This window comes from Catharus ustulatus, chromosome 1 (genome assembly GCF_009819885.2).
Source record: "Catharus ustulatus isolate bCatUst1 chromosome 1, bCatUst1.pri.v2, whole genome shotgun sequence".
Taxonomy (NCBI): domain Eukaryota; kingdom Metazoa; phylum Chordata; class Aves; order Passeriformes; family Turdidae; genus Catharus; species Catharus ustulatus.
Window position 1 is genome coordinate 28,643,629 of NC_046221.1, and position 65,204 is coordinate 28,708,832.

At 39.5% G+C, this 65,204-nt stretch overlaps 2 protein-coding genes and 1 long non-coding RNA gene across 3 annotated transcripts; 2 read left to right on the forward strand and 1 right to left on the reverse strand.

Moving 5' to 3' along the window:
• The first annotated feature begins 13,721 nt into the window (after positions 1–13,721).
• Positions 13,722–20,976, forward strand: LOC117006101 (von Willebrand factor D and EGF domain-containing protein-like). Its single transcript, XM_033078400.1, has 5 exons — positions 13,722–13,878; positions 16,488–16,583; positions 18,374–18,478; positions 18,886–18,981; positions 20,562–20,976. Exons 1-5 carry the CDS (start codon positions 13,722–13,724, stop codon positions 20,669–20,671), a joined length of 564 nt encoding a protein of 187 aa, XP_032934291.1. The 3' UTR covers positions 20,672–20,976.
• Positions 20,977–24,424: 3,448 nt separating this feature from the next.
• VWDE (von Willebrand factor D and EGF domains) lies at positions 24,425–58,203 on the reverse strand. Its single transcript, XM_033073472.1, has 30 exons — positions 58,025–58,203; positions 56,486–56,717; positions 53,867–53,932; positions 52,852–53,111; positions 50,544–50,633; positions 50,132–50,276; positions 48,334–48,548; positions 47,953–48,026; positions 45,745–46,018; positions 45,455–45,663; positions 44,032–45,017; positions 42,714–42,850; positions 39,824–39,979; positions 39,121–39,225; positions 38,661–38,775; positions 37,148–37,398; positions 36,810–37,029; positions 36,123–36,260; positions 35,518–35,580; positions 33,365–34,033; positions 32,952–33,047; positions 32,771–32,866; positions 32,151–32,246; positions 30,802–30,897; positions 30,377–30,472; positions 29,803–29,898; positions 29,608–29,703; positions 28,237–28,332; positions 27,570–27,673; positions 24,425–26,474 (listed from the first exon to the last, which is right to left on the reverse strand). The coding sequence occupies exons 1-30, from the start codon at positions 58,067–58,069 to the stop codon at positions 26,454–26,456; spliced, it is 5,343 nt and encodes a 1,780-aa protein (XP_032929363.1). The 5' UTR covers positions 58,070–58,203; the 3' UTR covers positions 24,425–26,453.
• LOC117003511 lies at positions 30,924–37,309 on the forward strand. The gene is made up of 3 exons (XR_004419515.1): positions 30,924–31,115; positions 33,728–33,791; positions 37,225–37,309. It is a non-coding gene; the product is annotated as an uncharacterized LOC117003511 (long non-coding RNA).
• Positions 58,204–65,204: the final 7,001 nt, after the last annotated feature.

A 65,204-nucleotide genomic window follows, 5' to 3' on the forward strand; every position in this document is an offset into this window, starting at 1 on the left:
TTAAGATACAGTGACATATTAGATAATAGTGAATCTAGGGTAGATACCCCTATGGTACATTAGGGGATGCTAGGGCTGTAAAGTTGCATCTAGATTAGGGTATTTAAAATATTAAAGTGTGTTCACTGGTGAAGAGACCAACAGGTTGATCTACCCTGCCCATGTAAGCAGGCAATAAAACAGAATGGTGGGGCACACACAGTCTGCTTGAATGGTCCTCAAGGAGCTCATCCCTCTAAGTGTCCTTGGGGGTGGCCTGTGAGAACACTGGCTCATATGGCCAGGGACCAGCCCAAGCACGTGAACAGAGTCCTGCAATACGGAATTTATCATTTTCCCAGTAATAGTCCCTGGCACTGTTTAATGCAAACCTACATGTTTAGCATGATCTTCATGCTGGTCTCATATCTGTTCTTGCTGTTCACCTACAGACTTACTTCACCACATCCCAAATTCATCATGTCAGACCCATTTGTGGTTTGAAGGATTAGAGCTGCCACTTTGCCAGGCAGAGAACGGGGGGAAAGGATGACTGCACAGGGTGGGGATTCAAAGATGAACACTGAGAGGCTTGGGCACACTTTGTCATTTAAACAGATCAGGAAATACTAGAATGCTGAAGTACCACTTGTAATATGTACAGTCAACAAACAATCATCCAATTGCACAGTCTGGAAATACAATGTACAGAAAACAGTGAAGGGAATAATGAAGTAGGCCAGAACATGGGATTATGTGGGATAGACATGCTTATGTTGCCTCCATGCTTTCACTGCCTTTTATCCTGACATCAGCTGTTTGTTTTCTGGGGTTTTTTTCCCACTGTTTGGATTTTTTTTTTGTTTTCAGTTTGTTGTTAGGTATTCACAATCCCCCACCAGTTTGATCAGAAACTCCAGGACAACTACCTGTGATGCCCAGAAATGGACAGAAGACTTTTTCTGTAACAGGTGTTTAATGGAGATTGAATTTTTAAAATCTACAGAGTTGTTATTTTCTTCTGAAAAATGGAAATAACACAGACAGGAATGATTTTCAGTGGGCTTTATTTTTGGTTGATTCTAAGCTGATTAAATTAAACACTCATTCTTCTTCACAGAACGAAATTAAAAACCTCTGCCAAGGCAGGTTGTAGCATTACTGTGCATATGTTAATATGAAATTGTATTTTGGAGTAAAAAACTACAATCCAAAATGATTAACAAGAACAACAATCAAAAATTCATAATCATAAATTCCAAGTCCAGTAATGTCACGATTATAAGCTGCACCATTTTGACTAAAATTTTGCTCCCACCCCAGAAATGTGGCTTACACTGAGGAGCGGCTAATATGTGAAAAATTTTCTGAAATTTCCAACCCCAGAAGTGCAGCTGAGGTGCCGAGCACCTACCAGTAAAACCCGGCATTGCGTGATTGTTACAAATTGGTTACTGTGTTGCGTGGTGGGCGTAGGGGGGCTCTGTGCCGGCAGCGCATGGAGGGGAGGGAGGCGAGGGGCTCCATGCTGCCATCCCCGCGGCTCAAGGGGGAGGTGGGGGCTCCGTGCTGCCATTCCTGTGGCCCGGGGCAGAGGCGGGGGGCTCCATGCCGGCAACGCAGGATGGGAAGGAAGGTGGGGGCTCCGTGATGCCTGGGGGTTCCCACCCCTACCTGCCTCCGCGGGAGCTGGGGAGCTCCTTCCCCTCCTGCCGTCACTGCCGTGGGTGCCAGCAGGCTCCATCCCCGCCTGCTGCCACCGCCGCGGGTGCCGACAGGTTCCGACCCTGCCTGCCACTGCGGGGACAGTGCCAGGCTGGGGTGAGCAAGCCTGGCGGCAGTGGCGGTTGGCCCTGAGCGGCCCCGCTGAGCGGCCGCACCGAGCTGGGCCACCTGGCCCCGTCGGCAACCCCTAGCGGGCCGAGCCAGTAAACCCTGGGATCCCGCAATTCCGTTACTACTTGGCAACTATGTTGCATGCGGGTCCTCGCTGCAAACAACAGAGTGGCTTATAATCAGGTGTGGCTTATGTACAGACAAAGAACGAAATGTTGCCGACACCTGGAGATGCGGCGTATAGTCAGTGCGGCTTGTAATCGTGAAATTACTGTAATTTTTCCATGGCTGTCTTTTTTTGATCATGTCAGATATTGTATGCTGTTTGAATCTGGTACTTTGAAAATACCTCTTAGTTGTTACTCTAGAAGTTTATTTGTTACTAAGTAAGTGTAATATCTGTATGCTGGAGACAAACAGAACCTAAACAGAACAGAGACTGAGGAGTTTACTGACAGTGCAGAATAATTTTGCTTCTGGCCAGCAAAAAACCTAGTAAGTTTTGGAGGGGAAACAAAACCTCAGGGGGGAAGGAAAGGCAGCTTGTTGCCATCAGCAAATAAGTGGCAGGAAGTCATACTTCACATTGAACTAGAATAACACAAATGACACAGTGAAGCACAAGATAATAACTGCAGCCATTTTGCTGGGGGCAAGTAATTGAGAGACATGGGAAGCAGTTTTAGGAATGCCAAAAAATACATCATTATTGGCTATTTGATGGGACATGTCAAAAAGGCACAGTCAGCTGAATATTAAGACATATTTGAATAGACATATCTGTAGCAACTCAGACAGTATTCTACAGATGGAGAGCTAATGCTCAGGAATGACATAAGCAAGGAAGACATTAAGGTATTTGCACTCCACTTTAGCTCTGCTGTATCCATGATCTGCGAACAGCTCACCAAGTCCCAGTGAGACAATGTGATGCACTATGCGGGTTGTGCAGATGGCTGGGTTGTCTCCTTCTCTTGCAAATCCATAAAGACCAGTAGCTAGTGTGAGGATTGCAAAGAAGACAAAGGTTCTTACAGTCTCATAATAACTCCATTCACTGCACTAGACTGTATTGTGTGTTGACTTCCACGTCAGCTTACAGATAATGGCTGTAGAGGAGAAACAGTAATGAATATGGAATTATTCCATGTAGGTGTTCTTAGCACTGAAAATAGGAAATAAAATCTCCTTCTTTCAGACTACTATTTTTATTCTTATTATGAAACAGAAATATAACACATACTTGTACAATTTCAATTTTTACCACTTTCCTTGTTTGGTACTACTTTAAAATCACTCTTGCTTGGCTTTGGCTATACGTTGCTTATTTTATTTCTGTGATTAGCCTCATTGGGATAATGACAGTAGCTCATGAAAACTATATCCACAAGCATAGCCAGGAATAGTACCACTGACCTGCTCTTGGCTGGTGTCTGGGCCATAGCACTGGTTTTGCACTCGGGAGACTCCAGTGGGGTGATTTTTGAGTAGGCAGAATGACTGCTACCTGGTTTTGATGGTGCTGCTCTAGAGGAGCTGGTGTGCTTTTCTTCTCACAGACTCACTGCCAGGGAGCCACTGGCGGGATATTTCTTTATGATGAAAACATTCCCTTCTTAGGGCTATTAGCAATGTCTTATATATATATATATATTCTTTTTTTGAGGAAAACCACAATTTTCTCATGAGGTTCATTTAATGTACTGGGAATTTTTGTTTGTGTAGGATGCTGATACTGGATGACTTGGACAGTCCTGGGAGCCACTGGGATAGTGCAGGTTCCCATTAGCCTTATCTTCTTTTGGCAGCGTCAAAAACACTTCTAATAGTGACTCAAACATTAGTGATGTTTCATATTGATTACTAAATGTAAAGAGCAGTTTGAGCTGCATCTGGAACACTTGATTGCCACCCTTGAGCTGTCTGGGGAGGGAAGTGATGGCCTCCCATTTGTGAACTGCTGCCTGTGTTCTCCTCTGAGTGCCATTAAAAAGAAAGGGAATTGGAGGATACGTGATTTATAGAAAAGAGCATCCCTGTTTTGTCACTTTCTTTCTTGCAAATATGTATTGATTTGCACATGGAGGGTTATTTTAATTTAAGGTGCCAGAGCAGCAGGATACCAAGTTTCTCAAAGCAAGTAACCAACTCTAGAAATTCTACTAGACAGCAAAAAAACAAGTTTCATCTTTACTTCGTCAACCATGTGGTTTATTTCAGCCCATAAGCTAATACAGTATAAAGCATGAAAATATCAGCCCCATAAAAATTAAGTCCAGCACCCTCTAATGATGACTTGTCTTAAAACAGAGTTCTGCAACCTACATTAGTTCTGCAATCTACCTTAACAGGTCCTTAAAATAACTTCACAAGGCAACATTTGACATCCTTTACTGTAGTATTTTTGTCAGCCTCTGTAGTCACCAATATAGGGTCTTAAGACAGAACTGCATATCTCCAAAAGTCAGCAAATATGTATGAGAATGTTACACAATTTTTAATGCAGATATGCTACCTTTTGAAAGATTTTTCTGGCAAATACTATTGGTGGTATGTTTGTTACTAGCTTTTATTGTGGCAAAATAAAAATATTGATATGAAATTATTTTTAGAAATGAAAACTGCTGCCACTGGGCAACATTTTAAAGAGAAGATGGAGATATCATAATCAAACAGTATTAAATACATTGTATTTTTGCTGTTTTATTCTGTTTTGCTTTAGAAAAATTGCTATGACTCTTAATGAAAGTATATTAAAAAAGCCTAAAAAAGGGGAAGTTCTATTTGGTATTGCTTGTTTAAGGCACAGAAGTGGCTAAGTAATGCAGGACTGGACTTTTTCACCACTGAAATCAGTAAAAATTACAGATTTTGACATTAATATTAATCATTGCAGAGAGGAGGAGGTTACCTTAAGGTCTGTTTGCTTTATTGAGGCTGGATTTCAGACTTCATGTTTTGAATTTTGGCTATTCTTTTCTCCTAAAACAAGACAGCAAGCATATGTTCAGCCTACCTATTAATCTCCAGCCAGCAACATTCAGTTTGGAGCCAAAATCATCTTGCATACAAGCAGTGTGAGCTGAAAGTCAAAAGTACTAAGCAGCTGGGCTTTTATTAGTCTCATCTTCATCAAGTGTACTCATTAAATTTGTACAGTCAGTGTTTTGAGTTAAATTGCCTGAAACATTTTTGCTGAGCTTTCTTCTACTGTTTTTCAAGCCAGAGCTGTGTTTACCACAGCTCTGCACTCTTCTGTTCAGCATCTAGGTTGTATATACATGGTGCAGCTTCCATTATACAGCTCTGGGTAGGATCAGCACAGAGATGTGTGATCATTTTGTGCCTATGGGGCACATTTCACCCAAGGACTTCTAAGTCTCCCAATGGATGGCAATGAGGTGCAGAAAGATATCTCCTCTATTTACATTGAATTGCCAGTTGTGGGGACCAGGATCCCAGACTTTGGTATCTGCCAACTGTGTTGGTGCTGGATTTAAACCACTTAAGAATAATCATGAATAAAATGAGAAGCTGTGAAATGATCAGGCAATAAAATGAGGATTGTGGTCTCTCCACACTGGAGATTCACATATAACTTGCAATTGTAATTTTGTAACAAAGAGAAAGACGCTTCCCAGAAGAGATACAGCCTAAGAAATGGCAGACATCAAAATCACCTTAGGTAGTGCAAGGGATTGCACTGCTAGTGCTTGTAGATGGGATGTCTAAGCAGCAAATGGAGAATATTGTGTTTTGGATGTTCCGGATTTTTGGACTCAGACTGCGCTAGAATGCCAGGTCACCTCAGGCTCTGTTTCATGAACATGTGCTCTCAGCTGTACACACATGTAAAAAAATTGCTGTTTCGCATTTATAAAAAGTGAAATTAAGAACATTGTTACATACCCTAGGAGTTCAAAAGACACACACACACACAAAAAAAAATTAAATAAATAAAATTAACAAATAGAAATCATAGTGTAAAAACTGGTTTTATCTGCTTGAGTTTTCTAGGATCACATACTTAACTCTTTGTCACAAGTTTTAAAATTCAGAGCAGCCAAAAGTGTCCATCAGAGTTGGTGTCCATCAAGGGGTTGAGTTTAAATGGAGCACAGTGGCGTATAAATGGCACAGACAGCTAAGCCAAGTAACTGGAGATCACCTGTGTATTGTGACCTTTAAAGGGGGACGGTGACAAAGATGGAGTTTTTTTCTACAAATGTTAAAATTTTCTGGATATATTAATTTCCTTCACCTGTTAGCTACACACAAATGAGTCAGAGTAGATTTGAGATATTTTCATTGGTATTAATGATAATTTTCCCCTTTTTTGTCTGTTGGCTAGCATGAATTTTAATTCAACATCAACCTGTTTGCTCCGTAGTCATTGGGATTTATGTTTAGGAATTCTCACTTTCTAAGTTTCTAGGGCTCAGATTCAGCTCTGCTTAAGTTAGAGATGTGCTCCCTTGACACGCTTGAATCTATACAGTTAGGAAAGATGATGCTTGCCAGTAGCTTTTAGATGAATGACAGAGCTCTTTAGAAATAAATTACTATCTCACTTCCTTCTTTTCTCATATTCATTTCCTGGCCAGACAACCCCAGATCACATGAAGACACATTTGCATTAGTCATGCTGTCATATTTCAATTGTGGACCAAACAATACCAGATATACTTCAGCTTTGCTATTAGCTCTAAATATGAGTTGCCAAAACACTTTTTGTTGTCTCACCATTTGTAAAGTGGTTCTGCTGTTTAATTTTCCCTCAGAAGTGCTATGAAAATGAATACAAGCTGGAAACATTTACAATTAATTTTAAACTTGTAAAAGGCTTCTAAACTTCTAAGTATTGTTTAACTGAGCTACCACATTCTTTGTCCAGATGAAGATTTAATGCATAACAAACATAGCAATGACAGGAAAAACAGAGAAATATGTTTTGAACCAATTTTTTAACAATCAGCTGCTAAACCTAAGCCCTCTCTGTTGGCAGACAGTAAAGAACTGATTGTACTTTTTTTCTTTATTTTAAAATAAGGGAGCATTCAGAGTGCTGATGCTTTGAATGAATTCCAGCATGAGTAATTACATCCTACCATATTTAAATATCAATTAGATATGGTTTTTTAAAATTCATTTCCTGTTTCACACTGCTGGATAACGTTGCTGTGCTCTGCTGAACAGTAGCCACATTCACCCTAAAGCTGGCAGAGTTTCTGTGGCAGACAAAGTGATATCTTTATGTCTTAAGGATGATTCTCTGAATGCTTCCACTCACACTAGTTTTACTCTGGGACAACTTCAGTGGTGTCTGTTCTGACTTACAGCAGAATAAGCGTGTGCGGGAATTATGATACAGTAACATCTATATAGATATTAAATCATCAGTAGTGCTTGATACTGCAGGAAGTTGATTGCCATAAAGCTGAATTCTGTAAAATTCATTACTCAATATTTTAAAAACCTAATGCTAATTAGTATTTAACCTCTTCCTTTTTTTATCCTCAAGTTAATCAGGATGAATTGTGAATATGGACTTTCCACTTCAACTAATTTACAGAACATTAACTAGGCCCCTGGTATTTATATTGTGCACAGTAGTGTGGTTATCTGAGTTACACTCAATATTTACACCAAGTACTATTCAATAAATCTTTTCACTGAATATTATGCAAGATTTCTTTCAGGGAAAAACATAAGATTCTGTGACCAAAAAAACCCCATATTTATTTCTGAGGGACATGGCTGAGAGCTCATGAGTGGTGAGAAAATCAAATTATTTTCATTTATTTGCAAGACAACTTCATGCAATGCAGAAAGAAAAGCAGATGAGAAGAGGACTATTTCAGTTTGGTTTTGATGATATTGTGATATTCTGAGTCCTCTAAACCCCAGACTGAATAGAAACTCAAGATAACCTTGCAGGTAACCCTTTATTTGCCAGAATATAGTGTCTGATACTGTAGTACTGACAAAAATAAGGAGGTTTCCAGATGGCTTTAAATGAAGCTGGATGTGATGCTTAAGTGTCTTGCAGTCTTGCTTTATCTGGACTTTGGTGTCCTTAAGAGCCATTTTTGAATATTAATCACAGGTTTGGGGTTCCACTGATGGGTATCTGCTCAGCATGTTTCAGACGGTGCATCTACAGAATTGGGCTGATCTCAACACCTTTAGCATGAGCAGAAAATCCTTTAATTAAGGTGATTCTGGCCTTAGCTTTCAAGTTAAATTGGGTGTTAAATTTGTGAAGACATTTGGTCTCTCCTGGTTGCTGGGACTAAACAAGGTGGCCTGCAGTGGAATATTAGGGCCTTGTTTTATGAAACTGCAATTTTGAAGTAATGCTTCATGCTTGTCAAATCAGATGAAGAGTTAATGCCTAAAGAGGAACAGAGGCTAGACAGTGTTAAAGGAATAAATGAGGTATTTATTAAAAGGCTTACAAAGATACACCTCGGTCAGTAGAAGAGCCTGACTTTGGCTCCACCCAAGAGGGACCCAAGATGGACCCAAGAGGGATGCAAGATGGACAACTGGTCATGAATTTTCACACTTTTATAAGCTTTGGTCCATTTACATATTGTCCAAATGCCGCTTCAGGTTATGAAGTCCCATCCTCCCAGTTTTCTCTCTTCCATTTGTTGTTGTTTACACTTTTTGGGCCTGAAACTGCAATGGTGTCCTTGGTTCTCAGGCTGGAAAAGGATTGTTTTGTCTGACTAAACTGTGAAGAGAACTTGCTAACACTTTATATGAAGTTCAGAGCCACACACTAAGGCAGTACAGAATCTGAAAAATACAAAAGCTAATACTTTAGGCATCAGAGTCACGGTCTAGGGGCTGTGTAGAAATTGAAGGTTTCTTAGCTTAGACATCACCAAAGTATCCCAAAAGATAGAACCAGATCCAACAACAAATTGAGGTTACTGCTGAAAGCTGTGCTGTTTGCCAAGCAGCAAGACAAGCCTTGATCTTTTTTCCCAGTACTCTTTTAATGGGCAGAAGAAATGTTGTTTCTTTTCCCGTCAGGCAGTTTACATCCAAGATTCAAAAGAGGAAGTAGTGACTGGATGACCTTCACTTGGATAGAACAAAGCTTCAAACAGAGTTAAACTATTCCTAGTGAGCCTGGCTGGTCTTTTGACAATACTCTCGTATTGCTTTGGGCTACCCAGAGTCCACAGGCACAGATTTATTCTGCACTCTAATTGCAAATGCCCGTATAAGGTGGCAATCTGAGAGATTTATAACTAATGGCAATGACTGAAGTGTTAATTCTGAAGTATCTCACTAAAATATACCTTGTTTATGTTTCTATCTAGTAAGCAAGATAAATATGTGAACAGGAACTTCTGTGCACATCAGTCTTGTTGACTAAAGATCATGTATTGAGAGTTTGTTATTATGTGAAGAAAATTACTTATTAGAATAATGGTTTTGAAGTTGCATGCAAGGCTGGCATCATTTGGATTAATGTATTCATTTCATATAAATTTAAATAGGGTTTCATATTATGGAACCAGGGCTAGGTGGACTAATGGGGACAATCTGTGCATGAAATCCACAGAGGCCCCTAATTTGGGACACCAAGAAGAGTTGTGGATGAGTGTTTGTACACAACCTGTACATGTATAATATTTCTGCTCACCTAATTCACACATGGGCATGTTTAAAAATAAACCCATATATCATTTTCCTTCTTTTAGCAGAACTAGAGTGACTTTCATTCAAATGCCACTTAAGCCCAATTGCACTGGAAGACAGATCAGTATTCAAGCTGTCAACAAAGAAGACTGATGTTGGTCATAAGGCCTATTGTCTGACAGCCCTGATGTGGACTTGAGTTGAGATACAACTGTGATAAATGCCACTTATCTCTACCATTACCTGATGGCTCATCTACATGTGGTAGAACAGAGACCAAATTATGCTGAAAAGCACTTCTAAAAGGGGTTGCTACCTGTGATGTGACACTGACAAACAAAGCATCGTCTCTGGATGACACTTTTTTTAGATGTACTTTAGTACAGTGCAGCAATGATTGTGCCAGAGCTTGGAAGGGCACATACACAGGGCTAGTAAAGAGGTAGCTGTGCAATACACCTTCTAACATTACCTCTCATCTCAGCAATTCTAGTTGATTATTGAGATACTGACATTTTATCAGATGACTGTGCATCACCTCCGCACAAGCACCCTCTAAGGTTTTGTATCCCAGTCCCTAAGCTTATTGTTTTCTTATATTTCTTTAGTGTTTAGAGGAAGTTGTGCTGTATTACAGCTGGCTAGCTCATAAATTCCCATGGCGTATGAAGACTTTTCACACAGTGATGAAATAAAATATATTTGCAATAGGCAAGGGACACATGCACATACTCTAAGCTGGTCAGAAGTAGTGCCTTCCCACAGGGTTATTGGGGACCCCTGTTTTGTACCTGCTTTGCCTTATATGGAGCAGAATCCCAGACTCCAGATGAGCAACCTTACTCTCATAATAAGGTAAATACCACTCCACAGAGTACCTTAACTCTGATGATGAAGGAGAGTTCATTTCTTCCCTGTCTTCTTCTTTGGACTGGACAGCAGTGTGCCTCAAATTGCTATGATACAGTATATCAGGAGGATGTTGACACAAAAAATGAACCTCTGAATGTCCTACTGCTAAAATTGCCTTATTTTGGATTTATTTTGAAAATAAATGTTAAATATGGCCATTATGACAAGAATGAATGAATCTAAATTCTCTTTGTCTAACATTCTACTTAAAAACTTCATTACCTGCTGGGTTGATTGGTTGGGTTTTTTTAAATCAGGTTGTACTTCTAAGGCTAAAGCATGTTGAATGCCTGGAAGTATTTCTGTTTTCAGTGAGAACCTCTGTTAACATGATTCAACCACTTCTAAATGCAGACATGTGCTCAGCAAATTTGATAAGCCCTGAGATGAAATTAGATGCACAAAAACGGTGAAGCAGCCTAATCCTTCCTACAGAAGATAATGTTTGAACAAATTTACTTCATTCAATGAAACACCTGGGCAAGCTTATTTAATATAGTCTTTGCATTTAATTATCCCCTCTGTTGGGGCACTTGCCATATTTCAAAATATGATTATTTTCTTTGGTATTAATTATTTTAAGATGCTCAAAGGAAACTAGAAGAGAAATACAAGAGGGAGTCTTAATTAACCTGAGCCAACAAGAGTCATCTTTCTGGAATAGAGAAGATGGGATATGAAACTGAAAAATAAATAGTTCTTTAAAAATCATGAAGAATAGCTCTTAAAATCTGAAAAGAATTCTATATGAAGGAATTGTTGCTAGGCATTAATATCAGAAAGACACTTCCACATAAAACGGTCTTATAGAGGAAAGACAGTAATGGAAAAAAATATTACTGTGAAGAAATCAATGTGCACAAAATTATTGGCAGAAGTCAAGGAGGTGCAAAATTATGATATACCCAGAGAACAATACAGCCCCAGAGTCGGCATCTTCAGTTCTTCTCTCATTTTGTTTTTGTGGGGATGGCATAAAGGAAACTATTCCTTTTGGGAAGAATTTATTCCATAATTTATTTCTGGCAAGTAGTTTTACTAAAAGTGGTATCCCTGCATAATCCTATTACTGCTGTCCTTGAAAGAAGGAATACTGTATGTGAAAACAGGACACCCTGTTCTCCTCACCACAGCTGGAACTGCAATAGGAATGGGGTTTGGATGTTCTTATTCTAGACAGCAAATCAACACACTATGGCAGCTTGTGCATGAGTAATTAAATCACTGGGGCTTTTTGCTTCATCATTACTACTTGAAAGGATATTTGCTATGTGGGTTTGCACAGGATGTGTAATTGTATGTATGCATCCTCCAAATGTTGCGCTGGTTGCCTAGGTACAAGCAAGAGGGAATTGTGCACGTTTTAGGCAATTATTCAGTGTTGTACTTTCAGATTACTCTTGTTTAATCATTTGGTGGCATTTTGCTACTTGGAAGTCTAAACGCAGTCTTGCAAAGATAATGTTGTATGTGTCTTAACCTTTGCAAGAAGCCAGACAGCACCTCATGCTATTAGCAGCAGATTTGCCTTGTATTCTGCTCCTGCTATGAACTCTATGTTCCATGCTCTGAAGGTGTAAAAAGGGATCAAAACCAGTTTCACAACAGAAACTTTGGCTTTTATTCTGTCAATTACAAGGCAATCACACAAATTTCAATTTCCAGTCAAAGTAAAAGCAGTTGCCAAATCATACTCCTGCTTCATCTGGAAAAAAAGTTAAACTATTTTATGCCACTTGCAAAAGTAATTCAAAGTTAGCTCTCACAGTTGAAAACAAGACTTGGTTTTCCCTTAGTTTTTCAAAAGCGTGAGGTTTATTTCATTTTTCTGCAGACACTTTGTGTTGGTGCTTATAATCTCTCTTTCCCACTACTTGCCATTCTAGCTCATCTGAAATTTTTTTGTTGGGTTGAGTCTTGGTGTTGAAAGTGTGTGTTTTCTCTGGAAACTTTTGAAATTATAGGAAAGGCTTATGAAATATTGGAAATTATGAGAGAAAAAAATGGTTTCTCACTGTCTATGTGTGTGTTCCTTGCAACAGAAATATTTTTATGATTAAATTGAAATATACTGCTATTTTGTCAAGCCATTCCCAGAGACGGCATGGCAGGGAGCAAGTCCAGAGAAGAGCAGCCAATATGCTCAGAGGGCTGAGCATAAAGCCAGGCTGAGAGCTGTGGCTATTCATCCTGAAGAAGAGAATGTTCTGGGAAGAATTTAGAGCACCTTCCAGTACCTAAAGGGCTGACAGGAGAGCTAGAGAGGACCTTTTGAAAAAGGTATGGAGTGACAGGACCTTTCGAAAAAGGAATGGAGTGACAGGATATGGGCAAATGTCTTCAAACTGAAAAAGAGTAAATTTAGATCAAATATAAAGAAATTCTTTACTGTGAGGGTTGTGAGGCATTAAGTTGCCCAGAGAGGCTGTGGATGTCACAACCCTGGAAGTGTTCAAGGTCAGGGTGGACAAGGCTTTGAAGTGGAAGATGTGCTTGTTCATGGCAGGGATGTTGGAACCAGATGATTTTTAAGGGCCTTTCCAAACACAGTCATCCTATGATTCTGTGAGACCCATATTCTTTCCTCTGTCAGGTGGCAGTCCATCAGTCCTCTCTCTGATATCATCCTTTGAATATCCTGTCACAATATTCACATATGGCACCTTTAAAGATGGAAGTGTGTGGAAATCAGAGTCTCCAGGGTCTCAAATGGGGTGGGAGTTCAGAGCTGTGCTGTCCTGGAAGTGGTGGCAGGTTCAGGCCAGGTGCTAAGGTGGGTTCCTTATCCAACACACTGTGTGACTACCTGGTGACTGGTCCTCAGCTGTCAGAGGAAAAGACCTCTGAGAAGACTGAGTCCAACCTACGACCAAACCACCACTGTGTCATTATGTGCCATGAGGCACCACGAGGGAGGCTGACCCTGCTGGGCAGCCCATTCCAGTGTCCAGAAACCCTTTCTGTGAAGAAATTCCTCCTGATGTCCAACCTAAACCTCCCCTGGCACAGCTTGAGAGTACATCCTCTTGTCCTGTACTGTCGCTGTTGCCTGGGAGAAGAAGCCAAGCGCCAGCTGGCTCCAGCCTCCTTCCAGGAGCTGCAGAGGGTGGCAAGGTCGCCCTGAGCATCCTTTTCTGCCGGCGCTCGGTGACCGCGGGGTCAGGGGCGCTCGGGGGGAGGACCGGCACAGGGGGAGGATGATGATGAGGAGGAGGAGGAGTGGGAACGGACCGAGAGGGTAAAAGCGAGAGGAGCGGGCTGAGAGTGGGGCGAGCGGAGAGGAGGCGGGAGCGGAGCGGGACGAGCTGCCCGAGGCGGGGCTGCGGTGCCGGGCCATGGCGGGGCTGTGGCTGGGGCTGTGCCTGTGCCTGTGGGCCCTGTGGCCCGGCCCGGCCGCCGCCTGCAGCCCGCGCTGCCGGCACGGGGGGCTGTGCCTCGCCGACGGCTCCTGCCTCTGCTCCAAGGGCTACGAGGGCGAGCGCTGCCAGCACGGTAACGGGGGGAGCCCGGGCACCGCACCGCTACCTGGAACGGGGAGCTCTCGGGAGCGGGTCTGGGAGGGGCTGGGAGGTGCTAAAGAAGGCGAGGTGGAGGAAGAGAGTTAAGGCACCCTTTGGTGAGGTGAGGCAGCGATAGCAAACTGATGGAGCTCAGCCAAGAGCCAAGGGAAGAGCTCACCTTAGTAACAGACCCCTCTGTCGGAAATGGCCACGAGTCCATAGAAAGCTTTCTGCAACTTGGATTTTGCGTAAAAGGCCACTCCCCGGACAGGCTTTTTTTGTTTGTTTTATTCCTCCTACTTCTTTAACTGCATGCTTAAACACTCACTCCCCTGGAAGCATTTGAAGAACCACGGAGTCAGTCAGGTTGGAAGGGACCACAAGGCCACCTGGTCCAACCCCCCTGCCCAAGCAGGGTCATCCTAGAGCGCAATGCACAGGATTGCATCCAGATGGTTCTTCAGTGATTTTAGAGTCTTGACAGCATTCTAAGCCACAGCAACATTTAACTAGTATCTCTAGATGCAATTAGTCAGGATTAGTCACTAACAAAAACACCAAAAGGGTATGTAGACAGTGGGTTACTTTCTGGACTTCTTTTTATTTAGAATACCTTGTGCTTGTAGAAGTACTGTCGTATACTTCCCGGATGTTACCTGATGCACAGGGTCATTTGTACATCCCATTTCCATGGTACAAGGTGTAAAGCTAGGGTGGTCTGGTCCTGTTGGTTTCCATGGAAAGAAAAAGTGTTTATGAAAATGGTACCTAATATGCAAAAGAAAACATTGTGAAGAAGAGTTTTAGTTTAAACCTTCTAACCATGTTAGATTTCTAATTTTCATGTTTAAAAGTTTAACCATAGAGCTTGTGGCTATTAAATGCTAAAAAATCACTCAGTGTCAGGGGTTCCTTTGCTTTGCATGTTGTCCTATGTGAAGTGGTGATAAATTTGTACAATATTTGTTCTCATTTTCAATGTCCTTCATTTAAAACGTGGGTGGTGGTTTTTTTAGCTCTGAAATGAGATGCTGAAAATTTCATTCAGCACTGTAATCATTCATGGAGTGTTGTTTCATTTTGAAGCTGAGGCTAGCAGGTGGTGACAAATGATCTATAGCTAGTGTGCTGTGTAGTGGAGATTAACAACTATGCTATATGAACTATGCTGTAGGAACTGTTGGTTCCTAGATGTTTTGGGGTTTAGGGGAGAGGTGAAATATTGGTGGAGAGGCAGATCGGTTCTTGAACTAGCGAGGTAAACTGTCTGGAATTGTTAAGAAAACCACTGAATCCTTGTGCTCATAAGGGCATCAGTGTAGAAAAAATATTGGATACATGAAGTTTCATCCCTTGTTCTGAACACTGTGTGAAATAACACAGAAACAGAATTTTTCTTAAATTGGGAGCTCTTGGATGGCGCTTCCCAAGAAATGAGAACATCTGGTAAAAGTTACCTCTCTGGTGGTGGAAAGCTGAGCACTGGCTGTTTTTTGTACATCTCTGTCCTTTCTTTGCCTGCTCATACTCATTCTGCAGGTACTAAAGTCTTCTATTCTTCAGGCGGGTTTCCTGAGAGTGAAATAAGTCTGTGAGGACAAAATCAGGATGATGTTGCACATTGTTCATATTTTTCATACTTTTCACCCATCCAATCAAAGAATAAATAGAGAGCTCATCTCACACCAGCAGCTAACTCAAATGAGGCTCCCTGAAACAGATGGGTTTCTAAAACCTGTGTGTGAATAGACAAATGTTTTTTCAGACAGCAGGACTGATTCAGGGATAATTATGACTAGAAAGGAGTCTATGTACTAGGAAATTTATTTGCAATCTGACTGGATTTGTCCAGAATTTTGCAAAATTAAGACTTTTATTTGTACCCTATCGAACCTGTCCAAGCTGTCAGCAATGAAAAAGTTGCAGGATTTGTGATGATCATAGATGCTTTTCTTTCAACAGATGATTAGAGTTATGAGAAAAGTTACATTTGTCTTGGATGCTTGCTAAACAAACACCGTACATTTCTTCTGAAAAGACAGCTGAAGCAAAAAAGGGAGGAAAAGAACATGAGGGAGAAAGAAATTCTGCCTTACTTCTAGAGACATTTCAGAGAAGAGATATAAGAAACAGAGCATGTAGTTTTTCTGAAGAGGAACACAGGAATCTAGCAAAGAGTAAAAAGTCTGATATTTCATCTTAAGAATCACATGATGCCTCTCAAGTTGCAACATCTTTTTATTGAATCATTTCTTCTTATCAGCTATTTTCTTACCTGGTATTTGTCCACTTCAATTATCAAAAGCTTTTTTGGCAGTCCTCCTGTGTTCCTTTTTAATATGGGTCCTTCCTCTGCATGTTCTGTCCAGGCCCAAAACATTCCTTAGTTTTGAGTGCTTAAAAACTTAGTATGGTGGAGTGCTCTCTGTGCAGGGAAATTATTTCACCTTATCAGCATCATAAGATGACATGGCATCTTAGAAAATACAAAGACAAACTGATGAAAAGATGATAATGTGCAAATTTCTTATGTATTTAAGTAGTAACTTGAGTAAGATCCACCACTATTTATCCAACCTTTCTTTGTTGTCTGTCTTTCAGCTACATGTTATCCAAAATGCAAAAATGGGGGAGAGTGCCTCCGACCTGGAAAATGCAGATGTCCACCTGGATATGGGGGTAGATACTGTCATAAAGGTAAGACCCAAGGAGGAGGTAGCTTGGAAAGACAAGGAGTTTGAAAACAGACTAAATTAATTTAGGATGCTTCAAGTCCTGGATCTAACACACTTTAAAATAATGACCTTAATTCTGTAAGTCTCTGACCTTACTATCAAGACATGCATGGCCCAGAGGCTCTGCATGATTGCAGAGAGGTGGGAGGGAATACACATACTGAAGTGTGTTTGGAGAATCTGAGCAAATGTTTTGCCTTGGAAATTATCCTTTTTATGTGCTACGTAAATATTCCATTTAGCTCTATAACAGATTCTTTCTAAATAATTCAGTGAAATGGTTTGTATAGATACATATTTCTGCATTAAGTGGTTGAAACTTTTATGTAGTATCTGCAACACTGAGGTAATATTGAGGGCCAGTCACTGAGGATATGTGTGGCAATGTATTGTTGAGAGGTAACAGGAGATAACAGAGAAGGAGTAGAAAGGCCAATTTTTATGGTTTTGTGAAGCCTATTGAATACATGCATGTGTTGGAAAAGGTAATCCAAGAAAACAGTGTACAAACATGTACAAACCTGTGGTGTGGGGCAATGTGCTGTTATAGAATCTCACAAAATCACAGACTGGGAGAGGTTGGAAGGGACCTCTGGAGATCATGATTTTCTAGCTCCCTGCTCAAGCGGCTACCTAGAACCAGCTGTCTGGCCATGTCTTCATGGCTTTTGAATAGCTCCAAGGACAGAGACTCCACAATTCCCAGGGCAATCTGTACTGTGTGAGCATTTGGTCACCCTCACTGTGAAGACCTGTCAATGATTTTCGTCCTTCATGTGGCTGGAAATGGTTTCCAGAGTCAGTTCTTGTATTACCTCACCAGGGGCTGAGGTGAGGCAGACCAGTCTGTGATTCCCTGGGTCCTTCTTGTCCTTCTAGAAGACTGGAGTAACATTTGCTTTCATCCAGTCCACACGCACTTCTCTGTCACTGTGATGGATCAAATACAATCAATATTAAATACATTAACTTATGTTGTGCGACAAAGTAATATGCAAACAAACACTGAAGAGCTTTTCCAGCTGTGCTGAATTTGACTTGCATGTCCTTGCACGTCCAGTATTCGTGCCAAAATCTGTTAGCTGAAATTGTGCTCAATATTTGTGGTTGAAAAAGAGATTTGGGTATTTTATCTACAAATTATCAGACATCCAAACTGTCCATCTTTATAATGAAGCGTAGATGTTTCTCTTCAATACAATGAAAGTGGAATATAACATACAATCACACTTGTGAAAGAAAGCATTTGATTGTACAGAACAGTGATTGTGCTCACCACAGTTAATACCAATCATATGTCTGGCATAAATAACGCTTCGTTAATGAGGCCTTCAGGGCTTTGATGTGTAGGACAGTTCTGAAATGAGGAGGTTAACTCAAGTATTTGGCCTTTGGGAAGGCACTGCATAACTTGACTATAGTCACAATTTCATTTGTCACAGTGATACCCTCTTCTCTTCTTCTTCTTGTTACATGTCGGTCCTGTCAGGTAAGGAACTACATGAATCCTTAAACACAAGTTATTGGCTTACCAGCTGTGGTTTGTCTGGTTTGATGCCAATATGCAAGTTAGTAGTTCCTGGGGTGTAGCTGATGAACAGTGGTGTTACTGGTGAGAGGTAAAACAGTGCCTTGTTCTGAACAGTCAAAATTTTAGTTTTTGCAGATGTGATAAAACAAACAGCTGTTTAGAAACAATTATTTGAAGTCCTGTGTTGTTCTGAAATGCCTGGTGTCTGCTGTCTTCCACAGTAAGCTGTGAAGGAGGCTGTCAGAATGGTGGGGAGTGCATCTCTGTCAATGGAGTAGTGAAGTGCCTTTGTGCTTCTGGCTGGACAGGATCAAGATGCCAGGAAGGTGCGTGTCTACATTCATGGAAATATTTATCTTAATTCTAAAACTGCAGTAACAAAAACATTTTAAAAGTATTAAGGAACTTACAAGTATGGAAATGTCATTGCATTACAACAGAAATTAGTTACCTACATTATGGCTACTTACACAGATAAAATAGTGTGAAAATATTTTGCATTAAGGTGTACAACTGTTCACATTTAAACCAAGATTCATAACTCAGTACCTATATTTTTTTCCATTTCCATGATCCTGGAAATGCTTTTGGAGTTATACCAGTTGAATATCTGGCCTAGAAGAAAATGTGTTTTGCCATTTTGACTTGTATCATCCTGAATCTTTCATTCTGTCAGGATTCTTTTAGATCAGTTTTATAAATCCTGCTGGCTTACCCATTCTTTTTCTTGTAGCAATTTGTCCTCAAGGTTGTCGGAATAATGGAGCTTGTGTGGCTCCTGGGATTTGTAGCTGTCCAGCCGGATGGGTCGGAAGAGCATGTCACTTAGGTAAATGACTTCTGACATTTTTCATTTATCCTTTCCTCTGCTTGTTTGATTTACCAATCAAAGTGTTCAAGTCTTCAGGGTCAAACAAAGCTTCCAGGGAAAATATCTTAGAATAGTAACTGAGAACTGCTTCCAAATACTGGGGCTCTTACAAGTATGCATAGAGAGTAGATGGCTGTTCAATTTGGTCAGAAACACAGAACTTTCCCACTTTGGAAGAGAATCAGATTTCGGTTGTCACCAAATTAATTACTTGGTGTATTTTGTTGGTGTTTCTGAAATACTGTCTGTAAACTGAGACTCCAGTATAAGGAACTGAAAATTACAGAAGTTCTATTGCTACTGGTGTGGGTTACAAGCTTCTTTACATTTTATAGATATGTAAAATTGAAACCTGCTTCTCACTTTGAGGATAAGTTGATAGAATTAATTGCATGTGTTCTTAGAACTCTGAAAGCTGCCTGTAATCAGGATTAGTACTGACACTCCTGCTGAACAATCAGTTCCATTTTCACAAACTTTGCTTCACAAAAGCAGGTGATTATGAAGTCTTAAATCTACACTTCTTGGGCCTTGTGTGCTTGTAACAGCACTTCCTTGATGCTAAAGGCAATAATCCCGAGACTACAAAAGGAAAGAGGTTTTTTGTTTGCTCTCTGGGGGACTGAAAAAGCCCTCATGCAAACACTGGTTTTGAACAGGATATTGTGGGTGCAGGGTCTCCTGATTAAATCCTCTGAATCTGATATTTTCACATGGCTGGGGCATGGCTGTGGCACTAAATCAGCCAGTGTTAGTTTTTCTACAATATATATGGTCAAGTAAACAATAGCAAGTAATATTTTGATATTCCCATTGACCATCAAAATGCTTATCCTTTATATTCATCAGTGTATTGAGATAGAAAGTGATATTAAAAGCCAAGTGTGGGAGTTGCAGAGAACTTGTAGAATGGTTAGCTCCCTGCAGCTGCAGTAATGGCAGAAGTGTTCAGGTTCTGGATGTCAAAATAGTTGCTGCTCCCAAACTAACTAGATCTGCATCAAGTTTGACTTCTTTTGGTGTACATGCTCATAAACAAATGGCAGCCCCTGGCTTGTCAGCTGAACTGGTGTGTAAGTAGCAGGGGACAGCTGAAGCTGTGCCCACTCAGCCCTCCTGTGCTCCTGTGGGGGAAGAGGAGGGCAGTGTGTGAGATACTGCTAGAATGAGGTGACTCTTTCTTCATGGGTGTGGATCCAGCACTGGCTTGAATAAGTTTCAGCAGGAATTTTTATTGTTCTCTCACTTTTATGGAGGCATCCATCTCAAAAAGAGCCTGTGCCTTAAAGAACAGAAATTATAGTATTTTAAAAGGGAAATGGAGCATGAATAAGACTAGACATACTGTGCCTGTATTCCAGTGAAGGCCACAATGCCATAAATTGAGAGACATTGCTTTTCAGTTCTTCCATTATGCTTTTATTTATACTGTCCCAGTGCAGTCACCAGGGAACAATTCTGCTACTGCAGTGAGACAAAAAGAAAAATGATCCTGTGTTGTGCTGAAGACATGCTGTGTATCTGGTGTCTCATTTCAGCTGTATGTAAACTGCCCTGCCAGCATGGAGGGAAATGCATCGCTCCAAATGTGTGTAGGTGTCGACTGCCATACTCTGGACCACAGTGTACAAAGAAAAGGAAGGAATGAAGCAACTTCAGCCACGATAAACTGCATTTTTTTTTCATGTAATTATACAGAGAAGTCTGCAGCAATGGGGGACCTTAAAATAAACATGGTAACTTGATTTCAGACAGCTTTTTGTCCTCACTATATTAAGTACATGCTTTTCCATATGAAAGGAAGGTATTTCTTATTGTAGGAAAGTTGTTACAAATATCCAACCATGTGTAGTGTATCACACGCTTTCTCCTCTTCTAATTTTTCATAAGCAGAAGTATTATGCCTTGGTTGATACAGCTGACCTTGAAATAAAATTTTCTTCAAATCAAGTACTTCAGAATACATCTATGCTCTTCTTTTTGATTTTTCTCCCTTTTGACTAGACATTGTGTTATATAATTACATTTTTTAAAAGCACATGAAACAATTCAGATCATCAGAAGTAAATATTACTTCAAATATAATTTGCCTTATTTGAGATTAAACATTTGCAAGAGGAGACTTGCAGAGTTTGCATCTTTCTGGAACATTACTAAACTGCAAAGCATCTTATTTAAATCATGGTTATCACTTTATGTCTGCTTCCTGTTCCTCCCCCTCCAATCTGATATGGATCTCAATCAGATGAACAGTATGTTTAAAAAAACTGCAACAACTAACAATACTTGCCTTGCCAATACTTGCTAAGACAATTCTGCTGTTACTTTCCAAAAGCTTAATCCATGCTGACACTCTAAGAGTCCTTAGCTTGAATACTTCTACGGTCATATTATCTGATCATCTTTCAACTTCCAATTATTTCTTTTCCTTATCCCAGTGAGACAGGGAAATGTATTTTTCTTCTGGAGACATTGATAATTCTATGGTATTCAAGACTGCTGTTACAGGAGCAGTATAATGGGAGGTTGCAGGCTAGCAGTGAGGAAAAGCCATGCCTGTCACAAATCACATGTGTGCATGATGTTGACACTTGTCTTCTGGAGATATTCATGTTTACCTTCATTTAGGTTTTGCAGGCTTTTGAGAGGGCTGCAGAACAGACTGAGTCTCCTATGTTCATTGTTCCTTGTCTAATTTTTGTTGTTTCTTGAATGGTACTGTTGAGGAAGGTTTTCCTAAAACGTGCAGACCGAATCAGTCGACTTTCCGAATGATGCTCAGATAATTTTTTTTTTTTTTTGAGAGATTGGTTTTCATTGTCTTCTAGATTAAACTGGATTTTTTTTTTTTGTGGGAGAATTTTATCTATGCATTACTTCAGTCCATTTGTTGGAACAACATTTTAACTGTGTTTAACTACCAGAACATGTAGCTCTCATGGTCAGTGACTTACATGGACCTGTTTCTCCTGGGATTACAAGCCACTGAGCAAAGAGGCAAAGGTTATGGAGTCTTCTCAGTCACCAGTCTTCTCTACAAGAGAGTGCCCAAGCATGCAGAGGGCAGTTGAAAGGCAGAGGTTTAGTTCCTGTGACTCCTGTTTCCTGCTATGAGCACTTGCTGTGTGGCACAGTTGAGCTTTCTCCTGTGCTTGTGTTGGAGGCTGCTGCCTTTGGCTCAGAGGAAACCTGCTGCAGAGATCTTGTGAAGGATTCCCTGCAGGGACAGAGCACAGCATAAGAGGAATGCATTTTTTTGAGCTGTTTTTGCTGGGATGCACTGGCTATTTCACACCTGCTGGTGAAAATGTGATTCTCCTATGTAGAACAAAATGATTCCATCAATGGTTCTGAAGTTTTATAGTGATAATGATTGATGATGATGATGATGATGATGTAATTCTGTGTCACAGTCCACTACATCATGCCCTAAATTAGAAATTCAGTAGTTAGGTTGAATACTTTAGGTGACATACTGTTTGCAGGGGAATGAATGGGAGACCCAAAATTAAGAATAAATAATCAGTACTATGTAAATACAAAGAGGCAAAATATCTCAGTATTATTCCCAAAAAGACTGACTTCTGCTAATAAAGACAAAAGTAATAGTGACTAGAATCTGGAAGAGATACTGGCATTGTCAGGAGCAAGAGAACAGAAACAGTCTGTGAGACCTGTGATTGGCCAACAAAAATGTTAATTTAGTTTCCTGTTTAGAAATGATTGAAGTAAGCAGTAATTTGATGCCACACAAAATGCAATGGCACATTTCAGAACTACTACTTGAATGTAGCACCATCTACTGGCTACCGTGTTCTTTGTGGGGTGTTCTTTGTTTTGATTTTAAGAAGTATTTCTTCTTATCATTCAACAAAACTTTAAGTGAGTTTAAAAGTGATTTTTCTGGCTAGTAAGAGTTGAACAATCTTAGAATGCATTATTGACAGTCTGTGTCCCCATATTATTATTTCCACAGTTAAATATACTAAAAAGACTTAAAGAACTGTCAGTAATTCTTGTCTTTTGTTTGTTTTCTGCTTGCTGGAGAATTGAACATACTAGTTACAGCATGTAATTTTTGGAGATAGCTATGCCTTCCTGTGGGGAGATAAGTCAGGCATGCAACTAAAAGAAAAGCAAGAAAAGCCACACAGAACATACTAGCTTGCTTATTCATTAAAGCTAACTGTAACACTTCATACAGATACTCTGGTTTTCACTGAAACAGCTGTAAATGTTGGAGGTATTGCAGTGGTTGTATTTTTGATACTCTGTCTTTCTAGTGTGTGCATGGAAAGGTGAGGTGTTTCTTGATTTCAGTTTACTTATGTGCACATTTTTATTTATATTTTCTCTTCTGCTCTAAGTGCTTCTGTCAAGAATGGATTTACTTGGTTGAGCTGTAAACTATCACTTGCTGACTAAACTGAGTTGTAGGCAGAAGCTGGGTAAAATTATCTGATACCAGCATGTGGCACCTTTAAACAACAGAAACTGCATAAACAACTTTAGTTATTAGCAAAAGTTCTAGCTTCTACATTTGCCCCAGTGTTATGTTTTGAGAATTTAAACTTTGGGATTTTCCATTTGACAAATAATGGAGTGGGTGTAGCCAATTTGTCAAGTAGCTTCGGTTTTTATACCTTTTGCTTTAGGGCTTGTGCTGATACTTCATGACTTTCCTTTTGGTAAATGGAAACATTAACTTGCTTTCTCAGCTATGAAAATATATAATTAACTTTTGCAAAAAGAAAGCGCTTTTCCCATAGGGCCCACTTGTGGTTTTATTTTTAAATCATAGCCAACATGACAATCTGTGGTATCTTCTGTGATACAAGCCCTTCCTTCAGAGAACATTCACTGTCCTGCATTTAAAAAGATCTTTTCAAGATCGGGGCAAAAATCAACGAGCACTTGGGAGAGTTTCTGTTGGCCTGCAGAGCAACTGTAGCACAACCAGGTAATAAATGGATGATGTACATAGGTACCTTCCAGCACTCTTTAGTGTCTAAGAAATCATGCCAGAAAATTCATCAAAGATATTGGTGTTGTACATATCGTGGTAAGAATCACTGCAAAATCTTCAGTTTGATACAAGTTGTCCTTCATTACTTCAATTCCAACCCTTCTCCCCACTCCCACATCCCCTAACTTTTTTAGGCCTAATTTCAAGTTACAGTTTTAGCACTTCTGTTAACCTCTGTACACAAGTCCCCTATATAAATCCACATCTTGTTATGCTGAGCAATTTTACTGCATTGTTGCCATGTGCTTTCTAATTACAGTGAATTCTGTTTCATGTGTATGATGGACAATGTAGTAACAAAACAGTTTCAACTAATCACGTAATTACTGGACAGTTTTGAAGTAGCTGGCATTTTGCATTTACTAATGATTTTTCTGCACCATGTGCTTGCTGGAAAATAGCAAAAACATCACAGCTTAGCACTGAGCATTTTTAGCTACTGTAGCAAAACTCTGGATGCGCTTTTGTTCACACAGCTTGCATTTGGAAAATGTGAAAGAAATAATTTCTGCCTTTAAAACCATTGAAAATAAACAGCAAACACTAACAATTATAAGAAAAAAATCCTTTATTGTGCCTGAAATGCACATATATGCATTGATTAAGTTTTGTGAGTGAAGGATTGCACAAATTCATTAACCAAAGTACTATCAGCAGTGTTCCAGGCAGATGTTACTGTTCTTTTTTGCACAGCACCTCTGTAACTGACACATGGAACAGCAGTGATTACAATAAAAGATTATGTGATATTGGTGTGTTTGTACTCTAAATGCATTTTCAGTACCTTGTGTAGCCAAAACAGTTCCAAGAGCTAGTCGCATTTTGTTCATTGTGGGAAAGGAAATGGTTCAAGAGGAGTAGGTTTTAAATAGTGTAATGGTTCCCAGATCATCAGGCTATCATGGATGCTTGATTGAAAGAAACTATGGAAACACTGAAATTTAAAATGCAAGTGGGAAATAGGATGTTTTTTAAAATATACCAGTCAGGCACTTGGAAATCCATGAGGTATCATTGTGGAATGATGCTAAGCTCTCAAAATGACAGCTTACTTTGCCAGATGACTTAAGAAGTCTATCAAAAGTTGAGGAGAAATCTAGGCACAGAACTGCTAACAGCGATGATCTGATAATCAGATCCCAAAATGGCAGTAAATGGCAAAATTACCTCTACTTTCTTGCTGTTCAAAATTAGGTTATATAAACTGAATATTGCTCAGGAAAACAGGAAGTCATGATGTTTATTTTCAGCTTAAAAAAACCAAAGCAGTAAACTTCAATGGCTTAGCTAATGTATGTGATGTTTGGTATGTTTCTGTCTATTACCAGAGCTCACTTTGTTGTGGTAGGAACTGAAATGTCCTTCACAGCTCTAGGAGAAGATAGCAGTCCTCTGTAGGAAACTTCAGAAAAACTGGAATTTTATTTTTGCAAAATCTATCTGGCAGCTGGTATGTGCTAGCAGTTTACTGGAGCAATTGGCAATGGCAAAAAAATCTTTACAAATAATTTCTGTCATGATGAACTTGGATGGCATGATGTACAACAAATTCTCCTCTTATTAGTTCCTTTTTTAAGATTCAGCATTACTGAAAGCTTTGTAAAACTCCTCTAAGACTCTTGGGAACAAAATTTCCTCATATTACTGACTGCCATCTCAGACAGGGGCATAAAAGTCTTACAGACACAGGAATAATTCAGTAGCTGGCTCTTCAAATTTGTGACTGTAAGTAATGAAGTCAAAACAGAAAAGTTTAGATCTGTCTTCTGGCTGCAAAGACTTGTCATAGATAAATCAGAGTCATTCTGCATCTGTCTGATTGTTAACAGGACAGGAGGCCTTGCCTTCATTAGTAGCCCAGCTTCACTTCTGGTTGCTCTTCCTTCCTTGCTACTGGCTTGTCATTACAACAAGACCAATAAATACAAAACAAGAAAAAACAGTTGTTCTTTTCCTTCTGTCTGCAGCCAAATAATATGTAAGTAAGCAGTGTGTCTATAAACAGGAGGAGCCATTCACAAGTGCAGAAGTGCTGCCTTCCTTCTAGAGTCACCCAACAGCTGCTACAGCCTTGTTCCCTCAACAGAAATTTTATAGTCCAGTTGACTACATGAATAAACTATATCATTTTGGGCTCAGTCATCAGATCTGCGAATTCAGTCAGAGGCTGTGGGGTTTGTACATGAGGTAGCAAAAAATAACAGAAATATATAAAACATATGTTTTAATGACTACATGATTGTTATTTTAAAGCTCACCAACATTTGTGATTAATATGAATCTTTTAAAATAAGGCTTCTGAATATTCTTTTCCTTTAAATGTACTCTGTAATTGCATTCAACCCTTTTGATATTTTCAAGTCTCATACATCCATGCAGCATTGCAAATGAATTCTTCACTTCTTCAACCATGATGTCTTTGTACCTTGGAGAGAGAAAACGAATATTAAAACCAGACATTAATGAGGCAACCTATTTTTATGATAAAGCTTATGAAACAATTTTAATAAATCTCTGCTTACTTGATACTCAGAATCACAACATTAAATTAAAGTTGTGCTTATAGTTTGTTTCATTAAGAAGATGTGCTGTTTTGATCAATGTATGATACAGCACTGTCTGACTGACCAACAATATATATATTTTCTAGACTAAAAATAGACTAACTCTATGCAGGACATATTTATGAAAATCTTTAAATCAAAATTATTTCTCTCTTTGGGTCACATTTTGGAAACCCATATTACAAAAGTTACAGTCTTATTGATAAAGGATGTGTAGTTCCATACTTTCAAAATATGAGCATTTCTTTGTTTCAATTTCTGAAACACATCTACCCCATCTCTCAATTCTTCTGACACCACAAATGTGTCTAAATACACTGAAATTAAAAGAAGAGAATCACCATAGATGAAGGGCAGAATGCTTTTACTTCAGACATCACAAAACAGTCAGTTGTAACAAAATGTTGAATCAAATTACTTCAGTGAGGAGTATCACCACTCAAGCAAGGGAATCCAACAGAAAATTGCATGATAAAACAGAGAAATGGTCACCATTCCCTCTGATACGAAAAAGTAAAGTTATTCCCATGTTATACTTGATGAACTGACTGACAGTGTAGTTAGTTGGAAAAAGATCAGAGCTTGACTTGATGCAAGCTAAGAAAGTCATCAGTAGATCAACTCTTCCCTAACACGAGCCAAGATGCTGGAAAAGAAAATAGTGGTTGTTGTGAAGAGGATAGTTATCAATTCCTACTGCATGACAAGAGACAATCCACTTAATTTGAAACAAGGGAAGTTTACATTTGGTGCTGAGAACAATTCTGTGAGTATTAGAACCTAAAAATTACTGGAAAAGCTCTTAGGAATTCCATTAATTATCCCTCACTGCAGAGTGAAAGGAAGAAATCAGACAAAATGCTTATTTGGTGTATATCATGATGCTTCACTGGACATGGGTGGACTAGTTAATTAACTCCCAAATCACTGTGATGGTGTCTTGGCTCTACATTTACCTGGATTTTCTTCCCACAGAGGACTCCAGTATAACCTGGACGACAAGAGCACACATTGGGCAATACACATTTCCCTCCAAACAGACACTTCTGGTTGCACACAGCTAAAACAAGAGAGGTACATACGAGGTTTTATTCGTGGACACATCTTGATGAAGGAAAAGTGGATGCTATCTCTAGATCCTTATTCTGTTTGTTACAGGAACCAAGACCTTGGAAGGTATTTTCACAGGGTAGCGCTCCTCAGCGTAAGGAGACTTAAAGGTCACATGGAGCCAACAGTGCTCTTGTGTCTATCCCATCCCCCTCTTGCTTTGATGCAGGTTTAATGTGAGAACATGCTGAGGGCATGAATGAGACTGAGCAAAGAACATGAGCAAGGTTTTTTTTAGCACATCTTGCTATTTCAAGCTATCACAATGGCTTCTCGGGGCTTGTGCAGCAGCACATAGCACTGGAGCAAACCAACACACACTGCCAGGGTCCCGGAGTGCCATCAGATCCTGGGGGGTTTCAGAAGGGGCAGAACAATCTCTGTTTTATCCTGCCTTTGACACAGATGTGGATAAGCTACATCCAAGGTATAGGAGGACTTCTCTACACTGTGCATGGCTGAAGCATTCTGAGTTATGCAGAAGGAAGAGGTTTCAGGTTGCATCATTCTTACGTGTCTGGCACTGGATTCCTTCCCACTGTGGAGGACAATGACAGGTACTCGGTCCAATACACTCCCCACCATTCTTACATTCCTGAAGACAGATTGCTGCACAAACATCATCACAAAGTATGGTTATATCCCAAGTGGTTACACTGAATTATAATTCAGATTTCAGGATGCTCACAAGAGATGGAGTGCTTTTCATACACAAGAGTCACATCATCTTCACTCAAATTTGTGTCTAAGACCAACAGGATATTAAAGAAGAGAGGCAACTAGAAACAAAAAGCCCTACAACCAAAACCCACACTCAGAGGTTCTGCTGTGGCAGAGATTGCTACAAAAGCCTGAAATACTGAATTAAGAGAGCACCATTAACTATATTTTTTCCAAATGTATCTTTCTAAAGCACACATCTTGGCAAGAGATCTTTTGTCTGTCATTCAACTGAACACTCAATGAATCAATTCAAGCATATTTGATCCAAAGTTATTTCCTGTGACTCATTTGTCTGCACATTTTTCCCTGCTTATTGAGCCATGATCTAACCCATCATTATATCCATTCATTCATAGCTGACTATTTGATAATCAAATCTCTCTTCCAGTGTTCAAGAATATCTCATCCCTGTAAATACCTTTAATATTTTATTTATTTAAAAAAAAACCAACCCCTTTCTACTAATTACAGAAAGTAATACAGGGAAATTTATTTTTCCTCCATGCCATTAGAGAGCTCCTTGCCCACATCAGTTCTCAAGCCTCAGGTGGGTACTGTGACAGACACTAACAGTTCACTCCTCCTTATGCTGATTTTCCTGCAGAATGTGCTTTTATCCATGCTGGCACAATTTATTTATGCACCATCAATAGCTTAATAAAGATACAACCTGACCCAAAGATGTGCAACCATCACAGTCCTATTTCTATCAGTCCTAAAAAGCTTGCACCCACTGCATCATTTATTCACATTGCATCCAATTATTTCCACAGTTTTCCAATATTTCACTGAACTTCTTTTTCTATTTACATCTGGTTTTATTTCCTACAGCACAAATTGGATTTCTTTCACTTTTTTGAGTCATCTCTTTGCAAAAATGCAGATGTTTTTTATTTAGACAAGAATCCAGAAAGAAACAAATAATATTTGCTATACAAGAATTTCACAGATATTTTGGTCCCATGATTTAGCTTAAGAAGTAAGAGCATGGTATCAATTCTCCATCCTAAATTTTGATGCCAAATTATAGATAACTGTTTTTTCAATGTGTATATATTCTCAAGTTCTTTGGCACTAACTTTGTATTACTTGCGTGGGCAGAGTTGCCCTGAATCTCATATTACTAATAAGGTATGGTTCTGGTAACTACAATGTACTTACGAGTGTTACATCTTTTTCCTCTCCATCCTGAAGGACAAGAGCAAATGTTTGGGCCGACACATCTTCCTCCATTCATACACCTTGGCTCACAGACACCTTAAAATCAAAAACATCTGCTGTTTAATACATTGAACTGATGACAGAATAATTTAGGGGTTATTTTTGGATCACAGGGAGATTTTAATACTGGCTTACTTTTTTCACATCTTCTGCCTGTGTACCCATCAGGACAAGTACAGACATTATTTCTCATGCAGTGACCACCATTCTTACAAGGAGGGCTGCAGATGGCTAGAAGACACAAACAGGAGGAAAAGGTTGTCATTTGCATTTTGACTTAGTGAAATACTTTTGGAAAACAAGAGTGCAACACTAAGATTCTGACAGGTTGTACGGACATTCAGCCCTATCAGGCCTGTCTTGTAAAAACTATATTAATGTGGTTTGGTGTAAAAATAAATAGTAAAGACAACCTCAGATAAAAAGGAGTCAAGGTTGGCAACTGTATGTGTACAAAAGTAACCAGACTATACTTAACATACAATGGAGCTGGAGGAAAACTGCTTAAATGCTGAGTGAAATAAAAGACTAGTTTTGAGTCTTCATTCTCCTTGGACAATTGTTGAATCAGCCACAAAATCTAAAAAATAATGCAATCTTTGTTTTACACCACTTCTCAGGTACAATTTGGTTGTTAATGTTGCATCTTAATGTTTTCTCACAAATTTTCTCATAATGGAATGGGGGGAAGAAAAAAAGAAAATATTACCATTCTGACAGTGGGCACCAAAGAATCCATGTGGACATAGGCAAACATCTGGCTTAGTACAGGAACCACCATTGAGACACACAGGGTTACACATTGCTGCAGAAACAGGGTCAGGAAGAGTAGCAAGCATGACATCCAAATAAGTCTATAAAACATGTGTGTCTGTTTCAAGAACAGGAGTTAAACACTTAAGATAACTGCAGGTAATGTCATTCCCATAGAATCTTTACCCAAAATTAAAGGATCACCGTAAGACTTCCCAGAGGTGCTGCTGGCAGCAGAACTAAGATGCAGAGACTCAGCAGAGTCAGGGGGCTCTGCAGCAGAGAGCAGCTGCCCATTGCTGCCACCTGAGCCCTGCGGTTCCAAATCTCAATGGGATGCTCTCCCAGGAACATGGAAGTTGGAAGTTGTAGGGGTGTTACCTGTGCTGCAGGTAGGTCCGTGCCAGCCAGGTTTACACTGGCAGATGTCTGGAGTGAGACATTCACCACCATTTTCACAGTGTCTGTTGCAAACCACTACCATCCAAGAAGGTGGGCAAAAACATAAGAGAAGGCAGGGAGGAGACGGGGTGGGAGGACAAGAAAGAGATACATTACAAATTATTCTTGATTTTTTTTTTTCAGTTCTTCCTCAAAAATTAACACTGGAAGTAACACACAATTCCACCTGAAGAGGAATTGCTAAACAGAGTAATCTAGTCTCAAACCCACAATAGCAAACACAGATGACAAAGGTAAGAAAAATGTCTTTCCATGCAAATATCCATGGTCTGGTTATATTTAGTGTTAAAAATGTAAAAGTTTAAATAAAAATTCTAAACCAAATGAGAAATCCTAAGAGACAAATGGACTGTGCTACGTGATGCAAGTGCAGCTGCAAACACGAGACTGACAAGCAAAGACATTTAAATATCATGGCTGGGGAAAGCCATGAATCACTTCTTCAGGAAAGCATCTCATTCTCTTTAGTACTCCTTCACAAAGAGCAGCAATTTTTTTTTTTTTGTCAGAGTTGAAATTAGAACAAGATAAACTGAAAACCAAAAGTCCTGGGATTTGAGGAGGAGACAAAGGATATTCTGAATTCAGGGTCAATAAGGCAATGGTGCATTCAGGGCAGCAATACATAAACAACATGTCTAAATTTGGATTCTCTGAAGGATACAAATTGCCCATACAAAATCTACCCAAAATTTGGAACTTCCAAATTGCACCATGTACAATTTGATATGTAATAGACAATTTATGTGAGGTAAAGTAATTCCAATCATTCATCTATGATCACAGCAAATTTTTCAGTTTTCAGGCCAGGTAAAAGAGAAAAAGACACCATAATGTGGTTCTGAATTCAATTTTCCTGTATCCCAGTCTTTCTGACACACTATTCGCTGACACCAGCTTCCGAATTTACCCCAATTTCTAATCAATCTGAGCTGGTAAAAGTTAAAAAGCTGTCAGGACATATGAAACATCTGTGTATTTGTCTAAAGGTAGTATCACATACAAAGTGCACTCAATTTTTCCGTGTTTGTGAATCACAAAATTTAAATGATTTTCAGCTTTTATCCTGCATTATGTTTTCACAGTTATGTGCAAGTATTACCTGATGTTCGAAAAGCCCAGGTATGGGAACCTTCAGAGAGGCACAGGTATTATGTAATTCGCTAGCAATGGACAGAAGGCATAAAAATCTTAAACCAAAATTTTCTTTCTTGCTCCTGAAGAACAGGAAAAATGCTGTGCATTTTTCTCTTTCTTTTTTTGCTTACTTGTATCACATCTTGGTCCCACAAAACCATATGGGCAGGTGCAGAGATTTCTGGCCAAGCATGTGCCTCCATTTTGACATGATGGTTTACAATGTGCTGCAGATATAGAATTATGTTCAATAAATCACCTCTAGAAAGATACCTGGACTGGTTATGCTTTATAAGAAAATGAAATGTTAATAACTGTCAGTGAGCAAAAAATTGGAAATAAAATAAGGAGATATATGCAATGCCTTTTGACAAGAGTAAGTAAAAAGAACAACTTCACTTCAGTAGTACAGAGTCCCAACAGTGGTGGTCACCCTGAAGAAAAGAAAGCAGACCCAGTTTCCACATAGTGCTTCCCACTCTTCAGGAGTGTTAAGCTTAGAGGCAAACACATTCACTGGTGAACTGCTCTACTTAATGTGAAATCTAAATTTAGGAATATCCAATCATAAGGAACATTTACTGTGCATACCAAGAAAATCAGGACATACACCAAAATGTAACTCAAGAGTTCTGTTAAAGTGATAGTAAAATGAAGGCACCTTCATGCTGTCAGAACGAAGAGTCAGGGGAGCTGTTCACAGCATCTTTTGGGGAGTTATAGATTTAAAAGCAAAAACTGCTGCATTTACCTTCCTCACAGGTGGAGCCGCTGTATCCAGGTAAACACTCGCAGACATTGGGCTTAATGCACTTCCCATGGTTTTTGCAATCAGGTCTGCATAGAACTGTAAAAAAAAATCAACAGCACTCTGCAAATCATTAATTTGTGCCTATGAATTACCACAAGCAAAATTAATGAGCCATACTCACCAGTCTGACAGTTATAACCAGCATAACCAGGCTTGCATTTACAAATATTGGGTGCCACACACTCCATATTTTTGCCACAGGGTTGTCTACATCTTGCTGAAAGGCAATGAAGAAAACAAAGAAAGGAATAAGGAAAATGAAAGTGGCATTTCAGCACATTGTGTCTTGCCTAATGTAGTGAACAGATCACAGAGAATCCATTATGTCATTGCCCATAAATGAGTAGTCTAAGACACATCAGGAAAGAATTTTTAAGTGCATCTATACAACTAAAAGCCTGTAGGCTATGCCACTATTAATAATGAAAATTCAATTTACCACACTTTTCACTGATAATACAGTAACAATATAAGTTATAAAGACATCTCAAGCTTCTTTTCTTCAAAGCATTTAAGTGCAATCATTTGTAATACCTCTGCAAGTGAAGCCATCTCCATAATAACCGTAAGGGCAATGACCGCACTTGACACTTCCATCCTGACTTGGCTCACAGGGTACACCAGGAAAACAGGGTAAATCAGAGCAGGTTACTGCTTTAGGAAACACTGTTTCACTCAATTCTTCAGGAACCATTTTTGGTGGGACAGTGACTTCCAGAAGGCTAAAAGGTAAATGACTTGCTTTATGCTTAGCTAATAGGTGCAGAACTCTCTGAGCATGTCCACCTTTGTTTGGCAAAGAATGTCCTTTGCTTATACTTGCTCTGCTGCTAGGGAAAGTCTTCCTGCTGCTCTCATAGCTGAAGGCCTCAACTTGTGCCCTTGTTTTCTTCTCAGGTGATACAGCATGGCTCCTTGAAGATGCAGCCTTTACAGCATGTACCGAAGAACTGTTTTCCAGGTCAGCAAGGTGATCACTGATAGTGCCTACAGCATAAGCCATGTTTCCAGTAACCATAGTTTGTACAGAAGCACTTCTCTGAGAATCAGGTGTCCTCCAGGCAGGGAATGTTTTTGCTGTGGAGGCTGGTGGCATGCTGCTACTGACCATTTCTGTAGACATAAATTTTTTTGGGACATCTGTAGAACTTGGAATATAACTTGACATGCTTGAAACCTTCTCAAAGGATGATGGTTGAAAACCTACAGTATGTTAGAAAGAAATGGGGGAGAAGTATGTGAATACTATCAGACATTTTTCCCTTTGAAGGTGGGGAATGTCTTCTGAACAGATTGACATACAGCCCATTAATATCTTCTGAACAGATTGACATACAGCCCATTCATTCTGTGCTTCAGGAAATCTCTCTTTGTGCTATGTCAGAATGTTAGTATGCAGTAGAACCTAACTGGGAGATTTAGAGAAGACCAATGTATTCTGATTACAACCTCTTCTGCCCTCACTATGGCTTTTTTTTGGCTGAAAGATAAGGACAAAGCATGATTTAAAGGAGCAGAGATTTTCTCATATTAGATCAATAAACAGATTTACTGTCAGCAGATTATTAGCTCCATATTTTGCTTTCAACTAGATAACCGAAAGGATTTAAGGAAAAGATATTGCATATGGTTCATCAGTGTGTCTAAGCACTAGAAGCAGAGATAAAACCACAGTGTATGTAGATGCTTATACATACTGATGGCACCATGGACAGTATTCTAGGGGAATAAGCCATCAACTTGTAGCATAAGTATTACCATGTTTTATTCTTCAAACTTTTAAATCTACTTTCTTAAACTTTCTGCATGGGTTTTAATAGTGGGATGTTTCAACTTTTTAATAAACATCAGAGACTTACTCATTCTCCTCATTCAAGAGAGCACAAAATGAATGATAAATTCTTCATATTCTGCCCAGGGAAAGTGTGTGGCTTGTGGAAAGAAATACAGTACTGTAATCCCAGACTGGTAGAATACTGTATATGGAGTTTTAGCATTATGGGGCAGTGGAGCAATGAACCCTAGCCTATTTATAACTAGAAAATGGTTTACAAAAGGTTAAACTTTACTGAATCATGATAAATGTGGTCCACCACTGCTGAAAAGCAAACCATTTTGCAGCTGATGAAGAATTATCCAGCACTGGCAGTGCAGTGAGAGAGTCTTCCCTCCCCCCATCAACAATTCAGAGATAAAGGGAAAAGACACATAAGACTTCCCTGCAAAGAAACCCCCAGAAGGCACAGACCTGGAAATGCCAGCAACAGCATTTACAGAGTTTTGGAATAAAGACATTCATTTGCCATATCCTTCACTTCTCCTTTGAGTTAAAGTAGGAAAATGGCATTCAACATAATGCCATAAACTTTTGTTTATCTCATATAACAGATGTCCAAATCCCCATGTTACCTATTTTATGTCAGTGGTTGGTCACTAAAACGAAAGGCAACTGTAAGAGTGCCATATATCACACTGTTAATAAAATCGCTTGACTGACCCAAGGGATTTGTTGATATTGACATTTCAGTCTCATTTCTCAGATCAGAATACAACCCCAGTAATTAATAAATTGGGTCAAACTGAAAAATAAAGTGAATAGCATAAAACTGGCTAGAACCTTTGTTTGCCAGTTATATTATTATCAGTATGTGAATCATAAATTCCATTTTCTTCTGGAAAAAAATCACCTTTATTCCCTCCAATTTCTCCCGTGGAATCCTTCCTTTCAATATCAGTGTTGTCAAAGCTTTCTGGAAAGATATGAAGGTGTACATTAGTAGTGCACAGACTTAGCTACATTTGTTTAAATTTAAATAAATTACAAACAGAGTTAAAATTTTATCACATGAAAACAACTCAAAATTCAGAAAGTAGATAAAAGTTAAAAAATGTTTCTTAAAAGTTTTTTTACAGAGCATTTTGAAAACACAAGTTATTCAGTAATTGCATGTAAACAAATGTTTGGCAGCGGCCTTGACTTGGGTAAATAGTTCTATGTTAATTAATATATTTTTCCAATAATTTATTAATAATTTATCATATTATGAAAATAATGAAGAAAAAATGTCAAAAATATTCCACTGTATTATTCTAGTTTGATGTAAAAGAATGGGGGTGTGGTTTGTATTTTTTCCTACACTAGAAAAGTGTTTAACAGCTAACTGTTGAGACACAGCCCTGCTTTGCTGAAAAGAGCTCTAAGTTATTGTCAGAAACATGAAGCACAATCAAAGACATTTTATCCGAATGACAATAAGACAATACCATTCTTCTGAAAATCAAATAATTTTACCATGACATGACTTCCCATCTCCTTGCATATCATTTGGGCATGGACCACAATGGTAAGAACCAAAAGTATTGAAACAAAATACTCCAGGGAAGCAAGGACTGGATGCACATTCATCTACATCCTCTTGACAATTTTTACCTGCATTGAAATACAGATTTAATTTTTTTTATAATATTGTGTCACTAGACTTTGGTAGTGTGTTTATAAAAATACAATGTATGCAAGTGCTGAGAAGAAAAAAAAAAGTGCAACCAATCATTTCAGTACATCTAGTAAGAAGAGCTGATAAGGTTTGCTATTGACATTTTTTCATTTCATATCAAGTATTTTGCTTATTTTAGAATATGGAGAAGATGGGGACTGCATGCTTATTTGAAGGAGGAATCTCCTGTGTTTGTTTCCCTGTATTGGAGAATTTACCTTTGCAGAGGAAATTAGCCTTCATGCAAATTAGCCTTCACGCAAATTAGCCTTCATAATGAACTAAAATAAACAACTATTACAGTCATGCCAGAAAAATAATAAAATATATCATATATCTGTACCACAAGACCATAAAGTTTCTTCATAATACAACAGTAAGTAATTTACAGTGAAAAATTTAAAAAGAAAATTGCAAACATAAAATTAAAAACTCCTATTTATCACTAAACACGACAAATGAATGGAAATAAAGTAGCAATTTACCTTGAAGTTCATGTGGACATTCACAGTAATAGCTGTTTATTCCATCCACACATCTGCCAACACCACACTGGTTAAGTTTACAGTCATCAGTATTCACTTGACAGAGATCACCTTCAAATCCAGCCACACACACACAAAGATATCTTCCACTTCCAGGTGGGAAATTAATGTTTGTCACACATGTGCCATTATTTAGGCAATCACATGATTTTACACTGACCTACAAGACACGCCCAATAAGACAGTTTTCTTTTTTTAAATGAACTAACAATGAGTTCTGTAAATAGACAACTTAGACGTCTTACTAGTAAGTGTCATTTTACTGTAATGTTCATTACCTCTATTTCTACCTTAGTTGTTGCATTGCAGTCATCTGTCAAAGAAAATGTTAATTTATGGACATTCATTGACACAGCTTTCCACAAAAGGAGACCGGATGGGGAAAGACTGGCACCTTCTGGACCAGAATCCAATGTGAAATGAATAGCAGAGCCCTCTGGATCTGAAGCCATAAACTGATATAAAAAATCTTCTCCATAAAATGTCTGTAGCATACCCTGAAAAGTTTCAAGCACTGGAGGCTGGTTATCTGTAACAAAGGAGATATTTTCCTCTTCTAAGGAAAAGTTGCAATATACTTATAAAAATTAAAAGGAACATACCTGTCTACTAAAGAAATCCCATGTACTTATTTCTCTTAAATTCTAATGACATTTGAATGGCACAGGAAAAACACTTGATATTTTCAATACTAGTGACTGCTGCAAGCAGAAATCCACTCACTGTAGCAGAAACCATGAAGAAAGAAGGCAGCATAATCAGTGTCTCAGCTGCTGAACTCTCTTGTTTCTAACATCATCCTCCTTGCAGAAGACATTGTGCTTCTTAGCTCTGGCTCATTTCTGCCTTTGGCTGTATTGAATTCCAGTTCATAAAATGGCTATAACATAGAAATCTGTCTGCTGGATGAGTTTCATGTCATTCCTTCCATTCACATCTCATCGTCTTAGAACAGGTATATATCTACCTTGGCTTTCAGTACAAGTTTGAACTGGGCCAAGATTTACCAGGACAGGCACCAAAAATCCCATTCAGACAGGACCCTTCCTAATAAAGGCAGAGTCTTGATTTCATGAGTCTTTCACTCATGAGGATACTGATAGGATGCCTGTATATGTGAGGTGTAGACTTGGGTTGGCAGGACAGGCTGGATGGCTAATATGAAAGCTTCAAGAAATATTCCATTTGGTGAAGGGACCATATCCAAATACTAAAATCTGTACAAAAAGAGCTACAACTTCTATGTCTGAACTTTGTACTACAGAGAAAGAAAATGAAAAATTTGGATTAAAGTTTTTTCCTTCATAGTGTGGTTTTTAACTGGAGTACAGCAGCCCTGGATGTATTTTTAAGTATTTAGGCCATGTATCTATGCCATCAATGTAAATTATGCCCAGATATTAGGTGTCTAATAAATATAACATGTCATTTAATTTGTGATCTCCACTAGTTTGTAATCAGAATAATTTGTTGAAAAATACCTCCGATACCTGTATGTTGAAGACAAACACATGTGGATGTAGCTGTGCTAAGTATCAAGACTCCAAGTTGCTAATTAGACTGAAAGTTGTTAATTTTCATTAGTTATTTGTCATGGCTACAGTAGGAGTCAGGGGAAGCAAATTAAAATATTACATATATGGTCTGGAAATGACAATATAATTTTCAGAAACTAATAGAATTGCCAAAACACTTACCTAGTTAAACTTAAAACATCACTATTACCATAAATGTAAAAACTTTGCAGACTTTCAACTACTTGGTATTAAAAAAGAACTATTTAGAACTTACTTTCAACAACTGACCAAGTTAACTTAGATAAATCAGGTCTGCAGAGTAAGCAAGGGCTGGAAGGATTTGTGTCTCCTTCACCATAACAGAGTCCATCTATGTTGCATGTTTTCTCCTTTAAGAGAAAAGAAAATGGGATTCATTAAGGGTTTTGGTTATCAAACTGTTTATGAATTTTTAAGTATCAAATAAAATCTAGTCATTCTGCACTTCTATTAAACAACTACATTTGTCTGTAAATCTAAACAACTAATATCAAGTTTGGTTTTACTTGGTAATTATATGAAGAGTTTTTTGTTTGATTTTTTACATTTAAAACTGCCTCATCCCAGCTTCTCTTTCTGTGCATTGACAATCCCTGTTGGAAACAAGAACAGGGTATGTTCTGCTAATTTTCTGGATATTTTTTTCAGCCTAAAAAAATGCATATTTTCATAATAGAGAGTAGTGAAACACATACCTTTAAGGTACATAACCCAGATTCTCGTGGTTCACAGGTCTGACAGGCTCCATCATATAATATCATTGTTTTAGAGTTGCTATAAACAAATCCATCATTAGAAATCTGCAAGGTGAGCAGTAAAAATGGATTAACTGATACAGGTATCGATATATCACTCGCATGGTCAGCTAGCATGAGCTTCCACTCATTAATAGACACCCACGTGCATGTGTCTAAACTCTTACAACAGTCATCAGAAATCTAATAAAACCTGCCAAGGAGTCTAGGCAGATTTTGAACAACCACACGTTGGTGTTTACTTCAAGGTAAATTGAATTGTGTAGGCTCTATTGACCTTATTGACTCCATCTATATGAGAGCTCACATACCTGCTCTTCAGGGATTCGCACATGTGGCTGAGCTCAACTCAGTTCTACCTAGGATGGATCCAAGGTCATTTGAAATACTCTAGAGTAACCACTTGGCCTTTAACTTGTACTCTTGAAGAATTGTGTCTGCAGGGCCTAGGCTGTATCTACCAGTCCCCTTGCAGGAGAACACTGTCAAATGATACTTGACATTTAAGCTTAGGACTGAGAGCCCAAGTTAAGCAAGTTGACTTCTCCCTTTAGTACCATTAAATAAAGGATAATATATACATGATGTATTTTCATCTTAATAGGAATATTTGTAAGTGAATATTTGAAATTTCTGAGAGTACCTTTATTTGCCATCTGGCAATAGGTTTGTCATCAACCATATCCATGACATCGGACTGCTGGCCATCATTTGGTAACTGGCAGTCAACAGCTCTGGCATTTTGGAAGGCAGCTGGCATAGTTAGAGGTTCTCCAGGAATCCATTGTCTATCACGATACTGAATGTTAAGACAGAAGATTTGTTTTTCACTGAAATGCATAATGAAAACATTTTTACCAGAGAAAAACTCTCCATATATTACACGGTGTTTGAACTAGTCTAATGTGTCTGGATTAGAATGCAGTGGTAAATATTAGATGACAGTATTTGCTCACACAGATTTTTACCTAAGCCTGCCACTGTGGAGGAAGAGGCAGAGAAGTCTCTCCCAAAGCACAGCCCTTTGGCACTGCACTGCCAAGGATGAGCAGTCCTTCCAGTTGGAAGGTAGTAGGAGCGTGAAGCACTGGGGATCCTCAAACACCGCTGATCTGACGTGTAAGTGACACTGTTCCACTCCATCTCTGCTCCCATGTGAGGACAGGCTTTAGTCAAAGGAACAGATGAGGGTTTTGGCAGGGCTCAGGAATCATTCTGGGTGTCAGGGCAATACTGGCAGTTGGCCATTTAGCCCTTGTACAAGCCAAGAGGTTGTTCAATAGAACAAGACACCATTGACCCGCTGCCTTTTCTTCTAAACTGCTGTGAGGAACAGGGTATCCAAGGATCCATCTTGAGAACTCAAGATAACAGAATAAGGATGATAATACTATTTGATGGAAGCATTGATGTGGAAGTAGGGATAAGCATATGGAAAATAAATAAAATTAGATGGAACTAAGAATCCAAGCAGTCTAAGAATCAAGAGAATAGCAAGTAAAAAGGATTTTGAGCTTGAATAGTTTTTACTGAGCAGGCATATTTTTTATTTGCTGGAATTAATCAAAACATTTATTCAATCCCAATCCTCATATGAAGAGTCATCTGCTGTATAAGTCCTGCCTTTTTTAAAAAAAATAGAAAAAGAAACATTTTTGCTAAAAAGACATGTACTACTTCCATTCCAATCACACTTATTTTTCTTTCACCCTATACTCATTTAAGGAGTTCACAGCAAAGGTAAGTAGAAAAGCTAAATATTTCTAAATATGCAATTTTGAGTGCATTTAGTACTATAACCTTTGAAACGTGGCACAGCCTACTTGTTCAGAAACCTTTTGCTACGAACTGAAGGCAAGTGCAGATGTTTTTTTAAGAAACAGCATAGCCTTTCAAAAATCAATTTAAAAGCATTCAGATCTGTAAGCATTCCAGTTCATAAGGTTCACAGAAATTGGAGTTCAGTGCAGAACAGAAGGAAGTAAAACTGTATTTTTCTTTTGCAGAGATTAAACAAACTCTCATCCTTTACCTTTAAATTCTCTATGTCTGTAATCACAGGTTCCTGTCCATTTCCTACCCAAACCTCTATCAAGTATCTACTCTAAACTGGCTAAGATAGTCCATGAACAATTGATTTCATTTCACATTTCAAAAGTGAAAATATTGAAAAGAAAAAGAAATTCTAAAGTCCGTCAACATGTGTCTTCTACAAAATTTTGATAATTTAAGTTCAACCTCAAAATATGTGCAGTTCTATATTGTTCCAAGTCCACTGACATTTCCTTAAATTCACTATCTCTCCAGCTTGAAAAACTAAACAAAAAAACAGTACTCCAAACTTCCTTTCTTTTGTATTCTCAAGGAAAAAATCTGCAGCTTTCTCCTCAACTGCAGCTAACAGCAGTAAAATGGCTCTTGTCAGTGAGATCATCATTAAAAGTGACTAATTAGGAAGTTTTTGTGTTGGAAATCAAATACAGCCCCACCAAGAGATATTTTAGAGTATCTTGCCATGAGTTAAAACTGAGACATTTCAAACTGTGATAAGTGAACTCCCAATAATTGTCTTACTGTGAGCTTGGTCTAAAAGTCTTTAATATAGGGGGAGTGTAAACTTACTCTCGACAATAATTTCAAGCCAATTTGAGTGGATACATGTTGAGCTTAAGAAAAATCTATAGCCAGCATTGCCTAATCTGTCAAAATAATTTCAGCACCTGCTGGAAATAGCTAAGGAAAAGTATTGTCTCAGGAACAAAATTTCCCACTGAATGGTTCCCCTTTTGCCAGCTCTCACCCCCTCCATCATCACACCAATAAAATACAGTTTTACTTTTAGCATTATTGTTCTCATGTCTAACATGACATAAGAACTATTTATTCCAGTCTACAACTTGTAAATTGCTTATATAATTGCCTTGAACAATTTTTTAAGGAATGGGCAACAACAGTCTCTCTACACAAATTCCCCCTAAGTTTACAGTGAAACATTTTTTAATCTCCTCTTCAAACCTGAAATAATTCACTAAATAGCTGTGGTATTCTACCTCTGAGAAATGGACAACATATCAAAAATGCCTTTATCTTTTCCTAATAGATTTATTATGTTTATAAAAGGCTACTTCAAGCATTAGATTTGAGACAGAAATCTAGTAATGGCTTTAACCTTGCTGTCCTTTTTCAAAGAAGTGGTACTTCAATTCACCTCCATAAGCACTTAAAAATATAACGATGTACTGGCTGTTACTAATAGGGCTGCCCTTGCCCTTTTCTGATGGATAGCTGCTGTATGCTGTTATCTCCCTCCCAGCTGCTGAACATACCCATTATGTTTTGTATTTCTCTTATCATGGAGGAAACGGCAATCTTGCAAAGTCTTGAGTGTTTGCTGCGAAGTGCTGAGTGCCTTTGCTTTTAGCTTCCACTAAAGCATTGGGTTGTACCCACATCAATGAATAATATGTTTGACATTTTTTCCCTTGTTCACTAAGAAGTTTAAAATGTAATTGTCACTATTCAGGGAGACCTACTTGCAATTTGATGATTTCACATTTCAGGTTCAATGAGTCCCTGAAGCCATGGCCAAACACTCTCACTGATGTACACTCATACTGCCGAATATCGCAGAGCCCAGCATTCTCCAGCTCTGTAATTTCTGGAGCCTGGTCTTGGAAGCAGAGATTAGACAATAAATGCTAGTATGAGAACTCATTCATATGCATTTACATTAGGCAATATGTTTACTTTTCTATCCAACTGTGAAAACTATGGAAACAAGAAAATCTGGACCCAGCTGAAGGGAAACATAAATAGAAAGATTTTACATTGTTGCACTGAATTTTTAAATTTAAAGCTAGGCTTCTGTCTTCTCTTGGAACCTCAGTATTAGGAAGCAGGGAAATTTCAACTGATAACAAACGTTCATGAATACATGTTTTGCTTTCTCAACTATGGTTCTTTACATCAGATTTCCAGAATAAAATTGAAATTAAACTAAAGCCTTAGAAATAGGAACTGGAAAGGGGACAGTTATGCAACAATTTATATCGGGATTATTTTTTATTAAAAACTAAATTTTTTTTTTTTAAATCTCAGATGGAAGTTGTTTCAGGAACACTCAGGTCAGAACACTCAAAACCAGTTTTTATTACATAAAATCAGCATATTTTATTCCTCTTGAAGTCAAGTATTTCTTATTATTCTATTCCCTCTTTCTCTATTTGCTCTTAAATAAGTCATTAAAACAAAAACACCGTTGCAAAACAGAATATTAACAGGTTTTATTTTGAAAGAGCTTTGACTTTGGTAGTATTGTTCATATTTTTCCAGTGTAATTGTTTAACTGATTTTTTAGTGAATATCTTACCTGCTGAAAATGAAAAAAACCCTGCCCAGCACTATTTGCTATACTTCTTTTTCCTTCAGCACCAATTCTGCTCCCATCCCATCTAACAGTTAGCTTACAGAGATGTAACATCACCGAAGACAAAATCATCCCACTTAGAGTTAATAAACAGGATCACATAAACTATACAAATCTAGGAGAGGGATGAATGTGGCATATTTTCCCTAAAGGAGAGACCATGTGCAAACATTGCCAGTCTCTTGGGGCTACACTCTGCATTGCAAACTGACTTTTTAAATCTGACCTATTAGATACTAAGCTCATGTTTTGTCCTTGGAAACAAGAAGGCTGAATGCAAAATAACGTAGCTGTAGTAAACTGTAACTAAATAATTGAGAACCCTTGTCCATGTACAAAAGCAGTAGAGAAAGGCAGCAAAACAAATACACTTTGCACAAACACTGAGAACATTATTGACGTAAATCTCATTTCTCCCCACTTACCAGAGAGCATGCTGCAGTCATATGAGCTGTAGCCTTGAAAACATGCACAGCCCCATTCTGTACATTCCCCATTACCACTGCAGAGACTGGGACACTTTAAAGCAGTAAGGAGGCTCTCAACTGACTCTTCAAGTTCCTGTGGGCTGTAATGTATTTCTTCCAAAATTCTCTTCTCACATTCATTCTCCAGCAGAGCTAAGGAAGCTTCTGCCCAACCGAGGTCATCCTTCAGCAGCAAATCTTTAACACACATATCGACGGCATCCGCTGTTCGCCGGCCAAGGAGGGCACCACAGGATCTCCCTATGCTGGAATTAGCTATTGCCTGCTGGCACAGGAACAAAGCACTAGATTCAGTAAGGCCTGAAGGTGTGGGCCAAGAAGGAAGGAGCTTTCCATCTGTGTCAGTGGCATGGTCCTCTGGGAAAAAATAACTATATCCCTCTAAATCGGTTTGGCTGAGACTTTGGAAAATGAATACTGGATGGTATTCATAATAATTTTGGCGCTTCCCTCTACTTGTAGCAGACTGACTTTTGTGAAAATGACTGCTGTAATGGTGAGAATTTCTCCGAATATCTAAGCTTGAACTTCCCTCTTTTTCTGTCCCAGTATTTCCCACTGAGGTGGCAGAGAGAAGCATGTTTACTAGTGATATTTTGTGAAGTCTGGTTTCATTATTCTGTTTCTGCAGATGTGTAGATGAATCCATTTCATGTGGAGATGAACGTTTCTTTAAGCCCCTGACAAGATCAGCAGGACCAAGATACTCAGCAGTGACATCCAGTCCTGGTATCAAAGAAAGAAATCTACCATTTTCACTTTCTTTACAAGACAGAGGAGGTTCTGACTGAGTAACTGTCTCCAGTTTGTTTGCTGGTTGATATAATTTGGTATCTCCAAGTGTACAGTCACAGAAGAAAATTTTTCTAGAAGATGTTAACAAAGCAGGTGTCTTGTCAAACAAGCTCTCTCCTGGTAAAATTCTAGTAATGAAAGGAAAAGGTGAAACTTTATCATCTGAACTATTTTCTTTGTATTACTAAAGTATTTTGTTCTTTGTTGTTTCATACTTCTACAGCATAAGTCTGCAACACACAGCTGTATTTAAGTATCAGTTAAAACCTCAGGAGTAACTTATAAAATAATTGAGATGAGTGGGTATTTTCTGTGTAACTTGGTACTTTGTTCCAAACCTAATCAAACCTAATCAAACTAATCTTACATCATAGTGCTTAAATAGTTACTTGGCAATTCAGTTTCAATCTTCTCTTAAATTATTATGAAATGCAATTATGCCATTCTAACATCAACTTAAAAACTTAAGGAGATTTGTTGATTATTATTTTGACAAGTTTTTAAGAGTGTGAAGGAAAGGCAGAACCAAGAAGGATGGCATTTATCAACAGAAGCATTTTGTTACCTCCATTCCTTAATAAAAGAAAAAGGAACATTAGCATGGTTTGGGATTTCCATGCCACTCGCAGTGTGATAGTCATTCTCTGCATTTCCATCAAAGGTGCCACAGAGTCCCAGTGTATGTCTGTAATCTGAACTGGGTGCCCTAAGTGTTATGCTCATTCCCCATTCGCTCACATCAGCACGAACGAAAGCTCCAGAAGAAAACAAAATCTAAAAAGAGATTGAAGATAACCTCATGAAAAACAGGATTTTTTATTTTACCTATTCTGTAAGCACTTATTTACCACTTACTGTTACTTTTCTTCCTAGGTAGGATTCAGTGATTCTGACATTGCTTCCTGTTGTGTCTCTGTTTATTACAGACAAGTGTGGCTGTGATTCATGGAGCTGACCACTGCACATGTCAAATGCAATTATATCACTTCCTTCCCTAGCAACAAAGCCACAGTTGCAGGATGCTGGGTAGTGAAGACTTCCACAGTCCCACTGGCGAACATGAACTTCAAAATCTCGAGATGTACTCTTATAGAGAACAAATGTTCCTGTTTCAAAATTGTCATAGACTCTGGAATCAAAAGAATACCATGTGTTATCACTTTGGTTGTGAAATAACTGTATCACTACATGTCAGAAACTTCATTTTCAAGCTGGTTTTAAATATTTGGTGAACATTGATACTGAAACTCATTTTCCCAAGTCAGAAAAAACACTACAGCCCACAGGGTAGAACACAGTTTTAACGTGAGCAAACGCCATCATATCGTCCTCTGAGCAGCTCGAAATTAAAAAAAAAAATTTTAAAAATCTTATTTTTACAGCAGAAAAGAAGGATCATGAGTGGAATATATGTAGACAATGGCAGTTAATGGAAACATAGACATGAAGCTACTGCCATTCTTTGATTTCAACAGTGCATATGGAGGGTACTTCTCAATCTCATTGTTTCTACAATGGTACACCCTATGCAGCAAGAGTAATATGATGCATAATAGCAGTGTGCATGTGGGGGCAGCTGCTGAAAACTGCACAAGTACCCTTGACAAAATGATTTAGAAAGTCACATCCTTTTAAAAAGGTCTGCTTTATTAAGATAGAGATGGGGAGCACTTATTCCCAATGATAATTTAAGATGAAAACTATAAATAGCAACTTGCTTTTTTTCCTTAGGGTTAGCCATCTGTCCCCTGAAGCAAGGCTGAAATAGCCAATTTAATGATTCTGCAGCAAGAAAAAAAAAATAGAAAAAAACAGGAAGAAAACCCCCAAACTTTTGCTGTAAGTTTAATACCTCTTGGCTATAAATGGCATTTGACAGTTGATTGTAGACTGTCAATTTGCTTTGTGCATAATGGGCCAGCAGACAAACTACAGATGGCTGCACTACTGGGACTACATTGGATTGTCCACAATTCAGTAGGTAATTTGTTTCCTCAGTTTGTAAAATAAAGTACCAATATAATTTATCCTTAAAAAGAAAGCTCATTCTCTGCAGCATCATGCTTCCAGAATGATCACATTGCAGTAAAACACTGCTACGTAAGAAAGCCTGATCACAATGGTTACAATACCCATGTTAAGACGTCCCTAAAATTTCCATTGAAGGAGAAACTGCAAGATCAGGATAATCTCATTGACTTTATTAGCAACAATAGTAGTCAAAATTCTATCTGTGAACCAATTACAACTTTTATTGTAACAGAAGGAGATTCTGTTACATTTGTGGGCTGAACATCCTTTTTTGAAGGCAATATATCCTCTTCTTCTCGCCCTGTCACTTGAAATGTGCTTCTGCTGAGCAAAGATTATAAAACTCCCAGGTGTGGAGCCTGTGTTGGTTCAGACATCCTTTATGAACCAGAAACACGTTGTAAGAAAGAAGCACACCAAAACCAGCTGCGGCTAAGAAAGCTTTTTTCACTTCAAAATACTTTTTGGCCAGTGATGCGCAAGTGACAGTAGCAAGTAAGTTGCTTTCAATGCCACTGATAAATGCAGCAAAATGCTGCACAGACACCAGACAACTCCTCATAATTTGATCCTTAGAAGGATTCAGATATTGACACACAGAAATAGGGAAACAATGTTTTTGTTTGGAAACATCTTTGCATCAAATCAACAATTTTATCATGGTTCATATTTAATATAAGAACATTTCTATTTTTTGTAGTCAACAGACTCCACAGCTACTATTACTCTTGCCCATTTGCTTTATTCTCTTTCCACAACCACAAGACTTGCCTTCAGAAATGCAAATATCGCAAGCCTCATCATGACTGGCAAGCTTTTACCACCTAAAGCATATTTATCCTTATTGCAAAAAAAAAAAATCCCATTGTTAAACACTCAGTGCAATTGCAGAAAACTGCAGCTTACTTGTATCATCTGCACAGTTTAGAATAAACGTAGAAATAATCAAAGAAATTAAACACACACCCCAAAACCCACCCAAAAAAAACTCCCAACACACTTAAGAGCAGCAAGAGTAGCAAGCCTAATTACCTTCCATCAAAAGTAATTATATGAGGGTCAGTAAATGAGTAGCAGTAGGCAGTGGGTAGATCCTTAACTGTAATCTTCAAAACAAAGAAAAAAACTGTAAAACATGTCAGGTTAGGAAATAAATGAACTCAGGAACATTACCTATCTTATTAGAGTAGTTTACATTCTAATAAGTATCTTTTAAGCAATCTTAGTAGTTACTTCAATATTAAAAGGCAAAAAAAAAAATCAAATGTAAACATAGATTTTCAAGAAAATTCACTAAAATCAACCACTTGATAAATCTTGGTGTGAATCAGCAAGTCACAACTGAAATAAAGCTTCACTAATACCAGCCACACTTCTGGACAGTTTACAGATCTTAACACGAAGATTTTCAACCTGTGTGCTTTCTGGAACATAGCCATTCCACAGGAAATTCTCACTGGATATAGGTTCAACTGCAATTCTGGTAATCCTGTCTCCATCCTGCATGAAGTCTGTTACAGCAGTGAAATAAATTACAGCTTGACCACAGAGTCCATTATTGCAGGATTTCTGGAGAAGATCCACATGACAAGAAGAAAGAGCCAAGTTTAGACCTAACTGCTCTTTACCTGTTTTAAAGAAAATACATCATTAGTGATTTCCTCCTCTAAATAACCCACATTCTCCACCCTACTGTTAATACAGATACTAACTTATTTACACACACTTTCATAAATTAAACAATTATGCATTTTTCTTGGGTTTGGTTTGGTCATGCAAAAAACCTCCTCTCTACCTCTTCATATACACACCTGAGACAATGTTTTTGCATTCCCCAGTTTGATAGACAAATGGAAATCATGACAGGTTTGATAATGTGAAAAAAACAAATGGTTGTCTGCATAGGCAAGGCTCCTCCCGGTTCACATGATTTAGAAAATATTGAGAAAATATTACAGAAAACGGCTATAAGAGTAATAAATGATGACTTTGTGACTGCATATATAATACAGTAGTTTCACGAATACAAGCCGCACGGAGTATAAGCCGCACTTCCGGTGCCTCGACAATGTTGCTGTCTTTGTCAATAGATAAGTCGCACCCCGAATATTAGCCGCACTTTCGTTCGTCGCGAGAATCCGTGCGCAGCTTTCACAAATTGGCCAATTAGTAACAGGATCGCGGCATAGCGGGGTTTACTGGCTCGGGGCGGGGCCAGGAAGGCTCGGCCCGCTCACGGTTGCCGACGGGGCTGGCCGGGTGGTGCTGCCGCCGCCGCCGGGCTCGCTGGCCCCCCTCTCCCGTCAGCACCGCCCCGCTGCCGCGTTTGCTCGTCCTGCCGGCGGGCCAGCCGCCGCCGCCGCTGGCAGGCATGCCGGCCGCCCCGCTGCTGCGCTTACTCGCCCTGCTGGCGGGCCAGCCGCCGTTGCCAGGCACGCCGGCCGCCCCGCGCCATGTTAGCTCGCCCGGTCGGCAGGGCTGCCGCCGCCGCCAGGTTCGCCGGCCGCCCCCTCCCGTCTGCACCGCCGCCGCGTTTGCTCGCCCTGGCCGGCACTGCAGGCCCCCGCACCGCCGGGCTCCCCCACACTGCTGGCCCCGATTCTGCTGGGCTCCCCCTGCTGCCAGGCAGCCCCACCCACCGGGCTTCCTGCTTCTGCCATGCTCCCCTGCACTGCTAGCCCCAGTTCTCCCAGGCTCCCCCGCCCTGCTGGCCCGGGCTCTGCCGCCCCCCCTGCCCCGCCCTGCTGGCCCAGGCTCTGCCGCCCGCCCCCCACACTGCTGGCCCCGCCTCTGCCAGGCTTTCCCACCTCAGCCGGGGCCGGCCGGGCTCCAGCTTGGCTTGGGGCTGCCGCGGGCTCTCACTTCCGTGTTGGCAGCTTTTAGAATATTGTTCATGTATTAGCCGCCCTCGAATATTAGCCGCACTTCCGGGTTTCCACCAAACTTTTGGTCAAATTGGTGCGGCTTGTATTCGTGAAATTACTGTACTTAAAATGCAACAGGTAAACAAAATGCAAACTTCAACACATAATTCTTTCATAATTTCAGCAGCATCATACAGACTCTGAATACTTTGTTTTAACATTTTAGAAAGTATTTTACAGTGTAACAACTTCTCCTAAGTAGGAAACCAGCACAGTATTTCTAAAAATATAGAAAAATAAAAAATAATTAAATATACAAAACATAACAAAATCAGAGTAATACTTACCTTCATCAACACTGTTTAATGTTAGTGAGATTTTGCAGTCATTTTTTAACTGGCTAGATTCAGGACAAGGAATAGGAATGCTACTTTCTATTGTCAGTCTGTATTCCTTCCCATCTTCTGATATATCATATGTTTCTGGATGTATCTAGCACAGAAGAAATTATACTTAAAATGCAATCCTTGTGAGTAAACTGCAGCACTGCTTCCTAATCAGCTTGGAGTGCTTATTTGCATGGGTTGAGGAGCAGTAGCATGAGGAGAAGATGCAGACATAGCAGCCATAGTCTTGAAGAGGTGAGTAAAGGAGCAAGGATAATAGATTCACAGTTTATACATTTAAAGTGCTTTCTAGTTCAGAGGACTGATTGCTGTAGCAATACTCAAAAATTCCTACTACATTTTACAAAGTTACCTTAATTCCAGCAAAGAATTCCTTGCTTTCAACTGAAAAGCTTTGTATATCTGGATTCTCCATGAAAAAAGAAGAACTTCTACAGTACACCTGTAGGGTAAAACCAGAATAACTGAATACATTTTTGGTATGAAGTGGTCACATGAAGACAAAACTTGGACACTGTGGTCAGTTCAATGATTCATCATGGCCACTATTCTGGTGGTACCAGACGGTACCAGCTGCCAGCAGTAATTGGTAAATACTGCTAAAGAAAAAAAAACAGAAACAGACTGAGCATCCTAGGACCTCTTCCTGGCATATTCTACCAGTGGCGCAGACTTCTTCAACTAATAGCTGCATACAAATCATACAAATCATTTAATGAATACTTAAAAAATCTTTTCTGGAGCATTTCTGCAACCAATGATACCTATGAAAATGTATTTTACACTTCTTTACATGTTATTTACTACTTTTTTTTCGTTTCATAGTTGTTGTCTTTTAACTTTGTTTAGTGACCATCAGATCTTAGATTACATTTTTCTTGTTGTTATAGATCTGGATAATTTTTTTCAAGATAAGGAATTCAGTGTGATTTCCCTCCATGAACCAGCTTCATGCTACTAGACATGGTTTTGCAGACCACTGTGGTTTTGCTTTGGTTTGGTGTTTGTTTTGGTGTTTCTTTTTATTTTGCTGCATCCAGATCTGATGACCATACATGCAGTATTTCCAGTCCTGAAAAAAATAGTGATTCACAGCAGCAGGAGGTAGTTTGTGATTGTGCCTTTCCTTTTGACTGTCACCAAGCCAACACTGTCAGGCAAGTCTTTACAAAATCCTCAAATGATTTTTGGGGAGTAACAATTGCTATTGCTGTCCATAAGCCAACTATAAGCCTGGATTTGGCTTGAACATGCATATGCATACCAACCATGGGGTTTTTTTGGGTTTTGGGGTTTTTTTTTTGTTTTTTATTTTCTCCAGGAAAAATTTACCTCTATTTTTGCACATACAGGTAAAAGATTTATTGATTTTCCAATGCTTAGGCTTCTCAAAGTTACCTTGAGAGCTTAAGTCCTCATTCTGGTACAATGGAAGGTAAGGCATCACACTGCTTTTGGTGGCAGAGATTAAAACATACAGTAATTTCACGAATACAAGCTGCAGCAATTTGGCAAAACCCGGAAGTGTGGCTAATACTCGGGGGCGGCTAATATGTGAATAATTTTCTGACATTTACAACCCCAGATGTGCCAGCCAGGGCGCCGAGCCAATCACCTGCCAGTAAAAGCCGGCATTCCGCGATTGTTACAGTGTTATTCTGTTGCCCTGGCTTCCTGCAGGCAGCACGGGGGCGGGGAGAGAGGCGGGAGAGCTCTCTTCCCTCCTCTGCCGCAGCCCGGGCGAGAGATGGGGGGATCCTGCGCCGCCATTGCCGCGGCTCGGGGAGGAGGGAGGAGGGTTCTGCCCCTGCCCTCCGCCGCCGTGGCGGGAGCAGGGGGTGCTCCGTGCCCGGTTGGCGCCGCATCGCGAGCGGGGCGCTCTCTCCGTGCCCGGCCGGCACCGCGGCGCAAGCGGGGCGTGCTCTCCGTGCCCGGCTGGCGCCGCGGTGGGAGCGGGGCCGGGGCAAGCGAACCCAGAGGCGGTGGCCAGCCCCGAGCGGCACCACCGAGCTGGGCCACCTGGCCCCGTCAGCAGCCCCTAGCGGGCCGAGCCTGCACAGCCTTAGTTGAGCCAGTAAACCCCCCGCCATGCCGCAGTTCTGTTAGTATTTGGCAACTTAGTTGCACACGGGTCCTCCATGCGAACCACAGAGCGGCTTATATTCAGGTGCAGCTTATTTATGGACAAAGAACGAAATATCTGCCAATACCCAGAGATGCGGCTTATACTCAGTGCGGCTTGCATTCATGAATTTACTGTATATCCTAGACACAAAACCAGTAAGCAGCAGCTCATCCAGAGGAAAAAATACATATCTTATGAATCAACAACACAGTTTTTCACAACTTCTGTCTCTTACAGCCTCTCATTGAGATGCATCCAAAAATCCTCTTAATTGACATTATTCTAATAAAAATTTACCTCCTGGAGGCACACCACATTGTATTGAGACAACCAGTCTCAAAACCTCAGAGGCAGTGGTAGTTATATTTCTGTGATATTTACATACTCATATGGGTAGTTGTTGTAAATAAGTAAAGGCAGTAGGCTTCTGGCAAGAAAAATACAGCAAGGTACTGACCTCTCTCTAAAAACTGTTAGTGTCTACTGAGCCATATTTACAAATATACAAAGAAATCATAATAATGCTTCAACATACTCTGTCTCCAAGTCTGACGTTTATCCCATCTAGCTCTAGAAGTGAGAAGGTATGAACTGTTGTTTCATGTGTAAGTTCTTCTTTGACACCCTCAGGAGAAAGTCGTGACCAAGTTACAATGAATCCAACAGAGCTGTTTGCAAAAGGAATGCCAAAGCTACATCTTAGGTAGATGCTGCCTTTGATCATCTCTGCTACAACTTCAGGAACAGATGGAAGTGGTGGTGACACAGATGGAGATGATGTAGGAGCCAGGCTACCTAGTCAAACAAAAGTGTGGTCTGTGCTTTTTATTCTGTGCAAAATCAGTATTGGATACAATGACACTGACACATATTTTGCCAATTAATACACTAATAATATTTACCTTTTTTATATATGGAAAGACTACATAATTTCTTAGGAGAATCTAAGAAAAATAAGTATCTTCCTTCTTATATTTATTAAGTGGAGAAAAAACTCTTTATGAGCTTTTGATTATATTCTAGATGATAGAAAGCTGCTAAAGAGGGGGGGAAAATCAATCCAAATAAACCTAAACAAAAACCATAAACAAGATAATAAGATGCAATTAATTGTTTTACCAGGCAGGAGAGAGCAACATGCAAAGGAACGTGCCTTACAGAAGAATAATTCCACTACTTATCAAGAAAGTGGGGAAAAGAAAAAGAAAAAAGGAAAAAGAAAAAGAGTATTCAGAAAGGAACAGAATAACCAACAATAAGATTTGTAGATTCCTCTCATATTTTACTCCTGAAGAATCAAAGTAATCTGTCTTTCAGCATCATTGCAGTTACTTTTTGACAGTTTGATAACTACTCAAAATATTCTGAGAAAGAACTTTAGTAAACCAAGTTTGTCTGAAATTACCTCCAAACTGCTCATTTTGCAACCAACCAAGCAATACTGCTGACAACATGAACACATTTTTATTCAAGTCAGAATATCACTAAATGTTGACATTATTGGGTCACAGATGCACAGAAAATCTTGAAAATCAAAGTAAAATACTCACTGCTACAGACACCTTCAATTTCCATTCCCTCAGGATCACAGCTCTGTGGCCTTGCATCTGAAACAACTATAAAGGATTTTTACATTGTATATTCACACACATACAGAGTACAAGCACCAGTGGTCTTAGATTATAGACCAAAAGTCACAAAACACTAATCGAAGTGCAAATTTTCAGAATAGAAGCAATCTTGTAATATACTCCATGTACAGCTGTGACTGCAGTGAACACAACATCTCATGGTGGAAATCATCTACGGGGAAGGGTACAGAACATTCTACCACCTCTACAACTTCTACGGCTGATGTGCTCAGCCAATAGTTATACACCATGCTAGTGAATAAAAAGGAATTATACTATTCTCTTGAATATCTATTTTGCCTCTCCAAATTCACATCTGAACACTTATTCTTTAACTGTAACCCTGGACAGCAAAATTCAGTGCAGACCTGCTTTGAAAAAATTCACCTTTCCTACAGAAGCCTAAGAAAAAGTGTGCTTGTGCACTGCTATTGTTTTGTATTTTGAATGCTATAGAAAAATAAGTGGAACTTGACTTAAACATGAAAATGTCAGTTAGTAACTACTCAAACTACATCAGAAGGGCAACAGCAACACTGCAAATCTCATTCATCAAAAAGAACGAAGAACAGATTTTGCTCTTCCACACTTCAGTAGTATAATGTTTGAATTCCTTAGCATGTAGAGGACAGATTAAAAATTTGCATCAGGTATTTACAGCTGTCAAGTGTTAAGGAGAAAACACAGTATACATGGTAACCTAGATACAAAAAGCAGTACAACAGTATAATGTACTTCACAAGACAATATCATCTTAAATATGTGCATTTAAATTCAAAAAGTGCTTCAGATTTACAGTGCTCAGTAGAGGCAAATAAGAGTTACACTTTTTGCCTGCTTTGTTTTGGTAGTAAAAATTTGCTAGCTGGCTGTCTAGCTGTGGTTTTATATCTTCTTTCCTCATCATGTACCAGGATCCAAAGTAAATGCAAGTCCTATTGTGCAGGAGTTCTTCATTATTTCAGGCACATGCTTGCTGAACCCTTGGAGAATGTCTTAACAAATGGATCTAAAGGTATAATGATGGGCCACAAAACCCACTGATAGATTTGCTACTAAGCTTTTCAAAGTCGTCAGTATCAGAGACTATGACTCCAAGCAATACAACATATCATGCATGAAAATACTGCTAGTAGTTTCATAATGGTGTGTTACATGACCTAATAAGAATTTCCTACTACACTAATTTGTCACTGTTTCACAATATTTATAACTGTAAGGATTTAACCCTGGCTTGCTTATCTGAAAAATCTGTCATGAACAATGAAATACTGAAGTTTTGAGCTGCAAACACTGACATGCTTTTGCAGCACAAGCATCCAAGACAATAGAAGTCATTGCAAAATTACTCCTTTCTCATAGTACTGATAAAATGTGTATCAGTAGAGCATTTCTGTGCTGAATTTTCTTCTAGTAACAGCATGTATATGCTCCAGAAAGATGATAAGAATTACAACAACAAAAAAATATTCCTAACAGTGCTAAATAATTTATTCTGATACATACTTCTACGGATGTTCAGTAATGGCTATTTGGAGTGAGTGCTGTGAATTACACTGAATTTTGGTACACTGAATCTTGGTACACTGAATCTTAACTTCTAGATGTGTCTTATAACCCCAACTCATTACATGGAAAATTTCAATTCTCAAGTTTCTGGTCTTTGAAAACTAGTCAAATGCTACATGTACGTTAAAGAGGGCAAAGTGAACCCATCTCACCATTTCAGACCATTTCTTCTATCATATTAATATTAAAAGTAAGGATTGCAAGAAATTTTAGTAAAACTATTTCCTGACATTTCCACTCCACCAAATACCAGACAGATACAGAGCAGAAAAACACTTACAGTAATTTCACGACTATAAGGCACACCCTTTTGACTAAAATTTTCCCCCAAACACAGAAGTGTGGCTTATAGTCCGGTGCGCCTTATATGATGGACAAAGTTCGGAAATTTGCCTACCCGGAAGTGAGAGCTGTGAGCCGTGGGGGGAGCCAGCAGGGCCATGGCTGCCAGGTGGAGGCGGGGCAGAGTGGTAGCGGGCATGCCCCGGCCCTGTGCAGGCAGGGCGGCCCCCCCACAGGCATAGCCCAGCCCCGTGGAGGTGGGGCAGAGCCCCAGCAGGCATAGCCCGGCCCTGTGGAGGTGGGGAGGAGCCCCAGCAGGCATAGCCCGGCCCTGGGGAGGGGGCACGGAGGGGAGGCAGGCATAAGCCCGGCCCCGGAGAGGCGGCATGGAGGGGCAGCGGCCACAGCCCGACCCCGGAGAGGTGGCACAGAGCAACGTTGGGCATGCCCTGGCCCCGCCTAAGGTACCGCTCCTGCCAGCAACTGCACAGGGGGAGCTGGGGGCGGATCCTCACTGCAAAAAGAAAGTGCGCCCTATAGTCCGATGAGCCTTATATGATCTACAAAGTTGCGAATTTTGCCGACTCCCCGGGGGTGCGCCTTATAGTCCAGTGCGCCTTATGGTCGTAAAATTACTGTAATTATAAACACACATACTTAGCTGAGTTAGAGCATGCATTTTCTCACCTTCTGCACAATACCCCATGCATCCTTGGGTGGGCTGCAGTAAGTAAACAAAGAAATCTCCGCAGTTCCTCACCCTGACAGGGATTCGGAAAAGACAGCAGTCTTTTGAAGTGCTGAAGAAAAACTGCCATGTAGCACAAGCTGTTAACTGCTTGATCTCACCAGGTCGAGGCATGGACTCTGAGTCCCTCAGAGACAACCACACAGGGGCTTGAGTCCCACAGTGATTCATCTTCAGCACCAGAGAAAAACATCAGGAAATGGTTAATGCTGCATCAAACTGTTGCTGTGCTTTAACGAGAGGTACATATGTAATTAATTTCTCACATGAGCTTTTAGCAAAGTTCAGCCAGTATAACAGAGGGATTGCTGACTTTCCTCCTCAAGGCTGAATACCAGTACACACAAAAGAGACTTAAGACCTTAATTGAACCTAGTGAATTTGTGTTTGTTTCTAAGACAGGCTATAATTTAGTGCCTGAAGAACTTAACTGGAAGCCACATCCGAGTGTTTTGCTCAGAAAAGCTCACAGTTTTGTTATGGCTCAGTGAGCTACTTTGCACCATTAGCCTACAGTGACTGTGTGGATGCTACCAAAAGACAGCAAACAGAGTGTAGAGTAGAAGTACACTGAGTATCAACTTAAGGTGTTAAAGCCATCACCTTTTACCTCCCCTTGGCGATCAACTGAAGGCTCAACTAACCTCCTGGATTTCTTCTAAGAGATGTGGGCAGCTGATGCATTAACATGTTTGAGCTGTTTTGTGTTCATTTAAAAGCATTTAGTTGATGGCATTTTAGCTCATTTTTATAAGAGACTGTGACAAGAAAATTTCAATTCATTAGAAAAATCAAGGCTGCAATATTGTAATGACATTTTTAGGTTTTTTAAGGAAGGAAATGTTTTTAAAAGGGGAAACTAAAAAGATGTATCTCCTAAGAATGTAACAGAGTTCCAAAATAAAGCTACAAATAAGCTCTGAAATAAAGAACTAGACATCTGAAGTATTAAATATTTCAAGTAATTCTTGAGTCTTTGGAGGCTTGCAGATGACAAGGCAACAATATTCAATTAGCTCTCTTAGTTCAAATCACTTTAGGAGTAATCTCCTTTCTGTGACATGATGACTTTAAAAGCTCGACAATTACAGGGCTCATGTGGCTGCAAGCCTTTATACTGCTCTCACAAGGCCTTCTTAACACACTGACCATCACACAGTTACAGCTTTACAACATGATAGCCCTGCTATGCTGCCACTGAGAAAATTTCTTTAGCACTGAGTGGCAATTACAGTTTTTGAGTACTCTAAAATGGATTTAATTTATCATCCTCTGCTATTGCCCATTCATTGTAAAATTTTCAATGTTTAAGACTTTCCAGTAAGCACATTTTAATATAATCAAGCATTTGGAAAAGATAGGAACTTTGTATTGTTCCACATCAGTCCCCATAAACATACTCTTTTTTATACCTATTCTACTGAAAAATTCTTTACCAAAATACCTGTTTCTCAGAATGAAATGATTTGTAACAATACCTCCACGCACTTGGTTGGCATCTCAGCAGGCTTATCAAAAATCATGAAGCGATACCATCCTGGTGTTAGGGAATGGTCACAGATCAAATCCTGAATAGCTGATTGCTGGAGGTGGGATGAATCAAAATCCACACTTCGGTAAGGGCTCTGCAGGATCTGATGTCCACCAGGAGAGCATTCAAGAACTGTGGAGCAAGAGTATTTCAAGTATCAAGATGGAATGCCTAATAAGTATTTTAGAAAAGTTGTTAAGCATTTTTAAAGGAAAATAAGGATATGTTGCAATATCATGCAAAACCAATTTTATGAAATAATATATTGAAGTCTTAGTAACAACAACTTTTCACGTCAGCACTCCGAAATTTAATAAAATTAATTATGTCATAACTTTCCTTCTTTTAGTGGATAATAAATGCAGCAATAACCACATAGGCATTTACCCTGGATGCAAAACCAGTGGGAAGGAATACGTTTATACATTCTACCTGGATTTTGATTTTTCTAGTTCCACTGATACTTACAAAACCTGAATACAAATAGGGCATCAGATATACGAGAATATAAAAAACTTACCTCACGAGGAGTAAGATTTATCCAAAGGTTTTTTCAGAATAGATTACCACTTTACAGAATTCCTCAGCATGAAATTAATAATTCCCTCAAATGGATGAAAGATAGTTGGATAGCAGCATGCTGCTTGCATGTATACATGTAGAACATAGCAAAAGTGTGAATTAAAATGGGTAGATACTAAATTATAATTAAGAAAATGCAACTGCCAAACATATTTTTTGACAACTAAGTGACCTTTTGGCCTCAAAAATATCTCTCAAATTTTCTGATAGATAAAAGGATCAGAATCTGAACAAGTCTTTATCACAGTTTTTGGGGGTTGGTTTTTGTTTGTTTGTTTGTTTGTTTTTTGTAGTGCAAACTCATTTAGAAATAAAGCAGAATGCCAGAATTCTGAGTCTGATCCATCAGGTGAGTTGACTTCTGTTGAAGACAGTGTCAACAAAAGCTCCGGCAAATGGCATATTTGCATGCAACATACTGAATTGTCATTCTTGTTCAGAAACGTGCTTGAGAAGTGAAAGAATGAAAAAACAAAGTAAGGGAACATTTATATATATGTTACATTAAAAGTATACCTATCTATTTACCTTGCTTTTAAAAGTGGATACCAACTGATGTGAACTGTGAACAGAATTTTGGATTATACTGAATGTTATAGTGAATCTTAATTTTTGCCTTCATTATCCTACTATTGAACTTAAAGATGCAGTGTCAGCAAATTTGTCAAATGTTACATTTCGAATATGCATGCTCTGATGTGCAGCTTTCAATTCCAGGTTTGCCTGTATTTGTCGCATATTTTGCATTGTACAATTGTGTCTGATTAGAAGCATTTAGGTTCATTAATATAAGATAGTTTACTATCTTCCACATGTTTCATGTCATTCTAGATAACCACAATTATAAAGCAGTTTCAAAATCAGGTAATTCCTCACCTTTAAATGGAGAAGATGCCCTAGTCAAAGAACAGACTTTATCTTTTTCAGCACAGTATGAAAATCCTAAAGTCTTTCAAAGACTGAAGATTTAATCTGATACAGCTTTAGGCTACCCAGGCAGGTAACAATAGCTTTATCTTCTATCCTCTAAGGGCAGCTGGAAGTCAGTGTGATTGACTGTGCCACCACTGTGTTTCTGAGTTTCCTGTAGTAGCCTGTAGGCTATTCATGTCCATACAATTTGACCTTACAGGGAACTTACCCTTCACTGGAATTTAGAGAAAAGCCCTTGAAGAACCACAGGTCAGTCATGTGTGTTATTGAAATGTTTTCCAAGCAAGCTACAGCACAAGCAGTTTATGAACCATGATGAAAGTTTCTTCCTGTCCTTTATTTTTCACTAGAATTCTCCCTTTCATACAGCACCCTCATTAGTTTTCTTTCCTGTAACTGAATCACTCATGAAACAATTAATATCTGTTACCTTCTCCATTAATAAATCAGGCTAAACGTGCGACAAGTCTTTATTTTCTTTTCCTCCACAGTTTAATTAGATCATCATTTGATAGATCTTCAAAACAGCTGACTGTAGTCACTTGTAATAGAGTTATAAATCCTACTAAAGATCACATTATAAGTTTCTTATTATTATGCATATCACTTTAAAAAGCCATCCAGCTCTTTATGAATCCAGTGTATTTTCTTCTCCTTTCTAGAATTTTTCATAGTTATTGTTCGGAAATCTTAAGTTGTGTAACACTGGTTGATTTTTTTTTTCTTTTTTATTCTGCAAAACAACTGAAAATAACTGTCATCATCAATAACACATATAAAAGCAACTTTATAACCTGAGTGTAACTGAACTGCTGTCTAACTCCAGCAACAGCAGAAACAAATAAAATTATCATATTTAGGGAGAGATACAGAAAAAATTAATGCCATGTTCTCTGCAAAAACTTTCTCCTGCAGAACAGATCTGCTCCAATCAGAAGAGGGAGTTGGCTATATTTTCCACTGAAATAATGATTTCCATATTCAGGATGCCTTAAATAAAAATAGATTTTGATATAGGCATTCTTTCAAATATTACTCTTGGAATGATGCATACTGACTTAGATGAAATCCTCCAGAAAAGCTTTGCCTATGTCTAACACCCAGTAATTTTATAGAATCATAGAGTAGTTTGGGCTGGAAGGGACTTTAAAGATTATATAGTTCCAACTTCCATGACACAAGCACGGACACCTTTTACTAGAGCAGGTTGTTCAAGCTGACCTTGAATATTTCCATGGATGGCACAGCCACAGCTTCTCTGGGCAACCTGTTCCAGTGCCTCATCACCCTCATAGTAAAGAATATTTTTCCAATATCTAATCTAAACCTATTCTCTTTTCAGTTGGAAATCACCATCACTTGCCCTTTCACTACACTCCCTTGTAAAGAGTGTTTCTCCATCTTCCTTGTAGGCTTCCCATGATTCAAATCTGACAAAATTATAAGGAACTGAAAACAGGTTCTGATAGCTTTGAAGTGCAAAGGAAGGTTACCTACAGGGCAGGCTTATCCACCAGCTCTGTCCAGGACGTGAGTAACATCAAATTAGGGGAAGATTTCTGTGCTACTGGTGACATGACTTCATCCACAATCACAAAATCCTAACATGTTCTGACGCAAAACAGAAAACTCATATAAGTTTTAACAAAATTTAACATTTATTCATGATTGTTCTTGACGAAAACCTTTCCATATATATGGGAATATTCTTTTTTATTATTTTTATGGACCTCTAAATGTACTAGTGATTTAATAACTTTCATTTTAAATATTTGCTATAGAAAAGTGAAATTCCAATTATAAAATATGCAAATGAATACTTGAGAAATAAGACCATGATATCCAGCCTCCTTTGTAGATTGTGTTTTCACTTAAACTAGAGGAGTTACATCCAAAAGGTTATCAGTAGGTTATTAGGAGAGACATGTTTCTAGAAAGTTATAACTCTCTCATTTTGTTTGGAGGTCCCGACACTACACACTGTCTGCTGAAAAAAAAACAGTCCATCCTGGGAAAACATGCAGTTATTTCCCTAGTTTTTGAGTTTACTCATCATATTCTATGCTTCTTTCCACAAACACCCAATAAGCACGTCTCTCTACTGTTACTCAATTTGTGTCTCTGCACAGCAGGAAGAATTTGATTCCTATTTGCTATTTCCTGACTGTCTTCAGGATTAGTGCAGTGAGCTTTGATCCACCCCAGACTTCCTTGGTACTGATGGATACCAAGAAATGTGACCCTAAACTGCAACATCTTAAACACATGGATAGCCGTGTACTAGAGGATGATTTTGGGAGAGAGAGATTAAATTCCTGCAAACACGTTGAGGTTTCTACCATGGGCGTGGTAAACTGAGTCACGTAATAGGTCCTCTGAACACATGAACCAAAAGTCAGAGGTTTCTGAAGTCAACACAGGAGCTCATTTGCCACAGAGACATGAAGTGGTTCCTGATGACAATCTCTGAGGCACTGGGGCAGAAAATGACTTCCACAAAGGAAGGGCTTTTCAACTTCCTGTTCACACCTCTATTCCATCCATGCAAAGAGGGGTCAGTGATTTTCCACCAGTCCAGAATATTTCCAACCCAATGGAACAGTAAGGAACTGAGGACTACAAACTGGAGTGGAGAAGGGAAAAGGAGTCACAGCAGAGTACAGACAGGCAAGGGCAGAGTGGCAGCACTGGCAATCCAGTTACTCAGGTACAAATAGCTTATGAGCGTATATATCCTGTTGCACAAAGGCTGGGGTTTGGCAAACGACCACTGATAAACCAACAGTCTCACTAGTAAATGCCCACTGTAAGCATGAATGTGCTTTTTCTTGCATCTACTGACTGCAAAGGATGCAGCATACCAACATCCCAAGGCAGAAATTAGACCTATGACTGAATTTAAAAGAAGTGGATCTAAACTCTTCCAAAATAATAAAATAGAAAAAAGTTCATTTTTTGGAAGAAGTTATCCTGGAACAACTTTTTATGGTAATACTTTTAAAGCAGAATATAAAAATTACTGTTACTACCTACAAAATACCATTTTCTTTGATGAGACCTATGAAAGAACATGTGCGAAAATGTTGTAGCAATGACAGTATTGCAATTCCATGGAACAGGAACATGGTGACTCCTGTGCACGGACCAATAAAGAAAATTGAATCCAGACGCACAAATTAATACATCTTTACAAATAACCTCATTAGACTGGGTGTAAAACACTCTTCAACCACTTCTATTCCCACGCTCCAAGGTGCTTTGCAAAGGTAGTAAATAATCACACAACCTTTAGGAAAGTGTAAAATTTATATTTATAGATCGTTTTCTGGTAGCTCTCATTGCAATACGTTATTGTATCTATGTTTGATGTAGATTTTCTATCCGAAATGTGAAACTATAAACAGACACGGCTGTGCTCCAACACGGAGGCGAAAAGCGCCAGGACGAGGGGGTGGGACACCCAGCAGCCCTGGTCCTGGAGCTCCTCTCCGCAGGTTTTCCCCCAAGAGCGCTGTCACAAGGACAGCTCCTGCTCTGGCAGGCACAAAGTTCAGCCTGTTCCAGCGAAAACTGTGGCACGCAGCCTGTGCGATGCCCGGCCCGTCCGTGCCGCTCAGCAGCCGCCCGTTCCGTGTCCCGGTCCCTGGCCCGTTCCGTGTCCCGGTCCCTGGTCCGCTCCGTGTCCCGGTCCCTGGCCCGTTCCCTGTGCCCGGTGCCGGGCCCGTTCCCCGTGTCCCTTACCCTTACCTCGCCGGCGGGCCCCGGCCGCCGCCAGCCAGCCCAGCACGGCCGCGCCGAGCCAGAGGCGCGGGGCTGTGGGGGCGGCCCCCGCCATGGCCCCGCCGCTCCTCTCGCCCCACTCCCCGCGCTCCCCACCGCTCTCTCTGCCGGCGGCTCCGGCTCCTGTGGCGGCTCCGAGCGCCGACCCTGCTCCTCCGTGCAGCCCCTCCTTCCCTCGGGGGCTCGGCCCGCCCCCTGGCCCGGCCCGGCCCCGCCGGGGTGGCCGAAGGGGTGGCCGTGCCCCGTCCCGGCTCTGGGGCCGCCACAGCCGGGGGTGTGCCCGGGCCACTGTGGCATCCCCTGCCCCTCGTGGGGATTCTCTGCAGCGAAACGGAACAGCCCTAGGTTCTTGTCCGGGGTTCTGTGAAGATGCTTGTCCCATTATCCCAGAGAAGTCCAAACAGACCCAAAGCAGGTCGGCATCGTGAGCAATGTCCTGTTGCCCTCCAACCCAGAACTGCATTTATTTTCTGATGTACAGTAAAATGCTGAAGAAGAGTTGGTTTCAAATTGGTCCTTCGATAGATCACCAAGAGTGTTTTATGTATCTGTAACCTTTACTATATGTGCTCTTCATTACTATTAATGAAGACCGAGTTTAGCAAATATTTAACAGTTCCAAAAGCCCAAACTTCAAGATTTGCTAAGAGATGTTCCTTTTCAGATGTCTGTCAGAGGACAAAGAGCAGGACAAATCCCAGCATTTAAGATTTGTCAGTGCTGGTATTTTTCACTGTAGGCCTGAGGTTGTGGAATCATTGAACTGCTTTGCACACATCAAACAGTGCAGCAGTCCACAGAAATGTTTCACATTCCCTGTAACATATGTTGGCCTAAGTCTAAAAAATAAAAGTTGATGGCACTAAAACACACCTTACTGCCATCTACTGAACATCTGCCAGATGCTTCCATGGGGCACTGACCTGCATGGCTCTTTGCAGAGCAGCTTTCCCTGCAGGAGGAGCATCAGGGCTTGGAGTCAAGGCAGAGCAGCATTATTGGGGGTAACCTCAGTCCTCTTTTGCTCATATACCTCGAGTTTATTGCAAGAAACAGTTCAACTCTATGATGGCAGTGAGATTTAAAAGGAATCACTGTCACAGCCTGAGAATTGAATCCAGTGTCTTGGATTCCTGTCAGTTGTCTAAGGCAGATCCTTTTGTCCTAAAGAGTTGGCGAAATTTTAAGAACGAGTTTTCTTAATTGTTTACTCAACTCTCTTGGTTATTTGTCAGCAGATATGACAAACTTTTATTCTGAAATGCTGCATGTGTCTGAAATTTGTTTGGGTTTTATTTCTCTTTTTTTCCAAACCATATATTTATAAAGAAAACAAGAGTAAAGAAAGAGGTGTTTTACAAAACAAGTTACAAAGTCAAGACCTAGAAAGAGAGATGTGAGAAGCTTTGACAAAATTTAAACATTGAGCTATTTCTTTGACCTCTACTAGTCATGATGGAGTGGTATTTACAGGAGGATTAACAACTTTTGTCATGGATCATTCAGGGGATAGAAAGAGGTGGCAGTAATGGCTGCTGGAGTACAGGCACCTTTCATCTTTTCTAGACTGGTTTTCCTCTGCCAGCTCCCTCTGCTACTATCAGCCTTGTAGCCTCTTACAGTGACAGCAGAGAAAGAGCATATTGTGGTTAAAAGAGCTGACAACTTGCCAAAAGTAGTACTTGGCACTCGTAACAGAGCTGTGTCAGTGACAGTGAATTTATGGGAAATGAAAGTAATTCTAGGGCAATCTCATGTTTATAATAGGAGAATAGGGCTTTCCAGCAGGTTAAATTTCAGATAGTTTCTGTCAGTAATTTCTATTGTTTCAA

Bases quoted from the DNA above. Each gene is read 5' to 3' on its own strand.
- LOC117006101 (XM_033078400.1), top strand. From the start codon at position 13,722: ATGGCGGGGCTGTGGCTGGGGCTGTGCCTGTGCCTGTGGGCCCTGTGG. The intron at 18,479-18,885 runs GTGCGTGTCTAC...TTTTTCTTGTAG, and splicing joins AGGATCAAGATGCCAGGAAG to CAATTTGTCCTCAAGGTTGT. The intron at 18,982-20,561 runs GTAAATGACTTC...GTCTCATTTCAG, and splicing joins CGGAAGAGCATGTCACTTAG to CTGTATGTAAACTGCCCTGC.
- VWDE (XM_033073472.1), bottom strand. From the start codon at position 58,069: ATGATTTTTGATAAGCCTGCTGAGATGCCAACCAAGTGCGTGGAG. The intron at 33,048-33,364 runs GTATTACAAATG...ATTGCCTTTCAG, and splicing joins AGATGGCTTCACTTGCAGAG to CAAGATGTAGACAACCCTGT. The intron at 30,473-30,801 runs GTAACACCCCTA...CTGTTTCTGCAG, and splicing joins CGGACCTACCTGCAGCACAG to CAATGTGTAACCCTGTGTGT.